General features: G+C 48.5%; 1 protein-coding gene across 2 annotated transcripts; it reads left to right on the top strand.

The window, feature by feature from the left end:
• The first annotated feature begins 19,727 nt into the window (after positions 1–19,727).
• Positions 19,728–30,327, top strand: ENO1 (enolase 1). Of its 2 annotated transcripts, none has more exons than XM_080921413.1 (12): positions 19,728–19,867; positions 21,856–21,949; positions 23,913–24,008; positions 24,593–24,651; positions 26,403–26,472; positions 26,643–26,776; positions 27,535–27,757; positions 28,317–28,514; positions 28,854–29,055; positions 29,303–29,411; positions 29,527–29,585; positions 29,961–30,327. In XM_080921413.1, the coding sequence occupies exons 2-12, from the start codon at positions 21,865–21,867 to the stop codon at positions 30,028–30,030; spliced, it is 1,305 nt and encodes a 434-aa protein (XP_080777539.1). In that variant the 5' UTR covers positions 19,728–19,867; positions 21,856–21,864; the 3' UTR covers positions 30,031–30,327. The 2 variants fall into 2 exon arrangements, with proteins under 2 accessions (XP_080777539.1, XP_080777538.1); XM_080921412.1 differs by lacking the exon at positions 24,593–24,651 and adding an exon at positions 24,947–25,005.
• Positions 30,328–59,997: the final 29,670 nt, after the last annotated feature.

The raw sequence follows: 59,997 nt of genomic DNA on the forward strand, positions 1-59,997 counted from the left end.
CCCATTAGGAATACATTAAAAGTTTCAGACAAAGTTTCCTAACACACACACACACACACACACACACACACACACACACACACACACACACAGTCTCATTATGGAGCCCTAGCTTTCCTGGAATGTAGACCAGGCTAGCTTTGAACTCATAGTGATCCTGCCTCTGCCTCTCTCTCTCTGCCGTCTCTCTGCCTCTGCCTCCAGAGTGTTGGGAGTGCTGAGACCACCATGCCTGGTTTTGGGGGAGGGGGGTGTTTCTAAAACAGCATGTTGTGGTTCTCTGCCCTAGTGAATGCTCTCACACACCCACATCTGTAAGTCAGAGTCAGTGTTGGGTGTCTTCCTCAATCCCTCTCCACCTTCAGTTTTCGACAGTTTCTCACTGAACCTAGAGTGAGCCATTTGACTGCTCTGGCTGGCCAGAAAGCCCCGGGCATCTTCTTATCTCTGCACTCTCAGCCCTAGGGTTACACACACACACACACACACACACACACACACACACACACACACACACACGCACGCACACAGTTTTCTCACCCTGGTGCTGGGGCTCTGATATACTGAGGGGGCCACCTCCAGCCCTCCAGCCTTCTAAACAGAGAAACACAGTAAGGAAGGGTATCTGCTGAACCCCGCTGCAGTCCTGAGAGCCTGAGGAGGGAGCCACAGCCTGCAGCGCCTCCCCAAACTGCCAGCGTGGCTTCTGCTGAGTCACTCCAGCTGCCTGAGATTGGAATGCAGAACCCTGGGACGATTACAGCCCACATTTGAGAGACTAGCTCCAAACTGATCTGATCGATCAGGAGCAGGTGGCTTTTTCATTAGCACCCGGAGAGCTGAGACCAGTTTCCCAGGGAGGGAGTTGGAAGTGTTCAACACCAGGAGGCCAGCACCAGGCAGACTCTAGATGCTCCTGCTCTTGTGTGAGCAGGAGGAAAGACACAGTAAGCACCAGTGGGGTTCATTTAATTCAGCCTTTTATTGTTTATTTATTTTGTTTTCATATTGTTTATTTATTTATTTTTAGACAAGATTTCACTGTGTATCCCAGGCTAGCCTCAAACTCAGAGATTCACCTCCCTGTGCCTCCCAAATATTGAGATTAAAGGCATGCACCACCAGGTCTAGCTTAATTTTATTTATTTGTTTTTAAAGATTTATTTATTTGATATTTATATGAATACCCTGTCGCTGTCTTCAGAACACCAGCAGAGGGCATCAGATCTCATTACGGATGGTTGCCAGCCGCCATGTGGTTGCTGGGGCTTGAACTCAGGACCTCTGGAAGAGCAGACAGTGCTCTTAACTGCTGAGCTCTAATTTTTTTTTAAAGACAGGGTTTCATGTGATCCTGGCTGGTCTTGAACTCATAGAGAAGCACCTGACTCTGTTTCCCCAGTTCTAGGATCAGAGGCTCCAGGGAAATTCTCTCCCCAATAAAAAAGCAAGTAAGACGTGGTACACACCTGAGGTAGAACCAGGAGATTTTGAGTTCAGGGCCAGCCTGGTCTACATAGCAGAGCTCTGGTTCGGTGGGTTTGTTGTCATTTGGGGCTGAAGGTGGGTTGCTATTGTTGATTTTGCCTTTTTTAAAAAAAGAAATGGCTTTTTTTTTTTATGTGCATGGATATTTTGCCTGCATGCATATGTGTGTGTGTGTGTGTGTGTGTGTGTGTGTGTGTGTGTGTGCACCAAGCCATGTGACTGCCTGATGCCATGGGTCCCCATGTGGGTTCACACACAGTTGTGAGACTCCATGTAGCTGTTGGGACTCAAGCCCTGGTCCTCTAAGGAAGCAGCCACTGCTCCTAACCACGGAGCCATTTCTCCAGCACCTGCTTTTGCCTTTGAGGCAGGGCACCATGTACCTCAGGCTGGCCTCAGATTCCCTGGATAGCCAAAGATGAGTGTGAATGAAAGTGAGGAATTCTCACCCCCCCCCACCTGAGTAGAAACAATGGCCCAGCAGTCCACCCCGCCTTGACCTAAGGGACTTCCTTGAGTAAACATTTCTCAAGAGAATCATAAAATGTGCTGACTGACAGACAGCTGACCCTATGAAGAGTCCCAGTTAGGGTCCTGACGCAAATGCTCACTAACCAATAGGTTTAAAGGTCAGTATGCTTAGCCAATGAATTTAACTTATAACCTTGCGGATGTAACCTGTACCCTTAAAAAGTATAAAAACTGCTTGTAACAGCCTTTCGGGGTCGCTTCTCCTCTGGATGTAGGTCACCCCAGAGTACTGGACAAATAAACCTCTTGCTTTTGCATTGATCCCCAATCTCTCGTCTCATTCACAGGAGCCTCAAATAGATAAGACTCAATTTGGGTCTTACATGAACACCTGATCCTTCCCACCTCGACCTCTTCACACCGGCTACAAGTGTGCACCACCACGCCTGGTCTATGTGCTTCTGGAATTGAACCCAGGGCTTCCTGCTCACCAGTCAAGCACTCTCCTAGCTGAGTTACCTCCCTGAGTCCTAGACTGTTTAAGAAAGAAAGAAAAGAGAGGGAGGAAGGAAGGAAGGAAGGAAGGGAGGGAGGGAGGGAGGAAGGAAGGAAAGAAGGGAAAAAGAGCAAGCCAAGCCTCGGACTATACTCCAGGAGTGCCAGCACTTTGGAGGTTGGAGCAGGAGGATCAGGAATTCAGTCCTGGGCTCAATATTATCTCTATGTATTTAACTGCTATTTAAAATGTTCCTGAGAAGGCTTGGGGCTGTATGTACTCATTAGCAGAGTACTTGCCGAGCATGTGTGAGTGTGTGTGGGAAGGCCTTGGGCTCCATGTACAGCATGAAAAAATATTTTTCTTCTTTTTTAATCTTGAGAGAGCTGGAGAGATGGCTTAGCTGTTAAGAGCACTTGTGTTTTTTCCAGAAAATCCGAGTTCAATTCTTAGCAGACACAAGGTGGCTCCCAAGCCTCTGTAACTCCATTGTTAAAGGGATCTGGTGCCCTCTGCTGGCCACTGCAGGCACCACGTATGCACACAAAATACCCATACACACCAAACAAAACCAAATGAAAATTATTTTAAGCTTGTTTTGGTTTTGTTGCCTTCTAGTCTCTCACCACGCAGGGTCAACCCTGATTGAGGGTCGACCCTGATGTGCAGGAAAATAAACCCCTTGGGTTTGCATCGAAAAAAAAAAGTTTGTTTTGTTTTATTGGAAACAGGCTCTCTCTATGTGAACTCTCAGTGAGTTCTTGGCAGGCCTGCAACTCCTATCTTGGAGTATGGCCTCCAACTCAGAGACCTGTCTGCCTCTGCCCCACAGCTGCTGGGATCGAAAGGCCTGAATGGCCACACCCAGTAAGAATTAATTTTTAGTAAGGTGTATGTATATGGTCTTGTGTAGGTATGTGCACAGATGTATGGGTGTTTTCAGAGGCCATAAAATGATACTGGATATCCAGGAGCTGGAGTCACCGGTGGGTGTTTTGCCTGCATGAATGTCTTTGCCCCACCTACATTTAGTGGCCACCAATGCCAGAAAAGGGTGTCCCTGGAACTTAGACTTACAGACAGTCAAGATCTGCCAGTGTTCTCAACCACTGGGACGCCCCGAAAGAAAGAGTGTTTCAAACTCATCTTACAGATGAACAAAATGAGGCTCAGAGGTTTTTAACCTTCTCAAGCAAATCAGAAGCAGCAATGCCATAGGCAGGTAACGCAGGCTCCCCAAGATCTTCTGCTTGGAGGCGCCCCTCTTCCACATCGTGAATGCTCACAGGTATCCTCTCACTGGGGAGAGGCCCAAGGCAGCCCAACTGATACTTACTGATGCCTGGATATAGAGAGTCTGCCTCCTGCCTCAGTTTCTCCTTCAGCCCAGCCTTGCCTTTACTACTGACCTGAGTGTCTTTCCCAAGGGACATTATGTTCACAGGACCCAGGGCAGCAAGACTCCACACAACCTCCAACTCCCTAGCCTATAAACTCCTCCCTCCATCAGCAGGGAGTGGCTACAGGGGGAGGAGCATGCTCCCGCAGGACCTGGGCAGGCGCTTTCCCCGTGCACAGCACTCTTGCTCCACGTGTTTGCCAAACGCTGAGTGACCTCCGCCCTGCTGACCACGCAGCCTTCAGAAGCTCAGACGTCACTACCTGGGAAAGCTCAGTGGTGAGTGAGCTGCCTGCCTTTTGAGAAACACACGCACGCACACAAACACAGCACAATCAGTAAGAATAACGTCACCGTGACAATTGAGGAGTTCCCTAAGGTACAGAAGGCCTTCAGTTGTTTCCTTCATCACAGAGTCTCCCTATCTAGCTCAGACCAGCCTCAAAAGCTCCATCCTCCTGCCTCAGCCTTACTAGTGTTGGAATTACAAGTCTGAAATCTCATGGCCCTTTGAAACGGTCAAAGATCTTCCAGAAAACTCTATCACTCTAGGACTTTGGAACACTTTAAGTCTGCCCAGCCTTGACTGTGGCTCCTTTCCAGTGCCTAGCTGTCCTGGATCCATTCAGGTTTTCTGTGAGGCCACTGTCAGCCACTCGGACCAAGAGCTTGCCTTGAGTTGATATGAAGGCTGACTCCAGAGGTAGCCCAGTGCATATTTCCACCTCTGGGGGCAGCCTGAAGGGTTAACAGCTGAACACCCACTTACTAAGGTTGAACTTCGCCCTGCACAGTCTGTGGCCGCCTGACCTTTGGTTCCCAGGTCATTCTGGGTAAATTCTGCACAATCAAAGGAACTTTGGGGAATAGGCCCTGGCTAGTGTTTAACAGTCCCTGGGGAGACAAGACAGAAAGGAGCAAAAGATGGCTGATCACTGGGGGTTGGGTGGGTGGGGGTGGATTAGCTTGTCACCAGCGTCAGGGTCTTATCTGCACACCCAGGGAACACATCTAACTCCATAATTTCCATTAAGTGAGGGCCCTCCCCAACTTCCCTTGTTAGTCCCCTTGGATTGCAACTCTGTATCCTAGGAAACAGGAAGCAAGGAAGAAACCCTGAGTGGACCTCTGGCTTCTAAGTGCCGCTCTGACCTTTCTCTCCTCAAAGTTCCCAGCTCAAAGCTGCCCAGGGGACAAAACCTCCCTCACTTGTCTGCCCCCCCATTTTATTTGTTTGTTTGTTTGTTTGTTTAGCTTTTAGAGACATGGTTTCCTCTTTAACAGAGCCCTGGCTGCTCTAGACTCACTTTGCAGACCAGGCTGGCCTCGAACTCACAAAGACCCACTTGCCTCTGCCTCCTGAGTGCTGGTGCTGGGATTAAAGGCATGTACCACCACACCTGGCTTCACTTTCTTTCTTCCTTTCTTTTCACTAATTATTTTTTATATGAGTACACTGTAGCTGTCCTGACACACCAGAAGAGGGCATCAAATCCCATTACAGATGGTTGTGAGCCACCATGTGGTTGCTGGGATTTGAACACAGGACCTCTGGAAGAGCAGCGAGTGCTCTTAACCACTGAGCCATCTCTCCAGCCCTTGATTAATAATTTATGTGTGAGGGTCCATCCCACTGTGAGTGGTATAACAATTCGAACCCAGCAACCAGAATGAGGACGCTAATGATTTATATTCCCCACAACTTCTGCATCAGTTCCTGCTTCCAGGTTCCTGTCCTGACTTCCCTCAGTGATGGAGTGTGACCTGAGAGTTGTAAGTTGAACTAAAGCCTCTCCTCCTACCGTGTCCTACCGCAGGAAGAAAATCCAAGACTAACTCTGTTCTTCTGTATATGGACATCCAAGTACATCAGTACCATCCATTGAACAGGCTGTCTTTTTTATTTTTTAAGTCCAAGTTCTCCGTTGTCCAAACTCTTTCTGTCGTGTGGGGTTATTTCTCTGTTGAGTGCTTGCCTCCTGGTCTTGTTCCCCAGCACTGTGTAAACTGGTAGCTCTTGCTTTTATGCACAGGAGAAGCAGGAGGATCAGAGTTCAAGGTCAGCTCTTCCAGAGAACCCTAGTGAACCCTAGTTCGGTTCCCAGTACTACATTAGGTGGGCTACAAATGCTTAGAACTCTGGCTCCCTCTTCTGGCCTCTGTAGGCACCTGCACTCAGGAATATATACCCACATAGAGAGACACATGGATATACAATTAAAACTTCTAAAATTTCAGATGAGTTTCACACCTTTGATCCCAACACCGGGAAGGGAGAAGCAGATCCATGTGAATTCAAGGCCAGCCTGGTGCACGTGGAGTTCCAGACCATCCAGGACTACACTACAAGACCCCGTGTAAAATATAAAACAGACTACAGTAATGTTTTTTTAAGGAATAGGGCTGGAGACAGTGACTCAACGGGCAAATGTCTTGGTTGCAAGCACGAGGACCTGGGTTTGGGTCTCCGGCACCCATGTTAAGAGCCCATTGGCTCCTGTGATCCCCACACTAGGTAGCCAGAGGATCCCGAAAGCTCATTGTCCCCACACTAGGTAGCCAGAGGATCCCGGAAGCTCACTGGTAGCTATGAGAGCCCAGTCCACAACTTCAGGTTCAGTGAGAGACCCTGTCTCAAGACATACGGTGGAGGGCAGTTGAGAAAAGGAACCCAGAAGTTGGGTGTGGTGGCACACATCCACTTCATCCCAGCACTCAGGGTGCAGAGGCGGGCACAGGGAGAGCTCCAGGACAGCCAGGGCTCACAGAGAAACCTTGTCTCAAACAAACGAAAAAAGCCTTTTGCTCACCCACATGTAGACACACACAACCACAGGGGGAAAACTTAAGTATGGTAGGAAGGAGACAGAGGAAGGGGCTTGACTTCAACCTCTGACCCCCAGGCATGTACCTATATACTCATGTATAGACACACATATAGCACACACGAACACACACGTACACACACACACACACTGAACCCTAAATTGGCTGAGGTGTCGGAAGCTTTTCCTTTTAGATAGCTAGCTCTCAAATGTTTGCCAAAGGTTCTGGCTGATGGCTTTGTTCTGTATTCAGCCAACAGGAAGTAAGGCTCTGCCTGGTAAGGAACCCATCTCTGCCTTCATCTGAGACGCTGAGATAAAGCTCAGACTGTGTATTTCCAAGGACCAGAAGCCAAGAGTGTTCTGCTAAGAGGACCATGCACCACCTTTGGTATCGATGTGCCCTGACCTCTGCAGGTACCTGTGCTTTCTCACAGCTCCCTGGCTTTCTGCCAGCACCTTTCCTTGACACACACAGGTGAGCAAGCCCTTGCCTGCCTCTGTCCAGGACAGATCCTCGCAAGAAAGGGTTAATACTGGACCAATCACCTCAAACAGCTCTCAGGTCTCCTGTTTTCAGCACCTTCCCCATGAAGCTATAAGGAGCCAGGCAAAGCGGAAAGGGTCCCTCCAGCAAGAGCCAGAGTTCTGCGATTCCAATAGCGCACTTTTGAGCTCACAGGAAGCTGCCTTAGAAGAACAGGAGCATCTTATAGCACTCGCAGAAAAAGCTATTCTTCCTATGACACAGATGAGCAAAGATGACCCAGTACAGGGTGACTGGGTTGAGATGATGCAGCCTTTGATTCCAGCTCTTAGGAGGCAGAAGCAGGCGTATCTGGGTGTTCGAGGCCAGCCTGGTTTACAGAGCAAGTTCCAGGACATATAGGGCTACACAGAGAAACTCTGTCTTGAAAAATAAAGGGGAGGGGGGAGACTGAGAGAGGATTCTGTCTAAACTCCACCCCACAGTTACCTGGTACTATAAAGAGGGCTGCTTGCCCCCTCCTCACTCCCTCTCTCTCTCTCTCTCTCTCTCTCTCTCTCTCTCTCTCTCTCTCTCTCTACCTCTACTACCCTTTCAACTCCCCTCCCCATGCCCTGAATAAACTATTCTATACTATACCATCATGTGGCTGGTCCCTCGGGGGGAAGGGATGCCTAATATGGCCCAGCCAGAGACACCCCTTCCCCCACACCTCCATGGAATATATCCCTTCACTTGCTTTATCTTTTTCATAACATTGGTGTGGAAATCCAGGACTTATCTTTTCTTTATCTTTTTATAAACACATCAGAGAGAGAGAGAGAGAGAGAGAGAGGTGCAAAAAAAAGCCAGAAGCAGAAACTAGACAGACACTCCCACGGATGTGCATTTCTGAAGTTCCCTGACTTCTGCTAGCTTAACTATGGCACCATGCCCAGATTAGCAAACTGTGCTTTGGACACAGATTCCAGAGATGGGTCCTGTAGCAACATCACATACTCAGTGCCTTTGTTGTAGCCCTGAAATCAGTGGGAAAATTTGAGAACAACCTAAATGCCCATCAGTTGGACAGCAATGAAACTGTGTATAATATTCAGACTACGGTGCTGAGCCAAGCCCTTGAGATAAACACAAAAACTCAGATACAGGGCTGGGGAGATGGGCTCAGAGGGCCTGAGTTCAATTCCCAGCAACCACATAGTGGCTCACAACCATCTATAATGGGATCTGATGCCTTCTTCTGGTGTGTCTGAGGATAGCAACAGTGTACTCATAAAATAAACAAATCTTTAAAAAAAAAAAAGCCCTTTTAAGAAAGTTTTTTTGGTTTTTTGTTTTTTGTTTTTGTTTTTTTTTTTTAGGAAAGAAATGAAACTTCTTTGCAACAATTAGGCACAGTATACCAACGAATGAAAGAAAATAAATTCAACTCCTTACAAGGAGCACTAGAGAGTTTGGGCTTTATTCCACAAAACATGCGTCTTAGCATGCATGAGGTCCTGGTCCAGTGCCTAGCACCACACATGGCACAAAGAAGCCTTGAGGTGATTTAGAGAGGCTGCTTAGAAAGTGACCTCTGTAGACCTGACAGCTTGAGATGAGCCTCCTCTGCCCAGCACCCAGGCCCCATTAAGAGAGCCTTGGTGCTGGCAGTATGACCACCTCCTGCCAGGAGTCTCTGAATAAGCAGCCAGTCCCAGGAGAGAGTCCAAACAGGGCAGACAGACCTTGAATTGGAAGGAGACAGAAGGATCTTTGTCTCTGTGGGACTCCTGGGTTCAAAATGTTGGCTGTATGAAAGGGAGTAAGAGCCAGCTCTTATTCTGTTAAATCTCAGCCTGCCCCTCCCTCCAGAGAGTTAATGAGTTGTCTTACTTAGGGTTTCTATTGCTGCAATGAAACAATAGGACCAGAAAACCCAAGTTGGATAGAAAAGGGCTCCATATTCATTACTGAAGAAAGTCAGGACAGGGACTCAGACAGGGCAAAAACCTGGAGGCAGGAGCTGACGCAGAGGCCATGGAGGGTGCTGCTTACTGGCTTGTTTCCCCTGGCTTGCTCACCCTGCTCTCTTATAGAACCAGGACTATCAGCCCAGGGATGGCACCACCCACAATGGGCTGGGCCCTCCTGTATTGATCACTAATTGAGAAAATGCCATAGAGCTGGATCTCAGGGAGGCATTTCCTCAAGGGAGGCTCCCTGCTCTCTGATGACTTTAGCTTGGGTCAAGTTGAAACACAATACCAGCCAACAAAGTGATCATGAAACATTATTAAAAAAAAAAAAAAATCTCAGCTGGGCAGTGGTGGCACACACCTTCAGTCCCAGCACTCAAGGGTGGATCCCTATGAGTATGAGGTCATCCTTGTCTACAGAGCAAGTTCCAGGACACCCAAGGCTACATGGTAAGTCCTTGTCTAAAATAATAAAAATGGGAGCTGGAGGGAATGCTCAGTGGTCAGAGTATCATTGGCTGCCCTTCCAGAGGACAAGGGCTCAGCTTTCAGTATTCACCGGGCGGTTCCAGAGGAGGAGGTCAGCATCCTCTTCTGGAATTTATGGCAGCTGGTATGCAAGAGGCATACATACATACATGCAGCCCAGACCCCCGGGGCACATAAACTTCTTCAGTGAAAATAACCTAAATGTCTAATTGTTTTAACTATACACAAATGGGAACATAGATACACTACCATGCCCTTAGAGAGCAACTGTTGCTTCAGACGCCAAATTCCCTGACCGTCCATGAAGAGCCTCAGCATCATCTCCCAGAGGCGAGAATAGCGTTGAGAAAGTTTGCTCTATTCTCCTCTCTCACCAACTGCTCTGAGCCGCCTGGGGAACATCTTTCTTTATGTTTTACACATTATCCTCAGTCATACATGATCACGTGGTCACGATGCTAGTCTTGGGAACCAGGGTCACTACACTCATTCGCTCTCACACATGGTAATCCTACCTTTTTTTTTTTGTTTTCTTTTTTTTTTGTTTTGTTTTGTTTTGTTTTGTTTTGTTTTTGAGTCAGAGCCTCTCTGGAGATCAGTGATCTGTCTAGGTTGGCTGGCCAGCAAGCCCCAGGGATTTTCCTGTCTCAGTACCCTCTAGCACAACATGCCACTACATTTGGCTCTTCAAAAATTGTATTTGTATTGTCTGTCTGTCTGTCTGTCTGCCTGTGTGTCCACCATCATATCGACAACTGGCAGGAGTCAGTTCTCCCTTTCTACTACAGAGATTGAATTCAGGTTACTTGCCATGGCAACCAAGTGCGTTTAACCACTGAGCCATCCAGCCTGACCCCCTAGCACTTCTCACGTGGGCGTTGGAGATCAGACAGGTGTTCCCACGCATGACGAGCACCCTCTTAACTGACCTATCTCCTTAGCGCCCTGTAGGTTTGTGTGTGTGTGTGTGTGTGTGTGTGTGTGTGTGTGTGTGTGTGTGTGTGTGTGTTTGGACTTCAATAAGGGAAGCAAGCAAGATGTCTGAGAAGCAAAATGCCTTTCTCTGGTTACCACTTAGTTGCCCTCTGAGCCTAATACAAACCAATTGCCAAATGCTTTATTCTGTGCCCGGTGTTAGCGTTCAATCTAGGCTCCGCCCCACCGTTACCCGGCAACAGCTGCTTGCCGCCCCTCCCCTCACTCCCTTACTCTTTCTTACCCTTCTCTCCCCATTCCCCTCCCCCCTCCACGTCTCTTTTTTCTCTGTCTCTACTTCCGCATCTCTCTTCCCCATGTCCTAAATCAACTCTATTCTATACGATATGGTTGTGTGGCTGGTACCTCAGGGGGAAGGGAAGTCTCAGCATGGGCCCGCTGACATTACCCCAAACCATACTATGCGTTAACCAAACATATCCTGGTTCTTTTTATAAAACAACACCTGGTCTGGCTCCCCTGCCTCTTAACTTGGCACACCTCTTTCTAGACTTGATTTTATTTATTTTGACAGAATCCTGCTATGAAGCCCCTGGCTGGCTTGGAACTCAGAGACCTGCCTGGCTCTGCCCTTAATCTTGGGATTAAAATTACACATAATCATGCCTTGCCATGTTTGTGAGACAGGATCTCATGCAGCCCAAGCTGGTCTCTAACTTACTGTGCAAGCAAGAACGAGCTCTTTTTTTTAAATATACTTTTTAAAGATCAATTTATTTATTTTACATGAGTACACTGTAACTGTCTTTAAACACCAGAAGAGAGCATCAGATCCCATTACAGATGGTTGTGAGCCACCGTGTAGTTGCTGGGATTTGAACTCAGGACCTCTGTAAGAGCAGTCAGTGCTCTTAACCACTGAGCCATCGCTCCAGCTCTTTACTTTTTTTTTTTAATGTTAATTTATACAGGAGTGTTTTGAGTGCATGTATGTATACACACCACAAGCACACCTGGTGCCCCACAGAGATCAAAAGTGGGTGATGGAAATTTTGAAACTACAGAAGCCACGACAGAAGTAACATTCAGGCCTTGCAACCCCCACCCTTCCCATCCCCCCACTTATACACACACAGAGGCAGAGGAACACACACACAGAGGCAGAGGCACACATACACACACATACACACAGACACACACACACACAGAGGCAGAGGCACACAGACACACACACACACACATACACACAGACACAGACACACACACACACACACACACACACACACACACACACACACAGGCTACAACACCTGATAGCAGGAGAACAAAGACCTAATCCATCAAAGTGCATAGTTTAGGGAAAGTCCTGAATGTGCTTAACTTGCTTTTTCTGTAGTTCTGCTTCTAGCTAACTGTTCTTGCTGTTGTTGTTAGGGGAAGGATGAAGAGAGTTGGGGGCCATATGGCCCATGGAGGTGCGGCAAGGCCTGGGGGCAAGGGAGATGCCTCTGGGGGGTGCATGTTGAGAATCCCTTCCCCCTGAGGGACCAGCCACTCAATGGTATGGTACAGAATAGAGTTTATTCAGGTCGTGGGAGAGATAAGAGGGTGGTAGAGGCAGAGAGAGAGAGAGAGAGAGAGAGAGGAATAGAGGAGTAGAGGCAGGCCATGAGCACGTGGAGAGAGAGGGGGGAAGGGAAGGGGAAGAGGAGGGATAGGGTTGGGAGAGCAAGAGAGCCAGGAGGCAAGAGAGAGAGGAGGGGGCAAGCAGCCTCTTTCATAGTGTCAGGTCACTGGGGCGGAGCATACCTGGCTAGTGCCAGGTAATTGAGAGGTGGGGTTTACAGAATTCCAACAGTTGTGTTTATAAAAAATAAAGTAGGGCTGGAGAGATGGCTCAGTGGTTAAGAGCACTGGCTGCTCTTCCAGAGGTCCTGAGTTCAATTCCCAGCAACCACATGGTGGCTCACAACCATCTGTAATGGATCTGATGACCTCTTCTGGTGTGTCTGAAGACAGCTACAGTGTGTTTAGTCAGGTGTGGGGGAAGGGTGTGCCTCTGAGGGCCAATGCATGGAGAGGGGAGTTGAGAGTGTAGTAGAGGGAGGGAGAGGGAAAGGGAGAGGGGGAGGGAGAGGGAGGAAAACACTGTCCATGAGCATATGGAAAGGGGAGGGGAATGAGAGAGGGGGGAAAAGGGAAGAGAGCAAGAGAGAGCAGAAGGGGGCAAGCAGCCCTTTTTAGAGTGAGTCAGGCACATCTGACTGTTGCCTGGTAACTGTGGGGTGGAGCTTAGATAAAATGCTAACACTTGCAAACTGAGGTGGGTTAAAAACCGATCTTGAGAAAGGTTCAGGACTCCACTCAGTTCCCTAACAATCCTAATCCTCGTCTGGTTAATAAAGGGTGTCTATTTACTTAAACCGGAGTGGCCTTCTCACTACAGTCCTGAGCACCCTGGAGGTGTTGGGAACCAAACCCTGGTTCAGTGCAGGTCAGCAAGTTCTTAACTGCTGAGCCATCAATCTGCCTGGACCTCAGCTGTCTCTACCTCCAAGTGCTAGGATTACAGGTGCTATGCTCAGTTTAAAAAGAAAAGTTACTGCAGTGACATTTTAATCCCTCCTTCCTCCTGTGAAGGACACGGTACTTCTCTCGGGATCTCACTGGGTCAAATCCGGAGCTTTGTTCCAACGGAGTACATTGGGGATTCTTCTGCTTGTTACAGAGACTTTCTGGAGGGATTCTGGGAAAGCGATTGAAGGAACCAGTGGGTACTGGGGCCTCCTGAGAATTAAAATGTCACCACAGCTCTGGGCATGTGTCACAGCTCAGAGGAACTGCCACCGTCTTCCTTCACTGATCAACATCCAGCTGCCTAGGTTTCCTCCCACAGCCTTGAAGAATCTGTTTCCTCGGGATTTTCCAGTCCTGTGGCTTCTGCTTCCAAACTGCTGTGCTTTTTTATGATCCCTTTATTCCTTCCATTAGAGCATCCCTGAATAAGGATCTCAAATTTCCCAAAGGAGCGGAACCCCTGGGCAGGCCAGTCCCGCACAGCTGTTAAATGCTTCTACTGGGCAGGGCCAGATCCTCTCGTAGACTGCCCTTTGTACTGAACCTCGGTCCAACCAAACATGTTCTGGTCAGCTTAAGCGTGAGAAATCCTCCCACAGCAGGCAAGGCAGGCCCTCAAAGAGAAGCAATTTATCCTCTAGCACCTTGTTTGACCTGTGTTGTGCAAATTCGGAGTCAGCCATTCAATGGCGCCGCTTTCCCGCTGAGCTCCTGCGGCCAGAGAATCTTCCGCAGCTGGGCTTTTCTATTTTTACCTACCTTTGAGATTGAGATGAGCCTCTTAGCGTACCCATCCCGCCAGTTATAAATGCCCTGGCTGCTCTTCTGCCCAGTCTGCATATCTGTTAGGTCTCTAGAATCTCCCCAGCCTCTGATAAATGCCAGCACGCCCCCACCCGACTCCCCCCCCCCCACCTTCTGCACTTTGCTCCTCACTAGAAAACAAAAAAACAGACGATAAAACTTCGGACTCCTCAAGGACCCTCGCCATAGAGGGTATTGTAATGGGGCTCAGCTCGTGAGAAATCTGGGAGTTGTTACTCCCTTAAGAAACGTCAGATAAAACCTGGGGTTGGAGACATTTGATAAATGGGAACTCGGTTTGTGATACCTCGTGGCTGGTCTTTCTGCTTGACAAACGTCTTCCTTCTTAGCTACAAACTTGTTCTGGAGAGAAAGCGCAGGAGTGGGTGGCTGCTACAAACCTGGAGGTCACAGCTCTTAATTCTGGGCCCCTGTGGTCTTGAGCTGAGAATACAGATTCAGGGACCAAATTTCATGCTAACTCTAGAGCAGACCAGCTTTGCCTTGGAGAGTTCATGCTGAAAGGTCAGGGGTGAGGATGGGGAGCTTTGGTGCCTGAATTGACCCCTTCGCTGTCCAGTATTTCCACTTGTATGGATTTGGTGATGGGTTAGGATTACACTTGAAAGTGAGCAGGTAATAAAAATTTTTCGGGCAACATTATCTGGCTATGACGGGTAAAGGGAGAGTTTTCTCATTCTCTGTGGTTCACCCGAATCCTTGGTGGAAACTCAGTGGATTTCAAAGGGCAGTGATTGGCTGAGAAAACAGGTGAGAGCCAACAGAGTTGGGAAGAAAACTGTCCTGGTCATCTGCTGAAGCTACCAGAAGTGTAAGGCACCAGCACCTTCTGGGCTGACACCCCAGCCTGCGCAGAGGAGCCACGTGGAGCTGGCTGGTATGTCTAAAGCCTTGGACTGCAGGTTTGTGAGTATCCTGCACATTTACAAGAAAAGGCCTCACGTGAACCCGAAGCCCTGGGAGCGTGCGGCTGAGCTCTCTCAGCACCCTGATAGACACACCTTTCTCTGGAGTCTGCTGAGGCAGACTCGCTGAAGACAGCCTCTAGCTCCAGTGCCTCCTCAGGTGCCCCTCCCACTTCCCCTGCTCCTGTGAGGAGGATCAGCTAGCTGGGGGTGGGAATGGGGGTGTCTCTGCATGTGTCATAGAGGGAACCTTGTGAAGCCTGAAACCATAAAAATGAAAACCAGGTGTGGACTGACTTCAGCCCGGGTCATTCTTCCAGGAGTCTAATGACAGAAGGTTTATTTGCGTTGTATTTAAGCCCAGTACAATTTGAGGGGGAAAAAAAGTTTCTGGGTGTAATACAGTCTCCTCCGGTGCATAAAGATGCATGATTTCATTGGCATTCAACCCAGGGTATATGCCTTTTCCTCCAAGATGGGCTCTTGAGATAAGCTACATGTACTGGCTTAAGGGCCTAAGGCTCTGTCCTGACCTTGGTCACACAGACAGCATAGAGGTCATTTGTGCTATTAGCTGCCTCTGGTCCTGGTTGGGGGGTTTTAGGGACTCTGGCTATAAGGGTCATTTAGATTACTAGCTACCTCTAGTCCAGGTTGTGGGAGCTTGATCTGGCCTGGCCCAACAGATACCACAAATTCCCCAGGCTGTGAACACTCCCAAGTCTCAGCCCTCTAGATGGAAGAACAGGTTTCTCATCTTTCCTATTGGAAAGACAACCTCCTGATTGACATTCCTGGTTTCTATGGTGACCTGTAGGCACAAGGACCTCCTTGCTATGCTCCCCAAACCCACTTTCTTATGCTTTCTAGCATCAATCCTTTTTCCTACTTGTTTACTCAAGTTTCCTGTGGCTGCCCTCACTTGACATTTTAAATAGCATGGGGGGGGGTAGGTCTGTCTCCCCAATGCATTTTTCACCTCATCCCTTCTTCCTAAAGCTTAAGTCAGCTGTGAAGAGGTACCTGAAGCTAGACATGTAGGTTTTTGCCTGTAATCCCCAAACCCAGGAAGGTAGGACAGGAGAGCTGAGTTCCAGGCCACCGTAGGCCACATAATTTGACTTTACACTACTACCACCCCAAACACACAGATGCCAGGGACTCTGTTGCCTTAATGGCTGCTCTCTAAACCATCTTAAACACAGAATGTTTGCTGCAATTCATAGAGACAAAATGTGTTCGTTCTTCCTAATGGAAAACTCGGAGGTGTGTGTGTGTGTGTGTGTGTGTGTGTGTGTGTGTGACAATAATGGAAAGGGATTTGATGTCTAGACAAAGTAGAGCTGAGTTCTATCTTTCCATTTCTAACCATTTATTTGTGTGTATGATGCATGTGTGTATGCACATTTATGTGTGTTTATGTGTGTGTATATGTACATACGTACATATATGTGGGAGCCCAAAGTTGATGTGGAAATCAGTTCTCTCCTTCCACCACATGAAACTTGGGGCTCAAACTGAGTTGTCAGACTTTGCAGTAGGCACCCTGACCCACTATTTTTGCAAACTCAATCAGAACCGAAATCTCAGCCAGGCAGATGAACACAAAGATAAGGATACTTCACAGAGCAAATCTGAACTCGAGTATTCTGCAGGGTTCTGCAAATCACTCTACAGCCAAGGGTGGCTTTGAACTCCTGATCTTCCTGATTCTACCCCTGTATGTGCTACCATCCCGGAGTGATTCTGTGGCTTTTGTGTGTGCCAGAGAGGTGTTCTACCAACTGAGCTACATGGCCAGCCGTAGGTCCCACTTCCAGGAAGAGGTCTGTCATTTTCTCAGTTGACTGGAGCTTTCAGCCAGGTGGGTCACAGGATGCGTACTGGTCTTCTTTCCGACTAGTGTCCAGCTGCGGGCGCCCCGCAGTGCCTTACAGTCTAACAGTCTGAAGTCTCAGAAAACCGCTTCCTCTCCCTGTGCCTTTGATCTGCTACTGCCACACAATTGCCCATCCAGCTACTGTCAGTCAGTGAGAAATGACAACAGAATGCCTGTAATTAGGTAAATAGTCCTGTGCTGACTGCAGGCCACAGTGAGCAGGGCCTGCAAAGGAGCCTGGAGAGCCAGGGAGACAGAAGGCATGTGGCAGGGCGAGGCTTATGGAAAAGACTCCCATTAGAGCCACAGCTTGAAGTGGAAATGCTGGCTCAGGATTTTCCTGTGTGGATACCTCCAGAAAGCTTGCAACAGCAGTTGCCTGAGCGAAGGTTCCATTTTAGATTCTTGTCCGAGTCACTCGGTCTAGCAGGCAGCTGTTTTAGTCTCTCTTTATCTCTCCGGCCGTTTTAGTGGAAAATGAAGGGGTTGTCAGGAGCCGTCTCAGTGCCGAGGTCTTAGATTCACACAGAAAAGGAAAGTCCAGAGTGTTCCAATTTCTCACAGTGCTTACAAAACTTGGGAGAGGGCTTTTGGTTTAGTTGCTGAGTCATGGGATGAGAGCCATTTGGTGTAGAAGCATGTGAGTGCATTGCTGGTAAAGTCAAATCGTGTTACAATTTCCTCCATGTTTCTTTGTTGTTATTTTTTTAATTTATTTATTTTATGTATGTGAGTAATCAGTTAATCAGTTGCTCTCTTCAGACATCAGATCCCATTACAGATGGCTGTGAGCCACCATATGGTTGCTGGGAACTGAACTCAGGACCTCTGGAAGAGCAGTCAGTGCTCTTAACCACTGAGCCACCTCTCCAGCCTCGATGTTTCCTTGTTAAATTTAATCCCAAAGATTCTTTATCAATGGAAACTTGTGTGTACTAACACCTTGGACTCAATAACCCTTCAGTTTTACCCAGTGCCTTAGAAACCTGTGTCAGGAGCCGCCTGCAGCTAAATGCTCAGGGTCAAGCGGCTTCCTCCAGCTGGAAGATATAATAACCAGTCAAGAACACATTTCCATCTCTTTATGAAAGACAACACAGAAAAGGTAGAAACATAGGACATTTAACTTTCAGGCTTACAGCCCAAGAGAAATGTGGAGAAAATACAACAGAGAGACATGTTCCCTTCAGCCCAAGCAGTGAAGTAAGTGTGTGCTTTGCAGGAGTTGAAAACCAATGTTTGTAGCATTTGAGACAAGATCTGCTCCCTGCATCGCTTAAGTTTGTCTCAATCTGCTGGATACTTTTTTTTTTTTCTGTTAGTCTCTCCTATTGAGTACTGGGAATCAAACTCAGATTATCAGGTATGACTGTTTGGTGTCTTTGAGCCATGTAAAGGGTTCTAAGATAGGGTTTTTGTTTGTTTTTTGTATTGTCTTAAGATGTTTGATTTCTTGTTTTTTTAAAGGCTAGAGGCTCATTTTAAAAATATTTATTTTATATATGTTAGTACACTGACACACTGTCTTCAGACACAACAGAAGATGGTTGCTGGGAATTGAACTCAGGACCCTTGGAAAAGCAGTCTGTGCTCTTAACCAATGAGCCATCTCTCTAGCCCATTGTTTGATTTTTTTTTTTTTTTTTTTTTTTTTTTTTGCTTGTTTTGTTTTGTATTGTTTTTTGAGACAGGTTTTACTCTTTGTAATTTGTCTGTCCAGGAACTAGCTCTGCAGATTAAAGGCCTGCACCAGCGAGGCCTGACTGGCTATCATCACTCACTTTTACTCTTTTTTTTTTTTTTTGAGACAAGGTCTCATCATTTTGCCCTGACTTAGAATTCACTGTGCAGACCAGGTAAGCCTTGAACTCAGACATCTGCCTTTCTCTACCTCCCCACAGCTGTGGTTAAACACCAGCTTCATTTTCTTGATCAGAAAGGTAAAATGGCTCCACCCACCACTTCCGGACGTTTGCCACGTCACCGTGGAATATTACTAGTCTAGACCTTTGAGAAATGCCTCGGGACTACATAAAACCCCAAACTCTTAATCAATAGGATGGGTCTCAAGAATCCAAGAATCCAAGAATCCAGAGAGGTTTCATCTAGAACACTGGCAGGGGGAAAGAGGTATTATTAAATCTTTCAAGAAAGGAACATTAACAGGGATGAAGAATGAACCCACCCTAAGCCAGCACATCAGAAAAATAAGTAAAGTTCTAGTGTAGGGTGGAGTGGCTGGGTGGGTGTCGCACAAAGGTACTGCCTTTACTTCGTGAGAGCTAGATAGTAGGACTCCGTACTCTCCACACAATAACAAATGATTAGGTAATATTAAGGAAAAGTTCACTTCCCCTTGGCTACCTCGGCCTGGGACTCGCGACAGCAAGGACAAAAGGACGGGGTCACCTTGGCGGATGGCACCAGACAGCTAGGACCAGACTTTGGGGGGGAAGGACGCTCAGTGCGCAGGCGCAGGATCCCGTGAGCCTCCCCCCCACCACCGCCACCGCCAATTCCACGCGGTTGCGAGGCCCCCAGGCCACGCACCAACGTTTCCACACAGCCTGGGGCTCCAGCACCTCCCGGTGGGGGGAGGCCCACTGGAGGGGCGAGGCGCGAAGGTCATCAGCAAGGTCGTGGGCCGGACGTGCGGCGCCGCAGCCACGCCGAGTGCGTGTGGGACTCGGAGTACGTGCCGCGGGCTCAAGCCCTCATGCCCGCCGCAGAGCCCCGCCCCGCATCCGGGCTCCGCAGACCCTCAGCTGGGCCCCCGGTTCCCAGCGGGAGGCTGGCCCGGCATTCCCGCTATGCCTCAGGCAGGCAATGCCCAGCCAGGCAGGACAACCCCCACCCCCGTGCCCTCGCCCCTAGTTTGGGCAGGCCAAGCGGCCGCCTGGGTCACGCTCTTCTATTGGAGTGACGGCACACTGAACCAATAGAGTGGCGGGGCGGAGGGAGGGCGGGCTCGAAAGGGGGGAACTGGGCGGGGCCTAACTAGCAGGATAGGAAGTCAGAGTGGGAGGTGCTTAGTGCTGCTCTGGTACAGGGTCGCGCTCTCGTCTGTCCTTAAAGCTCTCTCCGGTGTCTACAGAACCCTCTTTCCTTCCTTCGCAGCGATCCGACTGCCAGGTATGGTCCGTGTTCCTCTCGGGGATCTTACCTACCAGCTCCACTTGGGGGTGCAGTGGCCGCGTGCACCCCCTAGCCTGGGCACGAGCCGCTACCTGGGAAGCACTCGGGTCAGCCTCGTGGAAGGACGCAGGCTCTTGGAGGGTGGAGGTTCAAGCCCAGTGATGATCACCGAGCTTCAGGGTTTCAGTGTATACGGGTTCCCAAGCCGACAAGGGAAATACCGGCCAGGGATGATCGCGGTTGAGAAGAAAAAATTAACTTTTATATCTATGTATACAAGGTTTTGGAGGGAGAGAGCGACTTAACCCCCCCTCACACCGTTGATCATTAAATCCCTTCTCAAAATGGAAGGGCCAGAAATAAGGATGCCCAAGAGGCAGAGCGCCCCACCCTAGTAAATCTTGCCTAGGCTGTGCCTCCTGGACCGCAGTCGAGCGTCACTGGGCGGGAGTGGTCCAACCCATCTCTGCTCTGGAATATTTCTCACCAGTGAGTGTCGGTTAGGTACTTACAGGAAATTGCAGAAGTCTCGTTGTATGATGGGGAAGCCTGATAGAGACCCCGACTAAGTTAGGCAAGAGCTTCGAGCTTCCTGGGTAGCTGCTAGCTGGCCATGAGCGGATTTAAGATGTATTTGAGGAAATTTCCTGTTCATTCTGGCCTAGGCAATGTGGTGCCTTGGCTGACTTGCTTTCGGGGTAGGCCAGAGCCAATCAGTGGTGATAAGCCTGACCGATTGGTCCACTTTCCTGTCCTTGGTCTGGCATTCAATCCAGACAAAGGACGGAGTGGGTGAGAACTTCTGACTTTTGTTAAGTACGTTTGCTGCCTAGCCTAAAGATCCAAGCTAGTTACAAATGGTGAAAGGAAGGACCAACTCCTACAAGTTGTAATGTCTCTGCAGTGCGCTGTGGCACGTGGGTACTTCCTCCGCCCCCATAAAGGAACCAGGCCTGGTGATGCACACATGAAAATCTAGCACTAGGGATTCTGAGGCTGGAGGATCGCTATGAGTTCAGGCTAACGTAGAATGCGAAAGTGTGAGACGGAAAGTATGGTATTTAAACCCAGCCTGGTCTACAAAATGTTCATGAAACTTGGCACAGTAAAATTATTGATGTTTTGGAAATGGAGATAAGAAAGGGATTGAGGAATAGTAAGTAGGTATTGTAACATAGTGGGTTAGTGCATAAAGATCCTTTGTCTTAGCGAAGACAAGAGCACAGAAGTAGCTTCTATTGAAACAAGAGCATGGCTTTTCTTCAGTGCTTACCAGAAAAGATGTGGGGGCCTAGTTAGGTAACAACATCCAAATGCTAATTTGTCTCCTTGTCTCATCCAATTTAGTTCTAGAACCCACTTGGTAAGTTTCTTCCTTGGAAGCCCTGCAGGGAAAGAAGTAAGAAAGTGGAATTCTTTTAAGACTTGCTGTCTGTTGCCCAATATCCTCTTCCTCTCAGGATGTTTTATAATTAAACACCTACTTTGGATACCTTTTAAAAGTGAGACAAAGTGCCCCTTTGAAATGTACTAGCCAGAAGAGTCGTAGCTCTTGCAAAAATATGGCGGCAATTGAACCCAGGACTGCCCACGTGCTAGGGAAGCTAGCCTGTGCCACTGGGCTGAGAATGGTAGTAGTTGGGAGCCACAGGCCCAGCAGCTTGGGGTTCTGGCTTCCTCTCGGTTTCTTACTGGTTATCAAATCTGTGTCACCTGAGTGCTCTGCCCTTGCCTTGGGTGCAGTTTGATGGGTTGAGGTGTCTTTTTCCACAATTACTGACAGAACACTTAGGTTCAGAGGACTTATCTGCAGGAGCGGTTTTTTTCATTGTGCCATGTGGACCTTATGCTTGGCAGGAAGAACAATCTAGAACCTGCTCTGTAAGAAGCAGTCCTCACTCCCCAGACCCTCACTGATAAGCAACCTTAACCTATGTCACACTTTATAAGGTAATAATATATGAACTGTTTTTTCCCCTCTACAGAAATTCACCATGTCTATTCTCAAGATCTTTGCCCGAGAGATCTTTGATTCCCGTGGAAATCCCACTGTTGAGGTGGATCTCTACACAGCCAAAGGTACACACCCACGTTGTTTCCTGGTTTCTTCTGCCACAGCTTATTGAGAACCGTCAGGGTGGCAGTTCTGTCTGCTCTGATACCTCTGATGCCTTCTGGGATTACAGGCATCTGCTGCCCTGACTGACAGGATGTGGGTTGGGGCAGGGAAATAAGGGCTTAAAGCACAGGTTCCTGGGGTGGGGGGTTGAGAGCTAAGCATGCTTTGTGATTCAGTGAGCCAATGGAGAGTGAAAGGACATTTCTTCCCACGTGGAAAGGAAGGAGAAAGTGGTGGCCGTGCTCTCATGGAAAAGGCTGGAAGCTCTGCTTTTTATTCTAGGACAAGCTTCCCATAGGGAGGGAAACATTAGACTGGGCGCCTGTTACAAGGGAGTGAGATATAGTTGGGCAGAGCACTTGCTTAGTAAGAGGGAAGCCCTAAAGTCAAATCACTGCATTGCAAAAAAGGAATTGGCAGGGTGTGGTGACTAATCCCTTTAATCTCCACACTTGGACCTGCTACAGGAAAGAGGATTGCCAGTTTTGAGACTAGCCTGGGTTACAATAGTAAGGCCCTGATTCCTCTACAAAACAAACCAAAAGAATCCCATCTGTGCTAATTCCAGCATCAGTATTTAGTATGCATGTAGTGGGTGCATACTCCTAAGCACAGGAGCTCACCAGTCAGGTCTGAGTCATGTGTGACTCAAGCACCAGTGCCCAGCCCTACCTACCCTTGTCCCATCCCCCAGGAAATGAAAGGTTCTCACAAGAGCCAGCTTGTGTGCCACAGTTACTGTGTTCTGGCAGTTTCCTGTTGAATACCAAGAATGCTAGCTAGCATCAGGTGTCGGATAGCAGGGGGTGGCTCCATCTGCTGGTGATGTCGCACATGACATGGTGTCCCCATTGCAGGGAATGGCTCCATCTGCTGGTGCAGCCTTACACAAAGTCAAACACATGGGAGGGCATCTAACTGTAGCTCTTTATGCTTTCACCTGCCAACTAAAAGCACTATTTATGATAATTGGTTTGTTTTGCCATAAGACTTCCTGTATGTGTAGCCCACACCGGTGCTGAGATTACAGTTGTGGACCACGAGAGTTGGCCTAAATATCTGAGCACCTGCGGAGGTTGTTCAGTTGGGGGAATGCCTGCTGTGCAGACACGAGGCTCAGGGTCCAATTCCCAGCACCCACAAAAACCAGGGCTAGCAGTAGCGCAGGAGAGACAGGACATCAGCCAGTGCTGGTAAATTGGTGAGCTCCAGGCTCAGTGAAGCCCTGAGTCAAAAAAAGGTGTACAGAGCATGGCTTCAACATGTTTTAGATGGAAGTGAATGATATTTTATCTATTGTCTATATTACTGAGGGTTGAACTCCGGCCTTGGTAAACTATGCAGATAGCACTGAGTCATGTTTTGGGAGAGGGCGTCCCCAGAGCCAAAGGCAGAGGCAGGTACTTGAGAGACACCTTCTAGTTCAACATCTATAGGATGGAAAGTGGGGTTTATGTATTAGCCCAGTCTGTGTAGTATGCAAACCTGCCCGTGTATTTTTTGCCACTGACAAGCCTTGCCTGACCAAGGCCAGAGCCATGTGGAAATGTAGGAAGCCAGGGCACATTGCAAACAAGGCTACCTTGCAGGTCCCTCAAGCAATCGTGGTCACTTTAGCACTGTTTAGTGGGTCTGTGTTCAGTCTGTATAGTGAGTGGTGTGGAAGGAAGCCATAGTGCTGAGTGTATTCGCTAACTGGGGGCTTGGACGTGAGCTACAGGTATGATTGTGTGGTCGGTTTGTTTGCCTGATTTTTTTTTTTCTTTCTTTTTTTTCCCCATCCCACCTTTCTTTTTTTAAAAAGATAAGACTTGCTTTGGTCCTAGTTGGCTTCAGACAGCGATCCTGCTGCCTCAGCCTCCTGTGTATTGGGATTACAGGCAGGTGCCACGCCCAATACTGAATTTTGCACCTCTGTTTCAGGTCTCTTCCGAGCTGCAGTGCCCAGCGGTGCGTCCACTGGCATCTATGAAGCCCTGGAACTCCGAGACAATGATAAGACCCGCTTCATGGGGAAGGGTAAGGATGTCACCAGCTCTTGCCCTTCTCCGGGTATTCACCCATAGCACTGCCGTCATGTAGGAAATCCGGCAGGGTAGCTTACCGATGCCCACCTTCCTAAGCCTGGGAGACTGGCACAGAAATGCTAGGAGACTGGTTGCTAATATCCCTTCCTCCCAGAAGGAGCTGAGGCATGTCATGGGGGTGGGGAGGCGATTCTGTTTGCTTTTCTGTTGCCCAGTGGATTGGGTGGCAGGCAGGCCTTTACCCTTAGTGTGGCCTTTATTATGTAAATGAACTCTGCCTTGGGTGCTGAAGACATCTTAGAGTTAGGCCCTGCCCTTTTCCCTGATACAGTATTAGCCCTGTAAACTGTGTGTGGTCTTTCTAAAAAATGACTGTTAATGCACCAATAGTGGTGAGGGCAGCAATTGGGGGAACATGTCCGAAGAGAGGGAAGAGTGTGTCTGCGCGGTCTCAGGGCTTAGGAGAAGCCTGACGTCTGGAGCGCTCCTGCCTCTGTCTTTGCTTTCTTTCCTCTGTGTCCTCTGAAGCCTGTTCTCTCCTGAGTCTCTTTCCTTCTATTCACTTCTAATGGGCAGGCGTCTCCAGACCTGTTAAGTATGTTAATGAGTTCCTGGCACCAGCCTTGTGCACTCAGGTAACAAGCTGGGCATCCTGGTGTGCAGCTGGTCTTCCCAGTGCATGGTCTTGAACTAACACCCTCATAGCACTCTGGGCTGATGGCTCTTGGTGTGGCTCTAACCCTCTGGGGTGCTAGGGAAGAGCACTCAGACTGGGCCAGAAAGCCCCGTTCTGGGGGAAGTGAGGGATGGGGGTTAACGACATCCTGTGGAGGCTTTGGGCTTCTGGGCCCATGACTCAGGTGCTCCAGCAAGGCTGCTCAAGCCTATGTACTGTAATTGTGTAAGTAATTTCATGATTGTTCCTTCTAGGTGTCTCAAAGGCTGTTGAGCACATCAATAACACTATTGCACCTGCTCTGGTTAGCAAGGTAGGACCCATCTCCTGGTAACTCCTGTGTACCCATGCCACCAGAGCAAGGAGCAGGCCTCTCCTGACAATAGCTTATTCTGAGAGCTTTTAGAAGCCGGCAGGACTCCCTCTTGCATGAGTCTAACCTGCCTGTTGCCAGTGTGTGTGCCTTTGCTTCTGAAAGTGCCTGAAACTGGACCAGACTGGGGCAGGGTGGGGGATGCTTGACATAGTTTGTCACGTGGGACATTGTCCATGGCCGATATGTGGACTTCTGGACTTCGGAGATTATTGCTCTGTTGGGGTGGCTTTATTACAGACTGGGTGGGACTGGGGATGATCCTCTGTGTAGACTATATTCCCAACACTGTAAAGTAGGTGGTAGCAGGTGCCATCTTATTTGATGTATGCCTATTGTGTGCAAAGCCCTGAATTCAATCCTTTCCCCACCTAAAAGAACTCTTCCTTTGAGGCTAGAAAAGCTCAGTAGGACAGCACTTGCCCTTCCAGAGGATCCGAGCTTGGTCTGGTGGCTCACAACCAGCTGTGAGGGAAATAAGCCCATAGATTTGTCCAGAATAGTGTACCTTTGTAGTCCTTTCCAAACCATGTTAACACCTAGTTCCTCCCACTCAAATTCACAGATTCACCCTGTACCATCCATTTTGTCCCCAGCGAGCCTGTGATTGGTTCTGTTCGTCTGGTCTCCAGACACTTGCTCTTTACACAGTGGCCTGTGCCCTCTGCTCCAGTGTCTGGGGCACCTCATACTCCTTGTTCATTGTCCCTTCATCCCCAGGCCTTCCTCAGACACTGCTGAGGAGGTTCAGCCTTCCTTCAGCGCTGCCTCGGCAAACGAGCGGGGCGGCGCCCTGGGATGCGGTTCTTGTACATAGTGTTTTGTGAGTAAAATGGTCTGAGCAAGGTGATCCTGGGCAAGCTGTGTACCCATACATTCTCACCAGACAATGGTCTCCTGTCCTTTGTCTGGTCCAAGATCAACAGCATTAGAGACAGCCTCTGCAGACTGCTGCTTGCTTGAATGAACAATACGCTTTATGAATTTTTATACAAGAGCACCGTGTTTGTGGTGACACTTCATAGCATATTCCACGCACTTGTGTCTTGTGTGTGACCTTGACAGCCCAGGTAGACTATTCTCCAGTGGAGCCAAGGAAGTTCCTGGAGCTGTTAATGAGAACAAGTCAAGTGTGGCTCTGTTTTCTCCTGCTTTACCCCTTCAGGGCGTTTGGAACTGGATTGAGCCTGGCTTTGCAAACATTGAGAGGCTCCATCTCTGAGCTTTACTCCCAGGCCCTTGGCTATAGACTTAGTGCATATAATTCTGAAATGTTGCTTGGCGGGAGAGTGAGACTCAGATGTTAGCCTTAGCGCTTACCTTCTGTCTCCCTACAGAAAGTGAATGTTGTGGAGCAAGAGAAGATTGACAAGCTGATGATCGAGATGGACGGCACCGAGAATAAATGTGAGTTGCCGGTGGAGCCTCTCCTTGGTCAGAAGCAGCTTTGTAGTCAAGCGATTTTTGAATCTGCCGTGACTGGGGCTGTTTTGCAGGAGGGCAGGAGGGTCCATTTCAGCAGGTCAGAGGGAAAGAGGCTGAGGCAGCATCTGCTCACTATTTTCATTTTATTCTAGCCAAATTTGGTGCAAATGCCATCCTGGGAGTGTCCCTGGCTGTCTGCAAGGCTGGTGCTGTGGAAAAGGGGGTCCCCCTTTACCGTCACATTGCTGACTTGGCTGGCAACCCTGAAGTTATCCTGCCTGTCCCAGTGAGTGACTTGGAAACTTGCTAAGGCTGTCTTGTTTCATTTCTGTGCTGCAGTAAAATATCTCAGGAAAAAGCAACTGGAGAAAGTATTTGGTTTACCATGTTATTGATTCTAGTCCTTCATAATAGGGAAGTTGGGGCAGCAATGGCTCCTTGTTTTTGTTTGATAGTCAGAGCAGAGGTGACATTAGGCTGAGTGGGCCTTTTATTTAGTCTCAGCATTTGGGATGCAGAAGCCAGGTGGACAGCCTGAATTTGAGGCTAGCCTGATCTCCAGGGTAGAGTGTGGCCCAGGGGTTGGTAGGGATAGTGAATGCAGAATGCCTTCACCCTTACAGAGTCTAGAACCTAGGGACTGGTGCTGCCCATAATGGGCTGCTTTTACTCATCAGTCAACCTAATCAATCAAGGCATTGTCCCCACACATGCAAAGAGCCCAATGATCTAGATCCCTCTATAAACTTTCTATGTGCTCTTAAACTGTGTTGGGATGACAGTAATACTAACATTGTGGGACTGCAGTATCATATCCATAGGTACACATAAGGACCCTGTTCCTTATTACGTGTTTTTGACACCCAGCATAGTGAGTAAGATAAGACATTTTCAGAAGAGTCCTAGTGAGCGTTTGGGGACCACCATGACTTTTTGGGCAAGGTTCATACCGACTGAATGGTAGCTGGTGAGTTCAGAGGCTTCACACCCTAGGTGGGTGTGCCTTGGCTTCCCTGGCTGGTAACATGGCTCTCTCTACTCCAGGCTTTCAATGTGATCAACGGGGGTTCTCACGCTGGCAACAAGCTGGCCATGCAAGAGTTCATGATCCTGCCTGTGGGAGCATCCAGTTTCCGGGAAGCCATGCGCATTGGAGCGGAGGTTTACCACAACCTGAAGAATGTCATTAAGGAGAAGTACGGGAAAGACGCCACCAATGTGGGTGATGAGGGTGGATTCGCACCTAACATCCTGGAGAACAAAGAAGGTAAAGGCATTGGGAGCTCAGACCTGCCACTTTGGGTTTTTTGGGTTTTGTCTTTGCCATTTTATTGGGTAGCTTGAGGTAGGTCCTAGATCCCCTAGAACTGGATAAAGATAGTACTATACCATTGTGTGTGTTGGTAATTAATTGAATGAACCTGGAGACTCTGGAAGGCAGCCAGTGTGCCTACCCACTGAATCATCTCTCCAGCCTACGTACTAATTTGACTCCATTTTAATTTGTGTATGTGAGTCCAACTAGTATCAGCATCTCCTTCCACCATGACCTGAGGGATTGACTGGTTGGACTCAAACCTTTATCAGCTGTCTTATTTATAGTCACATTGTGACCTTTGACCTGTATAGAATGCATTTCTAGCTGGTGGAGTCTTTGGCAGGTAGCAGAAAGCATATCTGACTTGAGGTGGCCCTTGCTGAGGCTTCCCTTTTGGGTCCCTACCTGTTCAAGCCAGTCCAGGACAGAGTGTTGTACTCGTAAGACAGTCTTGGCAGCTGTTAGTGAAGCCTTACTTCTGTTACCCCCCTTGGCCTTGTCTCTCCAGCACTAGAGCTGCTCAAGACGGCAATTGCAAAGGCCGGCTACACTGATCAGGTCGTCATCGGCATGGATGTGGCTGCCTCTGAGTTCTACAGGGCTGGCAAGTACGACCTGGACTTCAAGTCTCCGGATGACCCCAGCCGCTACATCACACCTGACCAGCTGGCTGACCTGTATAAGTCCTTCATCAAGAACTACCCAGGTGAGTGTTCCAAGTGGTTTGTGAACATTTTAGTTGAGTGAAGTAGTACATAGAATGTATCATGCAGATGTTGAAGAGGGAAAGTCGCACCTTTGAGATATACCATGAGTTCACAGCCAGCCTCTTACTGCAAGGACCCTGTCTCAAAGCAGAATTAATCCCATCAAGAGACTGAGGCAGGAAGCTCAACAGACTATTCAATGACAGATTGTCTCAAACACATCATTTTTTAAAGAGATTGCAAACCCCTAGGCTCATAGAGAAAGGGAAGGGGAGAAGAGGTGTGAGGTTGGGGGGCCACAGACCAGGCTCATGCTAAAAGCAGGTCTCTTTTCTCAGTGGTGTCCATTGAAGACCCCTTTGACCAGGACGACTGGGACGCTTGGCAGAAGTTCACTGCCAGTGCAGGCATCCAGGTGGTGGGGGATGACCTCACAGTGACCAACCCTAAGCGGATTGCCAAGGCGGCGGGCGAGAAGTCCTGCAACTGCCTCCTGCTCAAAGTGAACCAGATCGGCTCTGTGACCGAGTCTCTGCAGGCGTGAGTATCCTGTGGAGGGGAGAGCCTTCTAGAGACTCTTGGGTGCTGCCAGTCAAGGGCATGCAACAGCAAGCACTGGGTTCCTTTGCTTCACTATGTAGACGCTGATGGTTTCTCTCTGGGTTAGTGGCTATGAGAAGTTTCCAGTGGAGGGTGGGGCACTGAGGCTGTAGCTCAGTCATGAATACCATTCAACACAAGGGCCGCAGGGTGCATCACATGATCTGACTCAATGCCCTTTCTTTAGGTGTAAGCTGGCCCAGTCCAATGGCTGGGGTGTCATGGTGTCCCATCGATCTGGGGAGACTGAGGATACTTTCATTGCTGACCTGGTGGTGGGGCTCTGTACTGGACAGGTAAGAGCTACCGACCTGGGTGCAGTTTTGGGGGTTGTTTTTTAAACCATGGCTGAAGGCAAGTCCTTTGTTCCCTGTTGCTTCTATAATGATGGTTTTTCCTTTGTCCTTCCAGATCAAGACTGGTGCCCCTTGCCGATCTGAGCGCCTGGCCAAGTACAATCAGATCCTTAGGTAAAGACACTTTCTGGTGGCAGTGGAAAGACAACTGGGTGGGCATGTGCTGCTGTTGGAAATCCCAAGCCAGGCACAGACAGTTGTTGGTTCACACTTATGCACACATTACAGTATGCTGCCACCTTCTGGTGGAAGGCAGAACAGGTCACCTTGAGTGTCCAGCCTCTTTGGGAGCTGAGTCAGATGTACCCACATCCCAGATGTGACCAGCATTTCTATGTAGTTCAGGCTGGTTCGGACTGTCTCCCAGTCTGATCTCAAAGTCAGCAATTTTTCTGTTTCCACTAACTGGACTAGAATTAACAAACAGGTTCCACTGCAGCCTCTTCCACAAAGAACTAACTTTGCTTTCTTTCTCTTCTGTTTGCCAAGAATCGAGGAAGAGCTGGGCAGCAAAGCCAAGTTTGCTGGCAGATCCTTCAGGAACCCGCTGGCCAAGTAAAGTACAGACTGGAGATCCCTCCAGCCACCAGCTCTGTCCCTGAAGTCATCCAGGCGGCTCAAGGCCAGCCCAGTGCTTGCCCCTCCCATGTCACTGCTCCTTTAGACGTCCACACCTGACCACCTGGAGCCCTGTTGGAGCCCAGCTTTGTAATCATGTGATCAGAATCTTGTTTCTGCCACCCGACTTCCCAGCTAGTGTCTGGAGCCCTCAGGACTCCAGTGTAATCTCTAGGGTGCCCACCATCAAGACTCCCCCAGTGGTTTACGTGCAAAAATAAAAGCTGCAGAAGCCTGAGTACTGAGCATCTCATTTGTGATGGCCTGGGTTGGAGGGGCCTAGAGGGTTCTTTTCTAAAAGGGACTGACTGCTGGAGCAGAGAGAGATCAGGCAGCTTCAGCCAAATGATCCAGATGACATTCAAATGGTCTGAGGTTAGAAGGACTCCTAGTAGAAAATGTGGGAGGTGCACAAACCTGTGGAAACCAGAGGAGTTATTTTCTTTACTAGTAAAGGAATCAAATTCTAGTCATTGGGTTGGAAGCACCTTGAACCACTGAGCCAAATCTCTGCCCCAAGCATGATTAAGCAGTAGTATGTTCAAGGCCAGGGGCACTACCTCACAGTGAGTACTTGGCAGTTTTGAGAAGGGAAAGTATCGTAGTGATGGTTCACATTTTAATCCCAGCAGAGGCTGGCTGTCTACAGAGTGAGTTCTATGACCACTAGAGCTTTGAAAAATTGTCTTCAGAAAACAGGTACTCAGAAACATAGCTTCATAGTACAGACCTAAAACAGTGTGTGAATGCAGTGTGGAGGATCTTTGTGTTTACACGAAAGGGGGTGGAGAGATGGCTCAGCTGGTGAGAGCAGCTACTATTCTTCCAGAGGCCCTAAGTTCAATTCCCAGCAACCACCTGGTAGCTCATAACCATCTTGTAATGGTATCCGATGCCCTCTTGTGGTGTGTCTGAGGACAGCAACAGTGTGCTCATAAGTAAAACTCTTAAAAAGTGAGCTGACAATGGGGTCCTCCCAAGGTTAGATGGATGGGTGTTCTGAGGACCCTCTATTGGATACCCATATTCACTGAGTCCTGTTGCACCTTATGGAGCAGAACCACTATGGGGCGTTCTTAGCTGCTGTCTTGTGTGATTGATTGTACTATGTGAACCTGTCACCCAGTCTGAAGCGAGTAGCAGCATACGTACAGCCTGAGGCTGCCCTTACCTTCAGGCAAACCAGGAGATCTAGCATTTATAAGGACCCTTGAAGTTATTTACTGGCTGGAGTACATACCTGCTGGTCAGTTAAATTTGGTTTTGCCTGCCACAATGACATGGCTTCACAGTGTTTGTGTAATCAGGGACCCTACACTAACAGTGAATACCCTTCAAATCTTACTATGCACTTTCCAAGTAACAACAGATTCGCACCATCCTCCCATGCAGGGGACTCACAGCCCTTGCAACATTTAACACCTCTGGTAGATTCTAAACCTGATGCTGTAGCCTGTACCTGTCTCCACACTTGAGAGAAGCCTAGAGAATTGCTATAAGTCTGAGGCTGACATGAAAATACATAGCAATACCTTGTCTGAGATTCAGAACAGAACTGTCTCAGTCTGGCTTTGAAACAAAGCTCACCTTGAACTCTGATATGCCCAGTGTGCCCAGCAAGTTTTATCCATACCATTTTATATTACATATATGATTCCATCTACTGATGTAGACCTGGAAATTCAGGGGCCCACAGAGCCTGGAAGAGGGTGTCCGACCCTCTGGAGCTGGAGTTTCAGTTTGTAATCTAGCTTCCATGGGGTTACACACTAAACTTGGGTCCTCTGTAAGAGCAAAGACACTAAACTAGTGAGTGTCCTCCAGCCTCAGATTTGGGGACATTTCTTGATTGCCAGATAATAGCATTTAGAGTTCGATCTAGAGTGATATTTTATAGCCTGCATGTGTGCCACCTGTGTGTCCGGTGCGCATGGAGGTCAGAAAAGGGCATTTAATCATCTGGAACTGGAATATAGAGCCACCATGTGGGTGCTGGGAACCAAACCCAGGTCCTCTGTAGAAACAGGTGCCCTTAATGGCTGAGCCATCTCTCCAGCCCTCATTTGTCACTGGAGGTGAGGACAAGCACAGAGGTTTCCTTTCCGTGGAGCCATGCAGTGAGCAAAGGCTGCTGGCTGGATACACTCCATTAGCGTTTGTTGGCTTCTCTGCTTCCTGTGTCGTGATCCACTTTTGCCAAAAAAAAAAAAAAAAAAGTATTTGCTGTCTGTGGCCTTAGAACAAAATTGTCCCAAGCAGTGGTTCTCCAAGGTGACCACATGAGAGTCTCCCAGGGCTCACCACAGAATCCCTTCCCCTTCCCCTACAGTCCAAGCCATGAGTCTTTGTTACAAAGCCCTCTGGCTGAGTAAGGCCAAGCTTAAAAACCACTAGCAGGAAGTGAATGGGTCCCAGGCTTATCAGTGACTAGGTAGGGCTAGAACTTGGAGCTTTCAAGGATACCTGGGAAGCAGCCAGGCTCCCATGAGCGCTCCCAGCCATGGGAATTTTGTTTGTAATGAATCCAGCTGAGGCAGGCAATGGCAGCTAAGTCCACAGATCTGAACCATGTGTGGAAGGGGCTGTACAGAGAGCCTGGGCCTTGGCAGTGGAGTCTGAGCTGGGCTTGTAAATGAGGCCAGTTCAGCCCTCTTGAGCAGCGGGGATCCCAACGTCTGCCTCCCCACTTCCACAGGAGCCTCACTGCAGCAGTAGCCAAGGGCACAGAGCAGAGCTGTGTGTCTCTAGATTCTGACTTTGCCGCTATACAAGTAAAGCTAACAGCTCCCGTCCTCGAGTGCTCCTCTTATTACAAATTCACGGTGCAGTGTCTCATCGGCTTAGGCTGCCATTCAGAATAAAACAAACTGAACAATCACATACTGTGTCCCATGTCAGAGGAATGAAGGGACAGGCTGGCTCAGTAGGTCTCAGGACTTCCCTTGGGTACTGTGAACATTTATCTCTACTACTGCCCAATTGTGTGTCTGTGTGTGTACTTGTATGTGTGTATACGAATGCCTGTGTGTATGTGCACACTTATTTGTATGTACACGCGTGCACATATTTATGTGTGTTTGTGTGTATGCTCATGCATGTGTGTATGTGTGTGCACACAGGCGTGCAGCTAGTTGCCACCCACACGATTAGTGCAGATTTGAGGACTCTAGGGACTGGAGCCAGGGTGTCCTACCTGTAACAGCTTCAGGCTCAGGCCTGTCTGTGGACTTCCAAAGGTGAGCATGGGTGTGTCAGTCAGCAGAGTGCTGGGCTTGTTTGAGGGCTCCTCACCCACTTCTGTTTTCTGCACAGACTTGGAACCATGGGACATTCCTTGTTCCTCTTAATTCCTCTGGCCAAGATGGTTTTGTCTTCTTCATGGAAGGTTCCGGATTCTCCTACCTGGCTGGAGGCATTTTCCTGGAACCCATTACAGGGATGCAGCAGAAATGGAGATATTCTGTTCCAACCCTGCTACAACAGAATGTGCCTTTCCCACAAACTTTCCTTTCTCATTGTTTTGGAGCTCACTAAGGAAGCCAGGCTGGCTTTAAACTCCCACAATCCTTCTGGGCTGAATTGCAAGTCTAAGTCCTGCTCTTTGCCACCTTTTTCTTTCCTTTAATTTAAAATTAAAAAAAAAAGTATGTGTGCTTTTTATGTGTACTGAGTGTCTGCATATATGTATGTGTGCATGTTGACTGCTTGGTACCCTCAGAAGCCAGAAGAAGGCATGGTTGTGTTTTGCCTGATGTGGGTGCTGAGAACCAAACCTGAGTCCTCTGGAAAAGCAGCAAGTGCTATTTTATTTATTATATATGAGTACACTGTAGCTATTCTCAGACACACCAGAAGAGGGCATCAGATCCCATTACAAATGGTTGTGAGCCACCATGTGGTTGCTGGGAATTGAACTCAGGACCTCTGGAAGAGCAGTCAGTATTCTTAACCACTGACCCATCTCTCCAGCCCAAATTTAGCTTTTTGAGACAGGATTTCTCTGGGTGGCCCTGGCTGTCCAGGTACTCTCACTGTAGACCAAGCTGACCTTGGAGCCACAGAGCTCTGCCTGCCTCTGCCTCTCAGTCGCTGGATTGAGTTAAAGGTGTGCGACGGCCCGGCCCAGCAAGTGCTCTTCACTGCTGAGCTATCCTTCTGGCCCCAGCTTCAGTGCTGTTTCTCAGGAGCGCCCCCTGCCCGCCGGAGTTGGAAGCTCTGCCCTGTAGTTCGAATCATCTGAACTGCAATTTGACGTTTTAAGAAAAACACAGGGCAGGATGGGTGGCTCAGCGATTAAGAGCACTTACAGAGTGCTTGCGGAGGACTCGGGTTTGAGTCCTAGGATTTAAACGGCCAATCCCAACCATCTGTATGTAACTCTAGTTCCAAGAAATCTGACCCCCTCTTCTGGCCCCCTTGGTGCACGGATATACATGCAGGCAAAATACACATATACATAAAATAAAATGTTAATGAACCAAAAGACCCGAGCAAGCAGCAGCACCGATATAATGTGGGGTATTCCCAGCATCCTCAGAATAACCCTCCCATGCCCCAACCAGACCCAGGAAGCCTACCTGGCTTTGCTTCCTTCTTTGTCATTACTGTGTGTGTACAACAGGGCCCTGAGGCCAGAAGAGGGTCTCCGGAGCTGGAGTTTCAGGTGGTTACAGGCCACCCAGTGTAGATGCTGGAGCTGAACTCCGGCCCTCTGGAAGAACATTGCTTTTACCTGTTGAGTAATCTCTTCAGCTCCTTCATTTAGCTTTGTAAAATGATAATAGATACTATAATGTAAAATAATAACGGAATATTATATAGTATATTGTAAAATAATAATAATAATTTATTACTACTATTACTAGTAGTAATTGCATTGCAGTTTTTTTTTGTTTTTTTGTTTTTTTTTTTTTTTTTTTTTTGTTCTTTTTGGGGTTTTTTTTTGTTTGTTTGTTTTGATTTTGTTTTTGGTTTGTTTTGGTTTGGAAAGTGAGAAACACTGGTCCTAAATAGCTACTTACTCTGGCAGCTTTGTCCTATCTTCCTCCTTGGCTTGCTTAGGTACCTGCGCAGACTCTGTGTGTGTGTGTGTGTGTGTGTGTTTCCATGTGCACTCCCATGTGTGTGTGATTCTGTCTTTTCTTTTTTTTCTCCCACAGGAACTTGAAACTGAAGCTAAGGCCTTGTGTTTGCTAGTCAAGTACTCTACCACTGAGCTAAACCTCCAAACCCCAGACTTTTAAAAAAAGATATCATAGTTAATTATTTGATTGTGTGTGGGGGGGGTGTTCATGTACTACGACACAAGATAATGCGTTGAAATCGGTTCTCTCCTTCTGTCATATGGGTCCCCGGGATCAAAGTCAGGTTGTCAGGCTTGGCTGAAAGCCCCTTTACACAGAGTCCTCTCTGCAGCCCTCTCTCCCAGTCTCTGTAAGGCTTTTGAGCCTAGAAGTCTGATCCACCCCCCTGCAAACGCAGAGCCTTCCAGCTCTCTACTCCATGCTCTGGGGTTTCTTCCTCCACTGACAGCTGACGCCTGGTGCCTGAGAACATTGAGAGCAGCCCCTGACACATCCCTGGGCTCTCCTGCTCTTGTAGGCCCTGACCGCGGGGCAAGCGCCACCTTCCTTGGATTCTCCTTTCCGGTCCTGGTCCTTCGAGAGGCCCGTCTGGCCGCAGCATGGAGAGGTTTGGGTAATCAGGGCTGTTGTCCATGGGGGCCAGGAATGACAGCAGACTCATTTGCATATGTGACCTAAGACAGTAATTAAACCCAGGCGCCCCAGGGGTGAGAAGCAAGCGCATTAATTCAGGAGCAATTAAAAACACTCTAATGTCACCATGCACAGCCAGCACTTGTGAGCCAGCCGCTGACTGATGACAGTCACCTTCCGGGCTCCCTCATTTGGCCACCAGACAGCTACACATTCTTAGGAAGAACATGTTCAGGCCTCAGGAACAGTAGCTCCGCTGGAGCCTCATCCCTTCTCCAGGCTCTGACCCTGTTGCAAAGCCATTACTTGAAGAAAAACAAGGTCTGAATGCTTTTCCGTAATGGTGGCAAAAAAAACAGACAACAGTTGCTGTAATCTTCTTCATCAGGTGTACGGTGTAGCAGGTTTTAGTGAGCGCATCCAAAATGTTAACCAAGTATACCAAGACCCTGCAGGCTCAGGCTTGACTATAGCATCAACTGTTCTGCTGTGTTCCGGCGGTGGCTGTAGGAGGTATTGACCCCTTGAGTCTGGGTGTGCCTGCTACAACCGAGGATGCTGGCGTTCGCTGCTTTGAGAAACACTTTCAACAGAAGTGGAAATACTACCATCTATCCAAATGCACATATACACTGAGCCTCAGCCAGCAAGGTCCTCTGCCAGGAGAGACAGACACCGAGCCTCCCCTGAAATGCCACCCGCCTGTCTTTTGTTTATTCTTCCTTTGTACAAAGCTCTGAGACTGTGCCTGCCCTGTGCCACTGCAGCAGATCCTGGATAAGAAGGGCACCGGCGCCCAGCGGTGAGCAAATAAAGCTCTAGTCCATTCCGGGTGGCTTTATGTGCTACAGAAGGCCTGGTCGTGTATGCCAGAGGAAGTCTAAGTCTCAGGGCCAAAACAAAGAGGGAACCTTTTAAGTCTTGTTGGTATGTCTCGTTGGTTGGCTCTATGAGGAATTATCACGTGTAGCCCATGCTAGCCTTAGACCCACCCAGTAGCCGAAGGACACTGCTTCATGCCCGCCACAGGCTGGGGTTGAGCGGAGTGGAAGATGTGAACCCTCAGCTTCCCGCCTGTGCCCCTGTGCCTGCTGAGGTCAGAAGAGGGCAGCAGAGCCCCTGTAACTGGAGCTACAGATGGACGAGCAACACCATGTGGGTGCTAGGAACTGGAGCCAGGTCCTTTGCAAGAGCAGCCAGTGCTCTCAACCTCAGCCATCTCTTCAGCCTCCAGTTGTTGTTGAAGACAGGGTCCAGCTAGGAAAGCCAGCCTGGCATCAAACTCTTTTTTTTTTTTTTTTTTAAGATTTATTTATTACCTATAGTTAAACTGTAGCTGTCCTCAGACACACCAGAAGAGGGCATCAGATCTCATCATAGATGGCTGTGAGCCACCATGTGGTTGCTGGGATTTGAACTCAGGACCTCTGGAAGAGCAGACAGTGCTCTTAACCACCGAGTCATCTCTCCAGCTCCCTGGCATCAAACTCTTAATCTTCCTGCCTCCTTGTCCCAAGTGCTGAGATTGTGGTGGGGGCTGCCGCATGATCATTTTTTCTTTCTTTTTTAAAATATGTATTTATTATGTATATATGAGTACACCGTAGCTGTCTTCAGACACAACAGAAGAGGGTGTCAGATCCCATTACAGATGGTTGCAAGCCTCTATGTGGTTGCTGAGATTTGAACTCAGGACCTCTGGAAGAGTAGTCAGGGCTCTTAACTGCTGAACCATCTATCCAGACCATTGCCTGGTTTTTCTATACGGGTTGTGTCAGTTCTTTATAGCTCTGGACATCATCAGTTATCTAAGATGGAGGACACCGTTAGATTTCTAAGATGGAGGACACCGTCAGATATCTAAGATGGAGGACACTGTCAGATATCTAAGATGGAGGACACCGTCAGATACCTAAGATGGAGGACACTGTCAGATACCTAAGATGGAGGATACCGTCAGATTTCTAAGATGGAGGACAACATCAGATACCTAAGATGGAGGACACTGTCAGATACCTAAGATGGAGGACACCGTCAGATATCTAAGATGGAGGATACCGTCAGATTTCTAAGATGGAGGACAACATCAGATACCTAAGATGGAGGACACTGTCAGATACCTAAGATGGAGGACACCGTCAGATATCTAAGATGGAGGATACCATAAAATACCTAAGATGGAGGACACCGTCAGATATCTAAGATGGAGGATACCGTAAAATACCTAAGATGGAGGACACCGTCAGATACCTAAGATGGAGGACACTGTCAGATACCTAAGATGGAGGACACCGTCAGATACCTAAGATGGAGGACACCGTCAGATATTCAAGATGGAGCGGTTTCCTCACATTCTCTAAGTTGTCCTTTAGCTTTTGGATAGGCTTTTGACTCGCAGACTGGTTAACTCTGATGAAGGCTAGTAAATATTTTCCTATAGTGATTTTAGTACAAAATATAAGACATTACTGCCTAATCCAAGGTCTTGAAGGTTCATATATGTTATATGTATGTGTGTGTATGTGTGTACACGTTTGTGTGTATATATATATATGCATATGTGTAAGCATGTTTATATGTGCGTGTGCATATGTATGTATGTGTGTGTTTATAAGTGTATTTATATGTATATATATGTGTGTATGCCTATGTTTATATGTGTGTATATATACATGTGTGCGTATGTTTGCATGTATGTATGCATGCATGTATACATATGTATGTGTGTGCATGTTTGTATGGTCGTGTATGTGTACACGTTTGTGTTTATATGTATGAATGTGTATGTATGTAAGCATGTGTTTGTGTGTGTGTGTTTGTGTGTGTGTATAGTCATGAATGTATGGGAGAAAATGAGCCCCTGAAGCAATCACGTGGTCTTCCCTGAGTTCAAAGCCTCAGTCATCTATCAATACAGACCCAAATTGAGTCTTATCTATTTGAGACACCCATGAATGAGACAAGAGATCAGGAATCGATGCAAAAACAAGAGGTTTATTCGTCCAGAGCACTGGGGTGACCTACATCCAGAGGAGAGGCGACCTCGAAAGGCTGTTACAAACAGTTTTTATACTTTTTAGGGATACAGGTTACATCAGCAAGGTTATAATTTAAATTCATTGGCTAAGCATATTGACCTTTAAACTTATTGGTTAGTGAGCATGAGTCAGGACCCTAACTGGGACTTTTCAGAGGGTCAGCTGTCTGTCAGTCAGCACATTTTATGATTCTCCTGAGAATTGCTTACTCAAGGAAGTCCCTTAGGCCAAGGCGGGGTGGGCCACTGGGCCATTGTTTCCGCATGGGTGGGGGATAGAGAATTCCTCGCTTCTTTCAGACTCCCTCTCAGATTCTTGAGGGCTGGAAAGCCAATCAGAAGGATCCTAAATCCTCCAGAGCCTTCTGCTGAAGAAGTTTGCCATCTCTGGTATCCTTTCAGGCTGACCAGAGGAGTGGTCAGGTCAGGTTTCTCCAATCTGGGCTCCATTTGGCCACCAGGGGGAGTGGTGGAGCCATCCCGAACACAGAGCCTCGGTGATTGAGGCTTGTTGGCTAGCCTGCCCTGGAGCATTTCCCAAGCCTGCTCTGTAACCCCAGCGGTTGGCACAGGTTCGCCCTTCCTAGGATTGGACAGAGTCTCTCTATGCTTGGCTCGCTATAGCTCAGAGCCCGGGTGAAGTCAACCCAAAGCTTGGAACAAAACTCAGCGAGATGAATGGCGCCGTCTTTGGATAAAGGAAAATTCCTGGACAGCATGTCCCTGTTAACACCTAGCCTCTCCAGAGTTAGCACAGATGTGGCGCAAGGCCCGACACCATAGCACACAAGGTGACACTTCTTCCTTGGCTCACTTTGGTCCCTCAGTCGATGGGGTAGCAGTTCCCAGCTACCGTCCCCGCCAGCCAGTCAGTTTTGCTCTCTCCCTTTCAAGAGAGGAGGGATCTGTGGCTCTGGCTGCTCTGTCACCAACTTCTGCCAGCCCCTGAAGAAGCCAAAGAGTGCAGGTGCTAAGCCGATCCTGAATCTTTCCTCTAATCCAGCTGTGTTTGGGGATGCCAGTCATGTGCCAGGAGCACGTCACAAGAAAACCAGGGCCGGGCAGCCCTTTCCTGGGACTGGCCTGGCTCTCAGGAGCTGAGCAGACAGAAGCAGCCACAAGTCCACCCTCTGCTTTAGCTCGACCAGTGGGCTCCACGCCAAGGCACTCATCGGGTGGGCCCCTGTCACACCAAGCACACACTAGGAGGAGGTTTCACACCTGCGGTCTAAAGCTACCCCACCTCCTTGCAGAGGCATTCAGAGAGGGTCTGTCATGCCCACGGAGGCCAGGCTTCTGGTTACCTGGCACGGGGAGGGCCAGCCCGAGGTGGGCTTCCTCTTCTTCCTCGTTCTCCTCTTCTTCCTCTCCCCCACCCCCCCCGCACAGACACTCCGGAGCTGACAGAAATCAAATCGCCCAAGATTTGGGAGGTTTTACTTTTCCTGTCCACGGCTCCAGACTCCCTTGAGACGGCAGATGGACGCTTCTGTTTACACGGGTGTCTCTAATTTTCTCCTTCCTGGAAGGAAGAGGAGCCCAGCAGGACGGCTGCAAATAGCACAGAAGGAGCGAAGGACCGTGGCCTGGCCTACTGTGTTTTCCACCTCCCTGAAGCTGTTTTGATTCAAAGGAGAAAATGTCTGCCTGCAACAGCCTATCACGCGTCTGCTCCCAGCAATTAAACACCCCTGCTAGGCAAGCGTTTTTTCACTGAGCTACACCCGGCACCCAGGGCCTGGGTGCTAAACATGACACAGTTTTATGGGGGCAGAAAGCAGCCGAGAATGGGGTGCTGCTGGCTTAGAAGCTCTCCTGGGATTGTAGTGGGGAAACCGGGAAAAGGGGATAACAATTGAAATTATGTAAATAAATGAAGTTTAATTTTAATAAAAGATGCTTTCTAAAAAAAGAAAGAGAAAAGCTTCCAGGAATATTGGGGTGGTGCCCCGGATGCATGAAGTTCATAGGCTAATGACAGCAGTGTCAGAAGAGGGTGTAGACTTGCGTGTAGACATGGTTCATAAGTTTTACAAGCAAGCAGGAATGCTCAAAGAGGCTTAGGCCCAGGGACCAGAATGTAACTTGGTTACAGAGTGCTTTCCCAGCATGGAGGAAGCTCAGGGTGTCATCCCCCAGCACCACAGAAGCCAGGGCTAGGGGCCATATCCCAGCATTCAGGAAGTGGAAGTGAAAGCATCTGAAGTTCTGGATCAGACTCAGGTACGTACAGTGTTTGAGGCCAGCAGGCAACACATGAGACGCTATGTAAAAATGAAATAACTAATTAATTGATTAATTAATTAAAAGGAGGAGGAGGAACTGGTTCGTGGAGGGCCGTAGAGTAACGGAAAATAAATGGTACCCGGCACACAGTCGTGCCCCTCAGATCGTGAGACTGTTGTAAATTAGATTTCTCGCCTAGGCCCAGACAGACCACACCAAACACGGTTCCACGTGGAGAGGTTTAATAGAACGGGATAGGGCAGGGGTCAAGGCCGGGCGAAGAGAGGAAGAGGAAAGAGAGAGAGGAGGAAGGGTTTCGGTCTTTTGTAGGGGTAGTGACGTCACTTGCTCCCAGGTGGAGATGGGATTTAGAACTGATGTCTTCTGGGAATGCTTTGGCTGTTTCCATGGCAATTGATGTGCTAGGTTCCTGTCACCTGTGGGTGGAGCCATTGCTGGGGGAGGGGGCTATCCTAATGCCAACATTCCTCCCTTTTTTCTTATATAAAGAGAGAGAAAAGAGGGTAGGGAAGCCGATGGTGAAAAGGGAATAGGGGCGTCGGGTCTCTTAAACTGCTTCCTGCTGTCTTGGGGCGTCGTAGGGGTGTAGCTGGTTTTCGCCATCGGGTTCCACTTGGTAATCATTAACATCAGGATTTTCTATAGGCAATGGCTTGTAGTCCTGCAACAGGAACTGATTAATGGTTTGGTTAGAAATTTTTTGTATCTGTCGTTGAAGGAATGTAGAGACAAGATTGATAAGGCAGGGAGCAAATAGTAATGCTAGAAAGATGACTAGAAGAGGGGTTACGAAGGGGAGTATCCACTTCCATATAGGGTTTTCGAAGGTCCAGAAACTGGAGGTCTCACGTTCCCTGGAATTTTGTATGTCAGATTGTAGCTCTTGGATCTTATCTCTCACTATCCCGGATTGGTTGACATAGAAGCAGCATTCTTCTTGGAGGAACAGACAAAGGCCACCTTCTTTAGCTGTTAGAAGGTCCAGCCCCCGTCGGTTTTGAAGAACCACAGCTGCCAGGGAATCTATCTGTTTTTGGATGGTGAGCAGAGTTTCAGACACTTCTTGAAACCTGTTGTTGAGGGTGGAAGTGATCTCATTATATTTGGTCATGGAAGTAGTTATTCCTGCTATCCCAGTGCTAGTTCCTACTGCTATTCCTGCAGCTACCAAAAGTGGCACGACCTGAACTGCTCTCTTATGTCAAGCGGCTATCATATTGACGACTGGGATTGGCAGGGGCTCGTTTCCCTGGATTACTCCTAGTTCGGGGAAAAGGAGAACCAAAGTGCAGCTTCCTGACCAGCTGCCAGGTAAACGATGATATGCCTGCGTGCCACAGAGGATTGATGTATTTTGGATCACTGGGCACTGTGGCAGAGATGGGGTATCAAGGGTTGTGGTCATATTGCAGTCTAAGGAGCCTAACATTCCTACAGGATGTGTCCCAGATGCCTTAAAACAGTTTGCCGTGCCAAGAAGAGAGATAGAGGAGAGGTAAGGGGTCATGGCAACATCAGAGTCGGGACAGCTGACGAAGGGTGAGGTAAGGTTATTGGGCAACATTACTGGAGAAGCTGTGAGCGGCAATTGTGAGTTTGTTCCAGGAGGAACACATAGCCAGCAGTCTTTAAAACGACCAGGTTGGGTGATATTAAGGAGCTTGTATGCTAATGTCAAAGTCTGAAGCAAAAGGCGGAAGGACAAGCTGGTGCCATTTATGAGGGGGGATGTTAAGGAAGTAAGGACCTCAGAGGAGTGTTTGATTATTTTTCCTACCCCTTCTATATCTAGGGGTTGGGCAATTGAAACATATTTTCTCTGAATTTTGATAGTACTCACTGGGGATCCTGGTTGGTTTTTATGGTAGAGCTTACCGACAACTCCAGTCTCCCACCTGGGATCCCATGGATCTTCTATGTAGAAAAAGAGCTTCTTGTGCTGTTGGTAGAAGAAGTGGTGGGGCCGTGATCCTAGCATGTGTATCTGGCAAGACCAATATGGGCAACCCCCATATTTATCTGGCCATTTCTTACAAACATCTGCTGTCTGGTCAAAGAGAAAGCAGGTAAAGAGATCATAGTACTTGGATGGGATGACCGACACAGGGACGACAGCGATTTGAATCGGTTCTTGACATCCAGCCATAGAGCAGTTTCCTGAACCTATTTGGAAGGACTGTTTGTTATCTGCAGAAGTCTCTTGAACCTCAAATCTCCAGATATATGGGCTTCCCTGGATAAAGACAAACAGTAAAGGGAAGATAAGAAGCCCATGTCTAATCCAGTGGTGTTGAATGTTGCTGGCAGGATGGGGTCTCATTTTCTGGAAGCGAGGGTAAGGTGGGTTGTCTCGACGTCCTCTGGAGCTTGACAGAGCACGTTCCTGTTAGGGTCGATGTGTATGAAGAATGTTTAGGTGGGGGAATAAAAGGTTTGAGATGGGACAGGTGGACCCAGTGAGGGAGTCCCTCCAGTTTGGCTGCTGTAGGTGTCGCGAGAATCACTTTAAAAGGGCCCTGCCATTTAGGGGAGAGTGATGAGGGCCGGTTGAAGAACTTGGTCTCCAGTGTTTACAGGCAGTGGGCAAGGTTCAGTGTGTGGTCGGGGTAGATGGTGGTCAGCGAAGTTCCACAAGAGAGAGCGAAGGTGGCAAAGTAACGGGGTGAGTAGATGGTCTGGGAGGGGAGAGCATTTAGGTGAGAGGCCAGGAGTTAGGACCGGACGCCCATACATGAGTTCAAATGGTGAGACCTGAAGAGGTCGCTTGGGAAGAGCTCGTAGTCTGAAAAGAGCCAGAGGTAGGAGTTTTACCCAATCAAGGTGAAGTTCCTGTGACAGCTTGACAAGGGTGGTTTTTAAAGAGCGGTTAGTTCTCTCTACCTTCCCTGAAGATTGAGGGTGGTAGGGGATATGAAAATGCCAGGGGATGTCTAGAGCCTTAGACAGGTTTTGAGAGATTTGAGAGGTAAACTCAAGACCATTGTCTGATTGCAAGGAAGCTGGGACACCAAATCGGGGAATTATCTCTCGGAGGAGGAGATCAGAGACTGTCTGAGCCCTCTTGTTGGTTGTGGGAAATGCCTCTACCCACCCTGAGAAAGTATCTACCAAGACCAGGAGGTATCTGACTCGTTTGACAGTGGGCATGTGGGTAAAATCAAGTTGCCAGTCAGTTCCAGGAAGAGAACCTCGGGCTTGATGGGTAGGAAAAGGAGTACTACGATATTTTGAGCTAGGGTCTGACGCCTGGCAGATTTTGCAAGAAGCAGTGATAGATTTTAAGAAACTTAAGTCTTCAGGGGTAGGCTGCAAGTGGGTCTTAACAAAATAGGACAAGGCCTGGCTGTTAGGATGGAAGAGTTGATGAAGATAGGACAGAGTTTGGCGAATGTCCGGGGGTGAAGGTGGGATTGTGGGCTGCAGTGTAAGAATGTCTTGGGGAGGGTGAGTTGAGCCTAAGCCCCTAAGGGCTGCAGCCCTAGCTGCCTCATCGGCCCGGTTATTTCCCTTGGAAACAATGGAATCATCGGTCTGGTGGGATCTGCAGTGAATAATCCCAATAGCCGTGGGGAGATGGGAAGCCTTTAGCATGGCCATAATTTGATTTGCATTAGTTACTGATCCTCCTTTTGTTGTAAGTAGCCCACGTTCCTTCCAGATGGCAGCGTGGGACAGGAGGATATGAAAAGCATATTTAGAATCTGTGTAGACATTGAGGGATTGTCCCTGTGCCAGTTGAAAAGCACGGGTAAGGGCTATTAATTCAGCCTGTTGATTGGTGGTATGAGCAGGGAGGGCCTGCGCCTCTACCACCTCTGTGTCTGACACTATGGCATAGCCAGCTCTTCTGTGCCCTTCATGTAGAAAGGAGCTGCCATCTGTATACCAGGTGTGGGTAGCCTGAGGCAGTGTGCCCTCCTGTATGTGTGAGGGATGAGGTAATAGTTCATCTAAAGTTTCAGTGCAAGAGTGAGACAGGGAGTAGTTAGTATCTGGCGGAGGAAGAAGGCTGGAAATGTTAAGAGGTGGACATGATTGGAAGGTGAGCGTAGAGTCTTCGATTAGTGCTACCTGGAGAGAAAGAACCCTGGAAGGGGGCAGGGTCTGTAGGCCTTTGTAAGTCAGGAGCTGTGACAGGTTATGAGAAGAGAAAACAGTTATGGGCGAACCAAAGGTTAGCTTTTTTGACTCTCTAATGAGGAGTTCAGCAGCTGCTAAGGTGCGAATACAGGGTGCCCATCCCTGGACGGTTAGATCTAGTCTTTTTGACAAATATGCTACGGGTGCAAAAGATGGCCCCAGTTGGTGACCTAGGACTCCAAGGGCAAATCCCTCCTTTTCAGTTACATAGAGGGAAAAGGGGCGAGTCAGGTCAGGGAGATGTAAGGCCGGAGCCTTAAGGAGGGCCTGTTGGAGCCTTCGAAAGGGCCTGGTAACAGGCTTGAGGGGAGGTTCATGGATGGAACCTGATGCTGCTTCATATAGGGGGCGAGAGAGGAGGGAAAAGGAAGGAACCCAGGAGCGTAGAAAGCTAGCTATCCCTAGGAATGATAAAATTTCTTCCTTTGTAGAAGGAACGGTTAGGGACTGAATTAGGTTTTTTCTATCTAAGGTAATAGCTTTGTGGGTTGGGGTAATTGTTAGTCCCAGATAGGTGACCTGAGAAGTGGACAGTTGGACTTTGGAAGGTGAGACCCTGTAGCCTCGACTGGAAAGAAAGTTTAGGAAAGTGGAGGTGTCATCCTGGCTGATCTCTGAGGAAGGACTACAGAGAAGAAGGTCATCTACATAAAGTATGACCTTAGATCTGAGAGGAGGCAGAGATGACAAATCAGAAGCCAGAGCCTGGCCAAACAAGTGTGGGCTGTCTCGGAACCCCTGAGGTAGAACAGTCCAGGTAAGCTGGGTAGAGAAATGGGTGTCTGGATCTGTCCAGGTAAAGGCAAATATGTCCTGTGACTGTGCGTCTAGAGGGATGGAGAAGAACGCATCTTTGAGATCTAGGACTGAGAAATGGGAGGTCCCTGAGGGGATAGTGGAAAGAAGAGTATAAGGATTAGCCACAACAGGATGAAGGGGAACCACTGCAGAGTTGATGCGCCTGAGGTCTTGAACCAGACGATAGGTTCCGTTGGGCTTTTTAACTGCTAGTATAGGGGTGTTAAAAGGAGAAGAGGTAGGGCGAAGAAGTTTTTTCCTTAAGAGGTCAGAAATGATAGGTTTAAGTCCCCTAAGGCTCTGGAGGGAGAGAGGGTACTGAGCTTGGGTTATGTACCTGGTAGGGTCCAGTAATTGGACGACAACAAGAGAATGATGTTTAGCAACAGAGGGGTTCTGGACGTCCCAGACTTGGGGGTCTACCTGAGAAGCTGGTAAAGGAAGCAGCATGTTTGTGTCAGTAGGTTGGCTGGCTAGGAGGAGAAGCAGAGGGGTTGCTGGCGAGCTTGGGTTTAGGCGAGTGGGGGAGCAAAGGAAATGGAAGCTCCCAACTTTACTAGAAGGTCTCTTCCCAATAAGGGGACAGGACATGTAGGCACTACCAAAAAGGAATGGGTGAGAGGTATGCCCCTGAAGGTACAATTAAGTGGTGGGGTTTGGTGAGGGAGATAGGGTTGTCCTCCTACCCCGACAATAGGAAAACGGGAGGGAGAAGTGGGTCCCCAAAACTCCGTCAGGACCGAGTAAGTGGCCCCAGTGTCCAAGAGGAAGGAGATGGGCCGCCCACATACCATGATAGCTACCCGAAGCTCCCTGTTTGTAATGGTAGTGGTCGGGTCAAGGGAGCCCAGGCTCCGTCAATCGTCCATAGCCAAGCCTAGGAGATCGGCTGGAGAGTTATTTGGGTGTGATGCCCCCCTGTCTTGCGCGACATAAGGGCAGTCTACAGCCCAGTGTCCCTCTCGATGGCATCTAGGACATGGCCCCTTTGGTTTGCGGGGGCTAGGGCAGGCTTTTGCCCAGTGACCTTTCTGACCACACTTATAGCAGGGAGCCGGTGGTCCCTTTGCCCTCGGAGGCCGGGAGTTTGTAGCAGTGGCTGGTTGGACAGCCTGTGCCAGCATATGGTACTTTTGTTTGCGAGCCTTTTCATCTCTCCCATGGTACACTTTAAAGGCCAGCGCCAAGACTTCTGCCTGTGGAGTTAGGGGCCCCCTCTCCAGCCGTTTAAGCTTGTCTCTTATGTCGGGGTAGCTCTGGGAAAAAAAATATGTCATTAACAGTTGTTTACCTTCTGGGTTTTCAGGATCTAAGTTAGTGTACTGTAACAGGGCCTTTGTGAGGCGCTCTAGGAATTGGGATGGGTTTTTTTGTCTGTCTTGGAAAACCTCTTGTAGCTTTTCAAAATTTACCAGTTTTAAGGCTGCTCTGCGGAGACCAGCCAGGAGGCAGGTTATGAACCTGTCTCTGGCCAAGATACCACTCGTGGAATTGTAATCCCATCGGGGATCTTGGTCAGGTACTGCCTCAGATCCAATTGGGTATGTTGTATCTGTTTGATGGATTTCATCTGCATGCGTTTTTGCCTGCTCCCAAACTCGCCGGCGTTCCTCAGGAAGTAAATTATTAGTAAGAATCATATGTACATCATGGAATGTCAGACTGTAAGATTGGGTAATGTATTGGAATTCTTTAATAAAAGCAGATGGGTTAGAGGTATAGGAACCCAGCCTGCTTTCTATTTGGGAGAGCTCATTTAGCGAGAAAGGAACATGGACACGGACTAGCCCGTCGACGCCAGCCACCTCCCTTAGTGGAAGGACTGATGCTGGGCCTGGCGTCTCTGGTGACGAAGAGTCAGGTGGAAGTTTGGCCATGGCCTTGGAACGAGTAATGGGAGGAGTAAAACTAGATGCCAAGGCAGAGTGGCCTCTAGCTGGCACCGGCTGTAGAGGAGTGGAAACAGTAGTCTGGGTTTTGCGGCGAAGTGGGGGTGGCTCATTGGCTGGGTCAAGAGCTGTAGTGTCATCTGGTGTTTTCTTCATTGCTAAAAGGAGGTGAGTGGGATTACAGGAAGAACACAGAGAAGGATTAGAACGGAGGTAGGTAAATGCCTGTACATAGGGAACCTCTTTCCATTTACCAGATCGTTGGCAGTATGAGTGGAGGTCTCGTAAAATTAACGAGTCTAGGGTGCCATTTTTTCGGCCATTTTGAGTTATTATCTAGTGGATATTGAGTCCAAACATTGTTGCAGAGGTGTATCAATTTTGATGTCTTTAGCTGAGGTGTTAGTTTTAGAGATTTGGAATTTTCCAGTAGACATCCCAGTGGGGAGCCTGGTGACACGTTTTGAGACATTGAGTTGCCCATTGGGAAGGTACAGGGAGGGGGCTACGGAGCCATCCAATCCAGCGTCCCAGTGGATGAAACTCGGTAGAAAAGTTTCGCCTATGCGCAGGGGTCGCGAGTCGTCACTCGGACTCCTGGTGGCTTCGCCAGATCCTGGATCTGGCAGAGAGTGCCCTCGCCAGGCCTGGACTTCGGCTGAGTGAACCGGCTGCTAGAGCCCTGGGGGAAGGGAAAAAGAGTGAAGGGCACTCCCGACGAGCTTCTCAATGGTCAATGTCTGTCTCAAAACTGTGGCTATAGAGAAGTAACCCTCTTTGCCCGAAAAAGCTGGCCAGGCCTTTTTGGGAAATCGGGGATTCTCTCCACCAACTGGAGTGACAATCCCTACCAATTTGCCGATGTTTGTGCGGGAGCCTTAGCCACGATCTGGTATCAGGAAAAGTGAAACCGTGTGGCGTGTGGCTGATCTATCTCAGCAGCCCGCGTGGCAGGAGCTATTGGCACATGTGGCAGAGCAGTGGCCAGCAAGTGTCTAGAGCTTTAGTAATGGCGACAACTCACGTGCTGGAAGTCTGTGAGTCGGGCAGCTGTTGGTAGATCAGCTGTGGCGGCAGATGGGTTGCACGTGGCGGCGGCGGCGGCGGCGGCGGCAGTGGCGGCGGCAGCAGCTGCGGGAGACGGTCACTGCGGCAGTCAGCAGAACAAGAGGCAGTATGGGAACTCGAGGCAGTGGCCTCGGTTAAGAGGAATAGGCAACCACAGTGCCCGCCATGCAGCTGCCGCTATGCCGAGCCCGATGGGGTGGGCCGGGGTGTGCTGGAGTGGCCGGCAAGGACTGGTCGCGAGAAAATCTGGCTCCCCGTACGGGCCACCAATGTTGTAAATTAGATTTCTCGCCTAGGCCCAGACAGACCACACCAAACACGGTTCCACGTGGAGAGGTTTAATAGAACGGGATAGGGCAGGGGTCAAGGCCGGGCGAAGAGAGGAAGAGGAAAGAGAGAGAGGAGGAAGGGTTTCGGTCTTTTGTAGGGGTAGTGACGTCACTTGCTCCCAGGTGGAGATGGGATTTAGAACTGATGTCTTCTGGGAATGCTTTGGCTGTTTCCATGGCAATTGATGTGCTAGGTTCCTGTCACCTGTGGGTGGAGCCATTGCTGGGGGAGGGGGCTATCCTAATGCCAACAGAGACCATCTTAACTGCTTCCCATCTGTCGCCTCCCACCATTCCTCTGCTCCCAGAAGCCCATGCGAGCTGGATGAAGTAGGGGCTTCTACCCTGACACCTCGACACATGGATCTCAGAGCCAGAAGGTGAGTTCTGAGCCCACAGAGCAGTGAGGATGATGTTCAGAACTTTGCAGGGCAAACGCCTGTTCCTCTTACCCATCTGCTGCGGGTTGGAGCTGAGTGTGTCCTCCGAGGGGTGCAGTGTTGGGAACTTGGACCCAGAGTTTTGATGTCGAGGCTGTGGGAACTCTAAGAGCCGGCTCAGTGGGTAAAGGTGCGCTCAGTGCTGAGTTAGGTGAACTAAGTTCCTGGACACGCATGGTGGGAGGAGAGAACAGACTCCTGACGTTGTCTTCTGACTTCCAGACACTTTTCTCTCTTCCCACAATCAATCAAACGCAAGTAGGATGTGACTAGGTCATTGGGAATATGCCCTAGGTTGACTTCACACATGGAGGGCGAGCAAACTTCCCTGCACCCCACCACCACCACCTCTGCCTGCCCCAACACACATTCAGTTCTGACACTGTCCCCCGGAAATAGTGTCAGGTCCCTCAGTGTGAGGGAGAAGTCTCCCAACAGCTTCCAGTTTAATCCATCAGAAGCCATGGGCTCCAGAACAGCTACAACCGATCAGCTACGAATGGAAATTCTCACGGTTCCCTCCTGAGGTAGGTAGGATTCAATCCCTAGAACATCATCTCACAGAACTTGGGGAAACAGTGGGCTCACATCTCCTGGCTTTCATGTAAAGCTTAACTCAGGTCTTGCGCACACTGACACACACACACTTCTGCTGGGATAAACTTAACTCAGGTCTTGTGCACTCTGACAACACACACTTCCGCTGGGATAAAACTTAACTCAGGTCTTGCTCACACTGACAACACACACTTCTGCTGGGATACAACCCTAGTCCCCTGCTTGACATTTATAGATTAATCATTCTGTTGTGTGCTGTCTTCACTACAGAAGGCCCGTTGGAGTTTCTTCTCTGGAAGGGTGAACTGTCTACCTAGTGACCGCAAAGGAACGTTGCTAGGCTAAGCCACGCAAAGCATCCTGGGGGTTGCCGAAGCAAGCGGTGACTCCCAAGTGATCCTCTCCCAGCAAAACATAGGGAGATAAATATTTGTATGATGGGCTAATTATTAGCGACAGCTTTGATGTTCTCGCCCTTTGTTAGCAAATGGAATTTCGAGTTCAGCTGCGAACAAAGGAATCACTTGGCTCCTTTTAATGAGTGCCAAAAAAACCCAACTTGTATTTCTCTGCTAGGGACTGATTGTCAAAGGGGCTATTGGATGAGTCTCAGTGATCTGAGGAGCCTGTCCCCCGTGCATTTTCTAGCCTAGGGAACGCTGAGCAATAGACTTTAATCTTTAGGGTGATTTTACTGCCTTTATGGGAGGCCCTTTAGAAGATGTAAAATCTTTGTTATTTTAGGAGCAAAATATTTTATTATGAAAATAGAAGACGGGCTGGAGAGATGGCTCAGTGGTCAAGAGCACTGACTGCTCTTCCAGAGGTCGTGAGTTCAGTTCCCAGCAACCACATGGTGGCTCACAGCCATCTGTAAATGGGATCAGATGCCCTCTTCTGGTGTGACCCAAGACAGAGACAGTGTAGCCACATACATGAAATAAAAATAAATAAATACATTTTAAAAAAGAAAATAGAAGGTTCCTTTTTTGTTTGTGTGTGTGCTGCCTGCTCCCTGCCCCCACCCAACACTCTGTGAGTGAGAGGGCTGGAGAAGGACCTTGGGTGTCGGCCTTATCAGTCTCCCATTGTACTCTCCTGAGGCAGGGTTTATCAAAGAACCTGAGCTGACAGTTCTCTCCTGGCCTCTTCCTGTGCACCAAGAGGCCTATGCAGCTGCACCTAACTTCTGTAAGGGCTAGAGATTTGAACTCTCAGCTGATGAGAGATCTGAGCGCCTGCCACAGTCTGTCTTTGTTTATATTGTTTTTATTGAAACCAAGTCTCTTGTATCCCAGGTTGGCCTTGAACTTGCTATGTAGTTGAGGATGACCTGAGTCTCCCAATCCTTCTGCCTTTACCTTTGGAATTTGGGGGGGGGGGGCACAGCCTGTGCTATCACAACTGCTTCAGTTGGGTGCTGGGAGTGCAAGGCCTGTTATGCCCTGGGCAGGCACTCTGCTAACTGAGCTACATCGCCAGCCCTGAAACATTATTTAAGGCTTGTTTCAGCTCTTCTCCTTCTTTCTTCCTTCCTTTCTCCTTTCCTACTGTTGTTTGTTTGTTTTGAGACAGGTTTTCTCAGTGTAGCCCTGACTCTCATGGAACACATTCTGTAGCCCAGGCTGGCCTTGAATTTACAGAGTTCTGCCTGCCTCTGCCTTCTGGGGGCTGGGATTAAAGGGCTACACCACCACCACTGCTAGCTTGTTTTTCTTTTTCATCTAGAAGGCTGGGAAATGCAGTTTAGTTGGTCAGAGTGCTTGGCTAGCACACCTAAGATCTTGGATTCAGTCTCTAGCACCAAGTTCGACTGAGTGTCAGGGGATGTTTGTGTAATCCCAGCACTTGGGCTGTAGAGTCACGAGAATCAGAAGTCCAGAGTTATCCTCAGCTATATAGGCTAGCCTGTGCTATGTGACAATCTGTCAAAAAAGAATTGTAGGGGCTGGAGAGGTGGTTCAGTGGTTAAGAGCACTGTACTGCTCTTCCAGAGGTTCTGAGTTCAAATCCCAGCAACCACATGGTGACTCACAACCATCTGTGATGAGATCTGATGCCCTCTTCTGGTGTGTCTGAAGACAGCAACAGTGTACTCATACATGAAATAAATCTTAAAAAAAAAAAAATCTTAAAAAATATTTTTTAAAAAGAGAACTGTAAAATTAATTGTAAATTAGCCTAGTTAAGAATCAGCCAAATGACCCCATAAGGACTTTAACCTTTTAGATAAGTAATATTAAATTATGAACTTTAAAATGTAGATGAACCTAATGTATGGATACAGAATGATAGCAGGGTACAGGTTTAATAGTCTTGGCATGCGTCAGAAAACATAACCTCTGTGACACCCAGAGAAGACTGCTTTGGACCCAGACCAAAATAATTTAATTAAACTGTAATATTCTACCAGATAATTACAAAGAGTGAGGTGTGTCTTATTGCTTCAGGGCAGGAATAGAATACAGAAGCAGGGTCTGGGGTGGAAACCCACAAGGAAGTCCCGCCCCGATCGCTCCAGGGAGGGGTGGAGACCTTCACGGCTCATTACTGGTTTTGGTATTTAGGAACCAGAAGGTAAACAAATATACTCCTCGGAAGACATATTTCCTCCTCCAGAAATGGCTGCGGCATCTTTTTGTTGGACTGTGGCATAAACCAAACTAAGCGATAGGCCGTCGGTCTTTCAGCTGGCGTTGTTATTTTTTTAATTGTTCTTTATGCTGCATATTTTTAGCGCTTAGCTGAGAAATCAATCTATTCACTTTCATTACTCAGAACCCAACAAAAATAGGACTTTGGAGAATATGACTGACTAATGAGGGCAAACACAGAAAGGCAGATCAGGAGGCGCTTGGAAATCAAGAGATTAAACAACACGACTGGGAAGAAGGCCAGATTTTAGCTTTCGGAATATGGTGCGGCCTCCAATCTCAGAACTCTGATAAGAAAGGTGGGTGAGGAGTTCGGTTCCAACCTAGGCTACATGGTAAGGCTTGTAGACTACTCCCAGTCCTGCAAAAGCTCCTACCTTAGGAAACTGTATTTGCATTAGTCCAATGAGATTTATTCGTATATGTTCAAGAATGAGAACATTTGGAGTTCCTACCACATATGGATGCCCAGTTTTATACTTGGGGGGCACTTAGGAAAAGGGTCACAGGCTCCAGGCCAGCAGGATCTACATGGTGTGTTCCAGGTCAACTGGCTGCATAGAGAAGCAATGTCTCAATAAACACACAACATGACTCCAGTTTTTGGTCTGCTTGTGTGACTCAACTCTAGAGTCAAGCATGTGCAAGGCCTTGGGTCCAATTCTTAGCACAGAAAAGAAAATTAGGATGCTAGTTCTAGAGTGTAGCAGAAGGGCGGGGCCACCCCTATGTAAACACGGTGGGCGGGGCTGCATAGCTGCAAAAGCATCTCCTGCAGGAGGACCTAATAGAACTACCTTGAGAGACCAAGGATTGCTGGCAGGTGGAGGGGAGTAAAGGAATTTGCAGCTGCATTCAGAAGAGCCTGCTGTTTCTCACCTGCTCCCATAGTCTGTATCAATGACTCAACCACATCGCCTCCAACCCCAGAGGGAGAGAGGGACAGGCAACAATATGGGCTATTTCTTTTTCTGTCCCTGAGTGTGTGGAGCAGCCCTCAGAGGTCAGAAGAGGGCATCAGACACCCTGGAACTGGAGTGGCAGGCAGTCGTGAGCCCCACTATGGGTGCTGGGAACTGAACCCAGGTCATCTGAAAGAGCCTTTCTCCAGCCATCTCTCCAGCCTTAGAGACTGACTATGTTTATATGAATATTTGGTCATTTGGAGCAATGGAGTTTTATGTCCCTTGGTGTTCCTTACCTTCCCCTCCTGCTCTGAAACATTCTGTCATTTGGAGGTCACCTCAGCCAGGAGCCTCTTTCTTTCTTAAGATTTATTTATTTAATGTCTATGTGTACCTCCCCCCTTGCATTCATTCAGTGGCTCTGTGATTCTAGGAAGCCCTACCACAAACCCACTCTGGAAGCCACGGCTTAGGCTAGGCTGTGCTGAAGGGGCCCGCTTCCCACTGCGCAGCCTAATTTGGATCCATTGCCAGTTTTCCCGGGGAGACTTTTTCTCGGAAGGACTGGAAGATCAAAATGAATGTCAAAGAAGCACTCAGACATCTCTTCCTTTCCCTTCTCATCCGGCACGACTGTACCCTAGAATTTTCAAGAGTCCACGGGCCCAGAGATGAAGTCATTGCTCTGACAAGCTGGTGGAACGTCTGTTTTGTCTACTCAAACCCTGCTGTTGACCTTTGAGTGTACCTTGTAATTTTGTGTTGAAAGCCAGACATGGAGCGGGGAGAAGGGATTGCGGTGGGTAGATCTGTAGCATTGCTAAGTGTGGGGACAGGACGGTTCTGCTGTCCTGTAATTAGGGTTCCATCTTGCAGCGAGCCAGTAGCTTGCGCTGCGATATTCTTATTTATTTCTCAGAACTTTCACCAGGTCAGGGAGGCACCCGTGAAATGGCTTATTTACAAAAAAAAAAAAAAAAGAAGAAGAAAGGAAGATTATTTTTAGGGACTGGAGAGTTGGCTCAGCAATTAAGAGCACTTACTGCTCTTGCAGAGGACCTGAGTTCAATCCCTAGCACTTAACGTGGCCGCTACAGCCTTCTATAACGCCAGTTCTAGGGCACTGTCGCCACCTCCTGGCCTCCTAGGGAACTTTCAGGGCTGAGGCTGTAGTTAAGAAAAGAATGCTTAGCCCGCATTCCCCAGAGCCTAGAACTCCACAGGAAAGCCTGTTGTCTTACTGAGCTTTTAGCTCATTGTAAATTCTGCCCTGGACTTGATCAAGCGGTGTTTCTGGCAGGTAGGCCGTGGGTCTCTTCGTCTGTGCGTCAGCTTTCCCAGGGATGGGTGAGAAGTTGGCCTGAAATCTCTCTTCTCCGGTAGATCCAAGGCAATTGGTCAAATTTGAATTTGGCTTTTTTTTTTTTTTTCCAGTTTGGGAGAACTGTTTCTCAACCCCTTTTGTGCCTCAACAAAAACAGGAAGTGGATACATGGAAATTAAACTCCACTTACTTGGCTTTCTGGATGGTATTTCCTTTTGCATTACAGCTATTAATCAACTGTTCTGATGTGTTAGTTGGTTGTTGCTTTTGTTGTTGTTTTATTTTTCTTAACTTGACACAACCTCTAGCCATCTGGGAAGAGAGAACACCAACTGAGGAAACGCCTCTATTAGAGGGTCTTTAGGTAAGGGGGGGGGGGCGTTTTCTTGATTTTTGATTGACGTGGGAGGACTCAGCCCACTGTGGGCGGTGCCACCTTTGGACAGGTGATTGATGTGGGAGGGTCCAGCCCACTGTGGGCGGCGCTACCTTTGGACAGGTGGTCTTGGGCTGCATAATAAAGCAGGCTGACCAAGCCTTGGGGAGCAAGCCAATAAGCAACGTTCTTTCATGGCTTCAGTCCTGTCTTCCGGCTTCTGCCTAGAGCTCCTGCTCTGCCTTTGCCATGTGATAGACTGTAAGCTAAATAAACCCTTTCCTCCTCAAGTTGCTTTTGGTTACGGTGTTTTCTTTTTCTTTTATGTATGTGAGTACACTACTGCAGCTATCTTCAGACACACTAGAAGAGGGCGTCAGATCTCATTACAGATGGTTGTGAGCCACCATGTGGTTGCTGGGAATTGAACTCAGGACCTCTGGAAGGGCAGTCAGTGCTCTTAACCGCTGAACCATCTCTCCAGTCCTGTTACGGTGTTTTATTTTATACACTAGAAACCCCACTAAGACAGCTGAGGATGTGGCTCAATAGTGGAACACTTGTCTAATATACATAAAGCCCAAGCTGGTCCCCAACTCACGATGCAGCTGGAGAAGACACTGAACTTCTTATCTTCATCCTCCAAGTACTGGTTGCCTACCATGTGTGTGCATGTGTGTGCACAGCATTTTGTGTGCAGTGCTGGATGAGGTCAGAAGAGACATCTCTCCACTGAGCCATCCCTGCAGTTACCCTCAGTCCCGTTTTGAACTTTTAATTTTGAGACAGGGGGCCATCAAGTCGCCCACGCGGGCCTTGAATGCGTGATACTCTTGCCTCAGCCTCCCTAGCGGCTAAGGTCTGGGCGGGGTGTTTAAAATAGAAAAATAAATGAGTAAATAAATAAGCTATTCCCCATAAAATGTGAGCATGAAAGTATGCAGCGTAATCAAGAGAAGGCTTAAGGACCCAGCTTGTGAGTGGCTCAGCCAGCGAGCCTCTTGCACGGAAGCTGTGCTTTAACAAGCTCTCAGAGAACCAACTTGGAAACACTGTATTCCTGACTCCACACGGGAACTGAGCTGTGGTCCGTGCATGAGTGTGCACACTGCAGTAATAATAAGTTTTTGTGCTTTCTAAGAGAGGAAGAGAAGACTTGAGGAGAAATAAAACCCATCTTATTTGTATTCAAATGGGAGGGATACAACAGAGAGAGAGAGAGAGAGAGAGAGAGAGAGAGAGAGAGAGAGAGAAGGAAAAAAAAAAAAAAAAAACAAGCCAAACCTGCAGAAGCCTGGAGAGAGGGTTTCTGAGCCATGTCCTTGAGTAATGAGAGGGGTTGGGAGCCAGAGAACGAGCAGAGGGCTGGGTTTTGATGGAGCATGGATGATTCATCCCTAATTGCAAGCAGGAAGCCAGAGTGTGGATTTAGAGAAGGATGGATGGGAGGGGGGCTGGAGGAGTCTGTGCAGTGTCTCTGCTGATTTCGTCAATATTCACGACGAACTGGGAAAGAAATCCGTCCACCGAGAGGGAGAGCGAATGGGAGGAAGTGTCGGGAGGGCGGCTGGAGCAGAAAGCCGGGGTTGTGAAATAACTGGCTGGAAAATGAGGAAAGAAATTAACCGGGAGAAGTGTTGTGTGATTGCCAGGAGGCATTGTGAGCCCACTTGAGGTTTGTGGTCACGCATTTGAAAGTGAAAATGGCCAGCCTCATTTGGGTGACAGGTGCAGGTGCTTTCTAGTAGCAATTGGAATTCCCTTCAAAGCTGTGGTTTTGCACAGGGCGTGTCGAGAGGCGGACGTTGCTGAGGGCTGAGGGCGTAGAGCACAGGGCCGACCACAGGATGTAAACAGGGCCGTGGGGAGGGAGGGCATCCATTATTGTGTCATGAGAATAGGACTGATTAGGGTTTGTTTTAGGAGGATGAGAATCCCCCTCTACTGGGGGGAAAGGGGGGCTAAGCTGGGTGCACTGCATGCCCGGCGTCTTAAGTACAGCAAACTGAAGGCCAGGTGCACAGGAGACCATGTTTTAAAAGGGGGGAAGGACAGGGAAGCTGTGCAGTGCCTGTGCCTTTATCTCCAGCTTGAGCTCTAGAATCTAGAGTGGTAGAAAGAAAGAGCCAACTGCCACAAGTTGTCCTCTGATCCCCTCTTATGTGACCTGGTCTGTAGCAAGCATGTCACAAACACACACACATACACACACACACACACACACACTCACTAATAAAAAAAAATGCCAAAATTACAAAAACATATAGATACGTTTTTCCAAACACACTGCAGTTACTCATATTATATAGGTCTATGGTTTGAACATGACTTGTCCCCTTTGAAACTCTTGTGGAAATCTGGTCATCTAGGAGGTGGAGTTGTCAGGGGGTAATTAGGTCGTTGAGGAGGGTCAATGTCCTTGAAGAAGTATGTTGCTCTCCTGGGAGAGGATCTCTAATAAAAAGCTGCCTCTCTGGCCTGCATCCTTCCTTGCTGTGTTTCCATGATGACCTCTCAGCTCTTCCAAGAAGTCCAGGCAGCACAAACCTTTACCAGAGGCCGGGTAGATGCAGTGTCATACTTTTGGATTTCTGGAGTCCAGAGCCGAGAGCAGTAAACAAGTATGCCGGCTTCCCCTTTCGTCCTTCTCTCGCTTTGTACATGCTGGTAATAGGCAAGCCAGAGCACAGCCTATCTCTATTAGTATTGTTTTAATCTCTGTGTGTGTACATGTGGATAAGAGTGTGAGTGCAAGTGTGCATCTGCGTGTGCCCGTGTGTGTGCGCGCATGCATGGCAGAAGTGTCCTTGTGCGCATGCGCGTTCGAGTATGGCTGCGCATGTGCTATAGCATGTGGGTGGAAGTCTATGGACTACCCCAGGAGATAGTCCTCAGCTTCCACATTGAGAGGGGTTCTCATTAATGCTGCTTAAACTGGGCTAGCTGGCTTGAGAGCTTCATAGTGTATTTCTGTCTCTCCCTCGCATCTCCGTGCAGCAGCTTTGGGATTACAGATGCGTGCTGCCTGGGCGCTGGGGATCTGAACTCCAGTCGCCATGCTTGTGTGGGAGGCGCTTTTAGCACTGAGCCATGCCCTAACCCCAAACCTATATTCTTAATCTATGGCCCTATCTCAAATATTCATATAGCAACAGAGAAAGGAACCGTGCTTCCCCGACCCTGGCATCCACTAGAATGCCTTGCCTCTCTTTGTAGAAGATGTTGCCCTGAGACAGTTTGGTTCTGCATATATGACAGTCTACATATATGACCAGGACAGGGCTGAACTGATTTAATTTCTCCCTCCCAGGAATTTTAACTAGGAAATGCTCAAGTCATGAGACATTTGGCTGAAGCTGACAAGCCGCAAGCTACAGGAAAACCAGAGAAGCCAAAAGATACCACATGAAAGGCACAGTTCCGAGGAAGTAGAGGCCATGAGAGAGCTGGGGCTGTGGAGGGGAGTAGAGCTGCCTGGGGACAGGCCTGCAGGGCTAAGGTGAGTTAGTGTTAACTCAGCAGGGAGTGGCCTGTGTCCTTGCCCTTCCTTTGCCCCAGCGTCTAGTCTCAGCTCTTCCTGAGGTCACAGTGCAGAGTCATCAGGCTCCAAGAGGGGAGATGTGCATTGTAAATCTGTTACTTTTCAGTGCTGTTTGTTTTGGGTGGAGGTGCGTGTGCCCTCATGTATGGGGGGGTCAGAGGACAGCCTGTGGGAACTGGCTCTCTCCTCTGCCATATGGGCCCCAGGAACTGAACGCAGGTCTTCAGACTGGCTAGTCAGCACATTTTCCCGCTTGCCACCTTCCCAGTCCTCTTTTCCCTTGAAGAGAGATTTCTTATCTTATTTATTTTCCTTACTTCCTTCCCCCCTTTTTTACTTAACATTTTCTAGGGACTAGAGAAATGGCTCAGCAGCTGAGAGTATGTCCTGTTCTGGAAGAGGACACAATGGCTGATTCCTAGTACCCATGTTGGATGGCTCACAACTCCAGCTCCAGGGGACGTCTAGGGACTCTTCTGTTTTCCAAGGAGACCCACTCTCACACATACATGCTCACACACACAGACACAGATGTATGCTTAAGAATAAAAACAAATTAAAGGGGCTAGAGAAATGGCTTAGCAGTTAAGAGCACTGACTGCTCTTCCTAAGGTCCCAAGTTCAATTCCAGCAACCACCTAGTGGTTCACAACCATCTGTAATGAGATCTGATGCCCTCTTCTGGTGTGTTTGAGAACAGCTACAGTGTGCTCAAAAAAAAAAAAAAAAAAATTAAAATGTTATTATTACAGACCCAGATGCCATGGTGCACACCACCTTTAATTCCAGCACTTGGGTAGCAGAGGCAGGTGGATCTCTAAATTTGAGGCCAGCCAGATGCTGTGAGGTATCTCGAAAAGCCAATAATTACATTTGTTATTGTGT

The sequence above is a fragment of the Micromys minutus genome (genome assembly GCF_963924665.1).
Source record: "Micromys minutus genome assembly, chromosome: 9".
Lineage (NCBI taxonomy): Eukaryota > Metazoa > Chordata > Mammalia > Rodentia > Muridae > Micromys > Micromys minutus.

What these genes read in the sequence shown, in the direction of transcription:
- ENO1 (XM_080921413.1), top strand. Translation starts at nt 21,865, where the DNA reads ATGTCTATTCTCAAGATCTTTGCCCGAGAGATCTTTGATTCCCGTGGA. An exon ending in AAGTTATCCTGCCTGTCCCA is followed by an intron (nt 26,777 to 27,534) that starts GTGAGTGACTTG and finishes TCTCTACTCCAG; the next exon opens with GCTTTCAATGTGATCAACGG. An exon ending in AAGTACAATCAGATCCTTAG is followed by an intron (nt 29,586 to 29,960) that starts GTAAAGACACTT and finishes CTGTTTGCCAAG; the next exon opens with AATCGAGGAAGAGCTGGGCA.